Raw genomic sequence first — 72,089 nt, forward strand, 5'->3', positions numbered from 1 at the left:
TGTGCTGTTACTATTACTGCTACTAAAATAAAGTAGTAATAGTTAAGTCTAGTGGAGAAGTAGAATAAAGTGTAAATACTGACACTTACGTGTCTTTGAACTGTACTTAGCACATGAATAAATGTACTTTACATATTACTTGAATGTTACTTTCCACCCGTGATATTGACCAATCTTCTGGGAGAGAATGTTTTGTAATGGAAATGTTTCGAATTCCGGATATTTCCCAGTGAAACCCAAACTGATACCAACAGATAAAGGACAGGCAGAAAAAAAAAGAGAAACCAGAGCATCAATGTGTAGTTTGCAGCCTCAAAAATAAATCCTCCAGACTGACTCATTCCTGGAAAGTGGGCAGAAAAGAGGAACCAAAGGAAGAAGAAGAAGAAGAAAAAGAAGAAGAAGAAACAGAAACAGTAAAGCTTCCAGTAATGATGAGCGCCACCACTCTCTGATGTTCAATGAGAAACAAATGAGTTGACTTTGTAAAGCGGGCCACATGAAAAGGCCATGAAGTGAGAGTTTCCCTGTGATCCAGTGCCTTTACTGGCAGAGAGCCTTCCAGTCTGGGCCTCTTGACACAGGCTGGCCGGATGAAAGAGATTCACTCCTGTTTCAAGCAGAGTCTGGCCACATATTTTTCAGTGTGTGTACTCTTGTGATTATCAAAAAAGCACTGAGATATCCAGTTTCACATAAGCACACAGAATCGTGACTTGAAACAAACATGAAAATGTGTCACTGCATCCTGAAAAACGCCGTCATTGCCAACTGTAGGAGGTACAATTCGCATTGACAATCTACCGACAATGTAGAGAGATGAGTACATTGCGAGTTGACCCTTTCTGGTAGATGTTTCCATGGCAACCAAAGCTCTCTTTTTAATGAAGCAGTAATCCAGCAGGGGACTGAAACAGAGAGACAATATGGCCACTGGCATTTGAGAATTTTAGCACGACGATACGTGTGTGTGTGCGAGTCTGTCTGTGGATGGTAAAACAGCATGTTATCAATCTGATTGTCAATCACGACACAAGGCTGGACAGTCTAAACTTTTTGCTGCAAGGCTCTTACGTCTGAGTTATTTTAAAAAGCTGCCTGGCATACTGCCTTTATAAATCTGTCATGCAGCAATAGAAATAAATGGAACGAGACGGAAAATATACATCATGTGACGAAGAAAAGCCACAAATGTGGACCGTGGACGTCCTTAAGAGAAAGACCAGACTGGATATTTCAAAGAAGTGCATCAGATTCTGCAAGGCAAGCTGTTATAATACCTTACAGTAAAGCCCTAAGTGATGGTCCAAGTAAAAAAATATGCATACTTTATTGGACGGTAGTGACTTTAAAATAGTCAAAAGGGTTTCAAAGTGTCAAAACTCTTACTTCAGAAGACATTGGCACGATAAAACTGCAATCACTGTGACAGACACACAAGCGACCTTGCTGCCAGAAGCAGAGCAAGGCTGACACAGATTGAAACCACAAGTATAATTCAACTCCCCTTTAAAAATATTTCCTACTAACTGACACACACACACACACACACACACACACACGCACACACACACACACACACACACACACACACACACACACACACACACACACCACAGCCCCAGTAGTAGCCTTGAAGTGAAAGTTACCACAGATCTATTTAGCAGATGCCTGATATCTCACAGCTTGGAGCCAGAAATTCACATTAGCTCAGTATGTTCTCTTTATACTGGAACTCTTCACATTTTCTGCACTACGCCACTGAAGCTACCTGAATTTTGACAGGCCAAAAAAATGTATTCTACCCTAAAGACACACAGGAAAGTAAGCGTCAAGTATTTACCTTGCATTGCTTTGGGGTTGTCGGTCTGTTGGTTGATTGGTACACCATTTTGGTCCGGAATTAAATTTCTCAAAATATCCCCAACTATCGGATGGGTGGTCATGTAATATGCTGGATACATTAGAAAAACTTTGGTAGACTTTTCATCTAGCGGCAACATCAAGTTATTGTTGAGCTCTCCAAGGGAGAGAGAGAGAGAGAGAGAGAGAGGAATATGTTGGACATGTAGCCTAACAATAAATAAACAGTCAATTTATGATACTTCATTTCTTCGTTGTAAAATTGAATATGTTGTTAATAATGTTACCAAATAAATACAAGGGTTCAAATAGACCCTGTGATCGGTGATCAGTACTGGCCGATACTGGTTCCAATGCTCAGCAGTGACTGTATGAACACATAATATATTTAAACACGGAAGATGCTAAGCCTCCCACAAAGTTCCCACATATGATATATTATATGATACTGAATTCAGTGCATCATTGGTTAAAGGCATACTATCAAGGATTTTCTTTTGTTTGTAGACACATCATTGTTGGTCCTTCTACAAATATCACCATACTCGATCCTGCAGGAGGTGATTTTGCATAAATGCAGCTGTGTGTAGCTCAACTCCGACCTCGGTCAGACACACAGAGGTGCATCTCTTCATACATCGTTATTGCATAGTAAGATGTGTCCCCCATTAAAGTTATTTGGGTACCAGAATTTTAAGCTTTGATCAAATGTTAAATTTGATCAAATCAAATGTTAAATGTTAAATGTTAATGTAAAAGCAATAACTGATACCCGCATAAGAAAGAGAGAGACATACAGACACAGAAGGGAGGTTGAACACAGGAAACATTAGGCAGGGAGGAGGCAAAAAGCCTCCATCATAACACTTTTAATACCACATTAGCTGCATGGCAGCTTTCTAAACAGGAAAGTAGCCAAAAGGCAATTAGTGACTAATATTAGAAAAGAAACAACAACTTGTTGATGACAAGTATGATCAATTATCCTGATGATGTCAACACACAAAGACTACAAATCTGGATGCAAACCACGACAATAAGAACTGCTTTTATATACAGGAAAGTTTTTGATGGACACCCACTGCCCTATAGACTCTTGATGATACTGACACCAATTATTTTAATTTTCATCTATTAATCTGTCAATCATTCTATTGATTCACTAAATAGTTGTCAAAAACTGGTGAAAAATGTTTTATATATTTATATTTTTAGTTTTGATTACACTGTCTTCTATGGGATTCTTTGGGAAACACTTTAGTAAAAGTTTTAGTTTGTCCAATACTTTTCCAGTCAGCACACCCAATGATTTTCTTACCAGCCTAAACTTGTATTAGAAATATTAACATGCTAACATACTGAAGAAAGATGTGAACATTGTAAACATCAGCATGTTAGCATGCTGTAGCATGTGGCTGTAGACTTTTAATATAGCTAAAATGTTTAATAATGATAATTAATAAGCATTAGCAGGTTACTGCAAATGTTAATTGCTAGCGCGTCAACGCTAGCAATTAACATTAGCCACTAAGAATTTATTACATGACAACTGATAACATGCTAAGGTATTTGCTAGCGCGTCAGTGCTAGCAATTAGCCTTAGCCACTAATAACCAAATACATGCTACTTGTTAATATGCTAATGTTAACATGCTAATGCTAATTAGCATTAGCCACTAAGAATTAAATACATGCTAATGCAAAAATGCTAACGTTAATTGTTAGCCGTCTGCGCTAGCAATTAGCATGAGCCACTAAGAATTAAATACATGATCATTGCTAACATGTTAATGTTAACCTGCTAATGCTAATTAGCATTAGCCACTAGGAATTAAATACATGCTAATGCTAACATGTTAATGTTAACCTGCTAATGCTAATTACCATTAGCCACTAAGAATTAAATACCTGTTAATGTTAACATGCTAATGTTAATTGCTAGCAAGTCAGTGCTAGTCACTCATTTTTAGTCACTAAGAATACATGCTAATGTTAATATGCTAATGTTAATTGTTAGCACGTTTTCTGTGTAAAATGACAGACGAAGACAGCAGAGCAGCTAGCGTGTTAACAATTAACATTAGCCACTACATATTAAATACATGCCAATGCTAACAAGCTAATGCTAATCTGCTAATGGTAACCTGCTAATGCTTATTAATTAGTATTAGCCACTAAAAATTAAATACATGCTCATTGCTAACATGCTAATGTTAATTGATATTAACATTATTAATATGATACAAATAGATGTTGAATTAACTGACTCTGACTCTTTCAGGTGATTGTGATTTGAAAAAGTAAAGAAAATAATTAAATCAGCAGCTGATTATGGATTTTGAGGGTGGAGCTGAGGAAGGCTGAATGAAGCCTGGTAGCTCAAACTTCGGCATAACTTTAACTCTAACCTAATATAATTTAATAAAGACACCAAAACTGTTTTTTTAAATTTTTTGTGAAGTTGGACATTTTTTTTTATAAAATAGGTGCTTATGGAAGTTGACTTGTTCTGTAGACTTGTTCAAGAGGCCATCGAAGGAACCGCAGTTTTTGGCATTTCTGCATTGACCTCACTTTACAGTCACAGAGGTTGCTGCTTAAGTATCAATTAACTAATTAAAAGGAAGGAGGTCACACCTGCCAGCATTAAGTGACCCAAAACACACCATGTTGTGTGATCAACAGGTGCATGCTGGGTCTGTCCAAAAGTGCTCATGGTCCTCCTGCAGCGACTTCTATATTTAGAGTTGTGCAGGATCTTTTTTCTGTTGTTTGTGACTGTGTCACAGACGTGACTGCTCAAAAGTAGCACATGGGCGCATTATGTATTGAGAATGAGCGAGCAGAGAAGTTGAGCCTAAAGCGGACAGAGGAGACTCTTGTTCAGACAGGTGAGTACAACAACAAACTCACTGATGATTGTAACTTTAGATGGAGAACATCAACAACCACTGTGTTGCCTAGCAACATAGTTGTGTGTGTGTGTGTGTGTGTGTGTGTGTGCGTGGGCAAGTAAGCTATGCAGTGTGCAAAAACCGCAGGCTCTCTTTTTGCTTTAATTGTTTGTGTGTTTGTGGCTGTAGCTGCTGTCAGTTTGTGTTGTCTGCTCTGGTGACGCTGCATGATGCTGTGTCCTCTTCTTCTGGTTAATTGTATGTTTGTAACTGATAATCAGACTGCAGATGTCTATAGAAAAGGAATTTATTGGTGGTTTGGACATAAAGGATCAATGGTGCAGCTCACACTCGGAGGAAAGACATGGTGTTGCTCCTCTAGTGCATCAGTTGACATGATGATACACTTATTTTTGTAGCCTAAAGGCGTTCTTCTTTGAGTCAATAATTCCACCATATACTGTAACATTATCATTATCATGATCCCACTTTTGAGCAAGTAATCTAGCGCTCTTTCCAGACAGACAGACAGATGACGGTGATTGAAAATGATTTATTAGGCCCATATGCGAGGAAGCGGTAATTAAAGCATGTTTTCACCCTGAAGCTACTGTACACTGTAGTAAGTGCTAACAAATATGACAGATGTTGTTGATAGTGGCACTTTAAGACAATTGAAACAGATATTACATGTTTTTTTCTCTCGGTCTGAAACTTAAACCGCCACATCTGTTGATGCCTGTGTGGCCTCATCACTAGCTGCTCAGCCTTTAGTCATCCACGACAGAGTACTGATTCATAATAAATTCTGGTTAGAAGAGCACCAGTGGAGAATGAGAGATTCATTGGATATTCAGCTTGATATTTCCCAGAATTCTTATGAATGTGACTTTTTCCCCCCTGGTAAACGTACAAGATTCATTTAACAAAGCGCAGTCAGAGCCACCGCAGTGTACGTGAGATGATTTCTATTCTGATTGGAGGACAGGGATGAGATTGAGGTTAATTAGAATATAGTGAGTCATTTGCTATATCCTGCAAGGAACAGCCTGTGATACACACACACACACACACACACACACACACAGAAACACAGAGAATATTTTGTGTAAAAAAACATAGATATGACCAAGCTTCAGTCTCAAGTCACATACTGTCACAGTTCACCTACATTAGACATCAGGTAAGCCTGTTGCTGAGGTAGTGAAATGGTCGATTGCAGATATTGATCGGCCGACCAAGCATATGTGTGCGTGTTTTTCCTGACAGACTCTCCATCTCTCTGCAATCAGCACAAGCTGCAGCTCCCAGGTGGTTGTGTGTCAGTGAAACCGAGAGTGAGACTCTTATTTTAGATGTTTCACTCTTTTGCATCACTCACACACAGCTGATGTTCGACATCTCTGGAGGAACTGCACCGCACAGCAAAAAACAAAACAAAAATATCTTTCTCTTAGTTAGTTTCTTCCTTAATACTCCCATCTCTGTTTCTTTCAAACACACACAATTAAACAAACATGTTTGCAAGTAGATCTCTTTCAGGTCTTGCAGCAAAAATCCTTCGAGTGGTCCTGGTGTTTGGAGAGTGGAGGCGATACAAATTGAAACATCTGTGTGTGAAATGTATTGCCACGTTTAGCCCAGAGGCAGAGCAATTGAACATAGTGAACAGATTGGTTGCTATATTTGGCTGTGCTGAAGAGCACTTCATTGTCTTATGTGCTGCAGTGCCCCCTCCGGGCCAATATTTGCAAATGCGGAATTAGAGGAAAAGATGAGATGAAGATTTTCCATCGCTATGTCTAAAATGCAAACATTATTCCTGCTCCTTTGTCTGTGGCTTTTAAAGTTTAAAGAGTTGTCCTCATGCAAGTCTGTGTTCTTATAATTAAAATAAACTTTAGAGCACCTTCTTTACAAAACAGAGAGGATGGAAGTGAAATAATAAACAATGATGAGTTCATTTTTGAGAAGTGTGTTGGTGTACCTTACTTGGAAATTCTCTAAAAAATAAAAAATAATGAGACAATACACAATATTGGCACAATAATTTACATTTATTGCCCAAATTTACATTTTACAATTCATAAAGTTCCAGGTAGAAATACAATTTTAATACATACAATATATAAAAGTTAACTTTCTACAGTGATATAACAATATAAATGAAGTAAGTGAGATCAAATAGTATATATTCTGTATAAATGAAGAAAACAACAACAATAATAATAATAATAATAATAATAATAATAATAATAATAATAATAACAATAAAGGCTCAGAGTCTCTCTCAGCGTGTTTGCCAGCTGCCTCTCTGTCTGGGTAAGAATCTCATGCTGAGATGTTCGGCCTCTTGCTGATGCTCTACAGGCTGCTGGGACAGGTTGTTGGTCTGTGGGAGGCAGTCCAGGGTCAAGCCCATATGAGGGCAAACAGAGTACTGGGAGAGAAGTGTTACCAGGATGGATTTCATCATCACCATGGCGATGTGCTTACCAACACAGGAGCGAGGGCCTGAACCGAATGGCTGGAAGTAACGGCGAGGAGCCTGGAACAGAAAGAAGACAGATGAGAGAGGTAGTTAGAGCACCTCAACACTTTTGTATAATAAATAAATACTCATGAATTAAAGACAAAAGCAACTTTAGGTGTTATTTGCTACAAATTTGACAACTCAGATAATGATGTTTGATCAGGTTTGACAATGGCAATATAAGCAAACAACCCACCAATGATCATCAGATTCTAATTTAAATGTCGCTAAACACAGATTGTCATGCAGAAGCAAAGTTTTTATCCAAGACCTGCCCACTCTCAAACAAGTGAGAATAGCAAAGAAATGCAGAAATCTCAAATACTTACATTTTTTTCAAAGTTTTCCAGACTGAATTCGTTGGGCTTGTGGAAAAACTCTGTCCGGTGCATGTGTCCGGTGTTCAGGATGATATTCGTGCCCTTCGGTACCCTGTAGCCGTCAATGATGTCATCAGACAGGGCTCGACGCATGGTGAAGTCCACCACAGGATGGAAACGCAAGCATTCGTTGATGAAACTCTCCAGGACCTGCAACTTCTGAAGGTCCCCGTTCTGAAGCTGTCTCTCACCTGCAGCGAGACAATAACAAATAATAGAAATATCATTATTATTATGCAACTGAGTATATGACAAACTGTTATTTTGCTTACATGCAGAGTATTGTGTTATCTCATACTCTACCATTGGTACACAGCTCTCAATCTGTACTATATTTTATCAGTCTCTAAGTCTTCCGGCTACTTACCTACAACTGTGTCTATCTCCTCCAGCAGCTGCAGCTCGACACCTGGATGCTGCTTTAGGAGCAGCAACATGAAGAAGAGGCTGATGGACAGAGTGTCTGGTGCTGCGATCACCATCTCCAACACACACTGCCTCACATTCTCTGCAGACAGCTCACCATGGTTCTGAACACACACACACACACACACACACACACACACACACACATCACAAATGTGAATAAGCCGACTGGCAGAATAATAAAAATGTATTCCACTAGAGGATTTCTGACATTTAGGCTGGAGAAAGTGCTCAAAGGACTGCAAGAATTGAGGGGAAACAGGACAAAAGGCTTTTCTTTGAAGCTGAATTTGCACAAAATAAACTGCAGCAATTGAATTCTCAGACTGACCTGTGCGAATATGAGCTCTGCTGTGAAGTTGATGTTGTCCAGTTTATCAGCCTGCTCCATATCTTTCCTCTTCTGCTCTACCAGACTCTTTATGGCATCTTGCAGCTCCTGGCTGTGAGATAACAGATATATCACATGATTCTAAAAAAAGCCAAACAACTTAAAGGTGGGCTTATGTATGAAGAAGCCTGATAATATGAATTATAAAATGATAGGATGACTTACGCTGCTGTCTTGTGCCTCTGGTGAATCCAGGCAAACTTGAAGTAAATGTCTGGTTTGATCAGCACAGTCTGCCATGTGTCAAAATACTTCTGAATCTTCAGCAGCAGCTCTTTCTCTGGACACAGAGTGAACACAATGTGTATCAAGAACACAGCCTGGTAGTAAGATAACTACGCTGTGTCTGACCTGACTCAGACTATGTATGTTTGATCCATTTTTACAGACAAATTTACAAGTTGCGAGATATAAATAAGGTGATTTATGCACGCCTACTCACCGCTCACAGGTACGTCCAAGAAGAGTCTGTTGGAGATGTCGACGACGGTGCAGCGCAGCAAACTGAGGACGTCCACATGATCCAAACTGTCCAGGTGGTCCAGGTGAGTCTGCGTGGAGGAGACGCAAACCTCCATTGTCTGCTGCAAGCCTGGACCTGTCAGAGCTGGAAATCAGAGTTTTTTATTTTTTTTTATTTTTTACAATATTTAGTCTCTGAAATCACTGAATAAATCGATCACACAGAAAGTCTGCGAGGCTGATTAAAGATTCAAATGTTACCTTTGGTGAAGTAGGTGCGTATCTTTTTCCACAGAGTTAAATTGTTGTTAAATATGATGCCACTCTCATTCATCCCGAGGCAGCTGAGTCCCTCCTTGCTTCCAAAACGTGAAGTATAATGTCCGTTTTTTAGTACGTGGTGGACAGCTGATGCCCTTATGGTTAAAAACAAAACAGATAATAAATCTAATCTCGGATTGACTGTTTAGTAACTTTATTCATCAGCATTAACAAAGATAACAAACCTGCTGAGTATGAGGGTCTCTTCTCCATTGATCCAGACTCTGACAATGTCTCCATACTTGTTGTTGTAGTAGTTGCTGGCTGTGCCTATACCAGTCCAGATGAATCTCAAATATGTTAAAAGCGGGCCCAAACCCAGACAGAAAGACGGACCTGTTGTGGTAAATACAATAAATGTATTTCAGTGCAAATACACAATAAAATAGCAGCATCACAAAGACCTGAAGTGAGCATACCTGGTACAGTTTTCTTGTCTGTGTGGCTCCAGGCAACCAGCAGCAGACAGACGAGCAGTATCAGGGTTCTGGTTGCCATGGAGATGCCCGGTGATCCCACTGCAGTGGCATTGGGGGGCATGGAGACCAGTTCTGTCACCATGGCGTCCAAACGTACAGGATTCATCGCCCGTTCACAAGCAGAGATCAGATCCATAAGAAGGCAGATTTAAAACAACCTTCACACGGCCTCACAAACCCCAAAACGACCTCTCGGTAATGAAAGCTGACTCAACAATCGGAGCTTTCTCTTTATATGTGGACTGAGCTGGTTACGAGCCAGGTCAGGACATAGCAAAAGCCACAACAGAAGAGGAAGATGTAAACAATACACTTCTAACCTTGAGGGGTTGGAGTTGTGCCCATATCCTTGAGTCTACCAGACTGAGTTCACTGTGTACATGTAATGCAATCCACCGTTGAAGCTTTTATCCTTTCTATCTTGTACTTGACATTTTGGAGATGAGATGCAAGCTTTGCTACTCCTTTGAACATCAAAAGAAACCAATTGGAAATCCTACAAAAGAGCACTTGTCCTATGAACATCTGTGTTATCAATATTATTGTTTTCACTAAAGAGAAGATAGATATGGGGAATCTGGAATTAAATGCTGCTTTTGAAAATGTTCACTGCCACCGCAATCTCTTTAAAAGTTCAGGTTACTTTTAAAGAGATCAATTTAAGGGATTATTTATAATTATACATACAGTTTTTGTGATCACTCACAGATTCATCCATCAGACTACCAGTAGATGGAGAAGCAGAGCTGCGAGGCATTAAACAGCGTGTTTAAATTTACTCCAACATGATAAAGTTACCATATCATATAGAGCACACTGAGTATTATGAGGCAATAATGATTCAAACACAAATTATAAATAAAGTCTATAGATGAAGCCAGGAAATGATCTGGTTGCACAGCAGACATTTTGACTGCTGCAGTGAGACAAACAGGGAAGAACGGTAACGACGTCTCAGTTTCATTAAGTGTCACAGAAACAGTGACAGTGAACCAGCAAACACAATAACATGTCCTCCCCTACGTGGACTGTAGCTATCATTAAACCACGTCAAAGTGTCTGCTGTGCAACCACTCCACTGGGTTGATGTATTATATAAGACATGGGTTTATATAATTGCCACCATAACTATGGAAATTTCAACAGTAAAATTAGTTTTAGACCCAAAACCATTAAACTTGATTATTTTCAGGCCAAGAAAGTGAAGAGATAAACCAATCCAATCCACTTTATTTATATAGCACGATTTATAGCAAGCACAAGAACAACAAAATAACAAAATAAAACACAATAAATAACACAATAGAAACACAATAAAAAACATGAAGTAGATAATAGAAAGATAAAAAAACAATAAAATAAAATAAATAAAAAGCACAAATAAAAGATAAACGTATATATTTATATTAAAAGTCTCTTGTAACATATATACATATCCATTATAAACAATCAGACCTCCCCTCCCAAAAAAAAGAAAAAAAACTAAACTAAGCAAATATGTTTGTTTCATTTTTACTAATAATTACTCTTACTTAGGCCTTTATTGCATGTTGCTTCGAATTTATTTATTTATTTATTTGCATACACATTAAACTGCTTAAAATGAAAAAGACACTTGTAAACAACAATCAACAACAATAAAAACAAAGAAATGAGTGAAGAATATAGTTCATATTGGCCATGTCTCTGTTCCATCCTCTCTATTATTATATGAATGAATCCCAAACTTCTATAAACTACAAACTCTTCTACTCTTGACTTTTAAGTCCATATGGATTTATTTTATTTTATTTTCCAATTTGTGACAAAGCCAACGCTGTTTGGCTTTATCTCCGCCGCCGTGCCATTTGCTCATTTTGTATAAAGGATTCTGTGAATTCACTCACCGCCCACACTCGAGTCCAAGAATGCGAATTGTTCAAATGGTCGACTGTCTGCTGAGGCCCAGCCTTGATAAATGCCCTGTATGATGGACCTAGATTGTTCCGCATGATTAGGCAGACCCCACCCCCCAACACCACCACCACCACCACCATTTCTCCCGAAAACAGATGTTAATGTAACCTTGTCTCTGGGCTCTGTTGTTGTGGTCAACCACATCTTTGTCTCCGCCGCATGTGTAGGGAGTTGTCTAGAAGTGACAAACAAGATTGATTGAACACTAAAGAAAAGAAGAAACTAAATGTCAGAATATGCACAATGCTGGAAGAGAATTTTTATATCCTACAACTTATACATCATTAATCTGTTAATATATGTTTTGCTAATACAGGAATTTCCACATGTATCCTGACAACTGTTGGACGAGTATGACAGAAAAAGTTAACATGGGATCATCAAAGACAAAGAGACATAATGACAGCTAGAAGATGAACCACTTCTCTCACAACACTTGGTTACACATAGTTATGGAATAAAAACAGTAAACTTGTTTTCTTTGGTGTATTCTTTTAATCTTTATGACATAACGTTGCTGAATTGTGGGCTAATAATAATATATCTTTTAAACGTGTGAAATGTCAGATAACTGTGAAGAAAATCTCTTTGAAACAAAGGGAAGAGTCGAAAGGGAGGATACAGTTTGTAGGAAGACATGTCAGCTCATCTGGCTGTCCTTGGCCTGTAGCAGTAAGATGGACACAAAGAGTATAAGAGCAGCTGCACCTCAGAAAGAAAACAGACCCAGAAAAGGCCAGACACCAGCGGTCGGAGGATTTTCAGGGATGTGGACATATTCACACCACATGGTTCATGTTAATGGATCTGGAGCACAGTGAATGGCAGACAGCAAATAGAATGAACTCAGTGCTCTTAGGACTGTACGTGCATACACATCTGCACATCTGTCCAACAACTGGCTATCAGTGACCTACAGCCTCAGGCAGGAGCCCACAGAACATGCATGTGATTGTGTGTACACACAATAGTTATGTGGGGCATAACATGGCTGAAAGAGCGTGCACATCAGGTCAGCTACATGACTCACCAGAGAGGCCGGTTAACAGACCTATTGAAACACTTTATTGTTTCTGAAGTAATTACAGAAGAAAAGTTAGAAAAGTTAGAAAAAAAAAAACACACAGTACCAATTACCTATCAAAGTGAAGGATGCTTCAAATGCCCCGAGCTGATATGTTTTGAGCTAAACTGTCATTTTTCTGTTGTAGTGTCGCTTGTCTGGCCCAAATCGAAGCGATAGAAATGGGTCATCAGTCGCAGTTGGTGGTTGGAAGCTGTGAGGATGTGACAAGGACTCAGCGCCTAGGAGGAGATATGAATAGAAGATACAGGAGTTGGATAAGAGAAGTCATGAAGCAGTGAAAACTACAGCCTGATGATGTTATTGCACTTTGAGGTCATGTATTTTTTATTTTATTTAAGATTATAACAAAAAATCCAAGTACATAAACATCTATGACCAGTCAGTTTGTCTGGTGTAATGCATGCTTTCATTTGTTATGTATGTGAGTGCTTTCATGCGTATATCATACATATGTGCATGTCTGTGTGTGTGTGTGCGTGTGTGTGTTGTGATGTCAGTCTGCCCACGGCGGCGCAGTAGAATGGGTTGTGCTGAATTTAAATCAGGTGACTGAACAGGCGGGGGTTTCTTCCCAGACAAACCCAGGAGATTGTGTAATGCCCACTCCTACATTACTGGTTTGAATGTGCATATACACACACACACACACACACACACACACACACACACACACAAACACAGCCCCTTCTCCACTTGGCGAACAACACAACAAGCACTGTATTTACCAGTCTGCCTTCAGATAGACCACCCGGGTGGAGCACGGACACTGAAGCTGACTGGACCTTGAATTCTGGACAGGACCTTGAATTTCAGCAAAGGACTTCCTTCATGTTGGATTAGTTTAGCTTTAGTTGGTTTGATTAGATTTTTGGTGGCAGCATCTTGGGCCACAAGGTCATAAAATTTGGACTTTCTCTGTCCATCCTTTTCTATTCACTGCTGTGCCGGAATTAAATTCCTCCGTGAATGCTGAGGTTGGTGGGTGACCCCCAGAAGAGAGGAAGTGAAGTGGTAACCATGTGGATCCCGACCCCCAGCATGACTCTCCCTCAGCGGGTGGTGCTGTATGGGACGTGTGTTGTGGCATTGATGAACTCCGTGGGCCTTCTGGTGCTCCTGGTCCAGCAGAATCAGCAACGTACCTGGCTGGAGCAGACAGATGCAAGGCTGACAGAGGTGGAGCAGAGCTCTGTGGTTGAGTTCCTCCAGGAGGTGCCAAGAGGAGCGGCTGGGATGCGAAAGAGTGCAGGAGAGGACCCGCAGTACCAGTACCAATACCAGTACTCCAGGAATAAGAGAAGTCAACAGCTGGAGAAGGGGCTGATGCAGGAGCTTCACCACGGGGAGGGAGAGGAGCACCATCAGCAGGAGGTCAGCCAGGAAGTGGGAGAGGAGATGGAGAAGAAGATGAAGCATGATCTGAAGCACAAGCACCGACACAGCCAGAGTTACCACAAGGCTCATGTGCAGGACGACATGATGATGATGATGACTTACTCCATGGTCCCGGTGAGATGAAACACCTGCTGATGGATTGCATATGAGAGAGAGAGTGATGGAGTACAGGCAAATACCTTTATGAATACTGTACATTTACTGTGCATATACTGTGCATTTTATGCTTCTAACCACAACCTTTAAGAGCAAAATATGAATATGTTTTACTTCACATTTATTTGACAGCTTTGGAGATCATGTTTCTACATACAAATCATGATCAGTTCATGAAGTATGATGCATTATTTCTAAAGACTAAACAGCCTCACCGTATTTAGAACAATACAGAAAATGTTTCTTATATGATAATGAAAATAAAAATAAAAACAACCTTAATGCACATTCTGCTGCATGACTACTTTAACCTTTGATCTTTTAAGTTTATTTTGTTGATAATTTTACTATTTTGGATATTATTTATGTATCATAAATGGAATATTTTATAGTGGTGTGGCTTAGGTAAAGGATCTGAATACTTTCTCCACAAGTGGTGATTTTATTCCAGCCCTGTGGCTGAAATTTAATACATCGCATCTAAGTATTTAAGTTATATTTTGATATTTTTTCTTTCTCTTCAGATCAAATTGTTGATTGACATTTGCAACAGCACCAAGGGAGTCTGCATAGCTGGTATATCTCATACTCTACATATACATTTTAAACTACTCAAAATATGACTTTATAGTATCTAATATCCTCAAATCTTCTGTTGCAGGACCTCCAGGACCGCCTGGTAAGTGAACCCTAAATTCTGGATTTCTGGATTTAAATTTAAAATCTAGCCGTGATGTCTCCTTTGTGCTTTAGTGACCCATATCTTTGCTGAACGTGTTTTCCACTCAGCCCAAGGTGAAGATTTTTTGTGTTACTTGTAGGTTTGCCTGGTGTGGATGGTATGCCCGGCCACAATGGGACTGATGGAGTGAATGGACTGCCTGGGGCTGATGGGAAAAAAGGAAAGAAAGGTAAGGAAGACTCTATTCTGCTTTTACTCGCCGTCCATTTTTTATTAACACCTCAGGCGATGCTGGCCATTTGAGTGAAGAATTACTGGTACAATGTAACAGTCAAAGGGCTGAGTGTAACCTGGGGTTAAAAATACCAAAATAAAAGTCACCTAAAAAGACACAAAGTCAAAATATACCAACACACTGTCCATCCATCCATGTATCATGATGATGTCAGATTATATTCACTGTGGATTCTGCCTGTAATTCACAAATGACTGAAGAGGTTGGAACAGCTGCCTTTCTGTCACATTCTCAGAAAATATTATTCATCTCTGCGGTTTTGGGCTCCGGCTAAATGAACCAGAAATATTCTCCCACTTCAACTCTTTTCTCCTCCACAGTGGATGGCATGATTCACCCGAACAAGTCAATGGAATAATTCATGGTTTTAACAATAGGGAAAAGTGTATTGAGTTTATGAATGCAGTCTTAGAGCTATTTTCCATAATGTCCTCCTTCGGGGCCGCCAGGTGACAAAGGAGACCCGGGTGAACGAGGAGAGCGTGGAGAGTCCGGTCTGCCTGGAGAGAATGGACAGCCATCTAATGATGTCATTATCGAGGGCAAGTAGAGTTTCAATTTTAACTTGGATGTTAAGACATCAGCTCTGGTCAAAGTGAATGTGCTTCTTTTTTTTTTATACCCAGAGGTTTTAGATCCTTTCTTCTTTGTACAGGGCCTCCTGGTCCTCCTGGTCCTCCGGGACCTCCTGGGCTCATGGGCCCTCCCGGACCTCCTGGGCCTCAGGGACCTCCCAGAACAAGGCACCACAGAGCCAACCTTCAGGCTGCTCAGACTATGGGTATGAGGCTTTTGTTGAATGATATAAGACATTAACTGTTGGAAGATGGAAAGTTAATTCTTTACTTTGGAAATTGTTTAGTTTTGTTCATGATCTTCCTCAGCAGAAATAAAAGGACTCTTCATCTAAGTCCTTAAAAGTGTTCAGAAAGCTACTTTAAGAAAAAAAGACATTTAAACGTGTAACTACAACTCCATAAAATCTAGTCTACTCCATCTGCTGAGGAAGGGTCACGTGATATGATTAAAAGCTCCAGAACAGCTACTACACAAACCTCACGGTGACAATGTTTTGTCTATCAGGGCTGTTACAGGCAATCCCAAATGATGAAACATCATTGCTAAAGGAGGCCATGAAACTACATTTGAAGCCTGCTAAGAAGAACGGTATGTTTTCAGTAGAGCTTCGTCTGCATGTATAATATTGTGCTGTGTGGTAGAGATGTAATCATCTAAGCTTGTTGCTTGTTTTGTTTCTCTGCAGAGTGCCTGATTAAATCTCTGATCAACCCCAGGAACATGACAAAGATGGAGACCACATTCGGAGCATGGATGAAAGACACCGCTCGGCTGAACGATGAGCGAATATGGGTGGCAGAACACTTTTCTGGTAGGGACTATCAAGCATGGATAGAAAATATCTTGGAATTCAAACGCAGGTCAAGTTTTATGTGTCGAAGCAATGCAGACATTTTGTTCTCTCGCAGGTCGTATGGTGAAGGCGTATAATAGCATCGGCTCCTTTCAGAACGGCAGCAGTGACATGGTGGACGTTAGAAAGTTCTACCAAGGCTGCGGCCACGCTGTTCACAACGGCTCCTTCTATTATCACATCGCCGGCACATCCAACATTGCCAAGTAAGCAGACGGATGCAGAGCTTTGCTCCTGTTTCCATTTATCCCATTGCCTCTGGTAAACAACTTGCTGCTCGTTTGTTCACAGATATGACTTTCAAACCAGGAGGCTTCACACTCTTCCTATAAACAACGCTTTGTACCACAACTTCGGCTACCTGCTCCACAACTCCAAGACCTACTTCAAAATGGCAGCAGATGAGAACGGCTTGTGGCTGATCTTTGCCTCAAGTGTGGATGAGAGCATCATGGTGGGCCAGCTTGACCAGAAGACCTTCTCTATCACCTCCTACATAAACACCACCTACCCACGCACCAAGGCGGGTAATGCCTTCATCGCCTGTGGAGTCCTGTATGTCACAGACACCAAAGACACCAGAGTCACCTTCGCTTACGACCTGCTGAAGGGTAAACCGGTCAATGTGACCTTTGATTTGAGGCCTCCGGGTGGTGTGCTGGCGATGCTTTCCTACAGCCCCAAAGACAGACACCTGTACGTGTGGGACCACAGCTACGTCAGGCTCTACGTCGTCCACTTCATCTCTGATGAGTGAGAAACTTACTGTCTGAACGTGACAGACAACAAGCAGACATGACTATTACATAGTGAGAGTAAGAAACGATTTACCCCATCTTTGGAAATTGGTATAAAAATATTTAGATTTTCAACTTTATTGTCCAGTAGAGCGTTCCTGTCAGATGAAGCTGGAATTATTATTTTTTTAAAATCACTGTCAATTGTCAAAAATAATTACTGCTGTATTTATTTGTGATGTACATGTGAGATTTCAGAGGTACTAATGGTGTGAACTTCTTTTTTTATCATTTTGTATCAAACAATTTACACAAATTGAACTTATAACTCAACTTTTGTGTATGTTTGTGTTGTAAGTTGTTAAGATTATTTAGCGTATTTGCATGGCAGTTTATCTTTTATGTATTTTTATATAGATGTACATGTCATACCACCTGACATCGTGTCCATAATAGACAGTCCACCTGCCGGCGTATGAATGGAGTAGCGTCGTCTCCGGTTGATTATTCCACTTGAGAGAAAAAAGAAACAGCGCCAAAATCACCCTGATGAAATAAAAAGAATTTATTCACTTTACAAAGGTAAAACTCTGATGATGACCTGTTCTCTCACACACCTCCAGGCTCAAGTGCCCCTAGTAAGCGTCTACCCATGATATTGGCTTCTTTTGCATTATTACATGCACACGCACATACACACCAGACACCAGTAGGACCATCGGTAAAACACTTAAGATACATACAGTACACATAGTGGGCAGAAAGAGGGAGAGAAACACAAATCTCTTTAATAAATACCATACATACACTTAACAAAAGTTACAACTAATCCAGCTGGTATGATACAAACCAAAAATAAAGAAATGCTTTCATGTTTGTACAAGCTGTTGTGGTATTTCATATATATATATATTTATATTTATATTTATATAATTTATATATTAAAACTATTTCAAACGTTTTACTACTAGGCCAAATAAAGCCAGACATTCATTTGTATATAACAGTTTCTTCTTCAATAACCTATTTATTTGAAATAAACATTTAGTGTCTCCAGAATTTGAGTGCAAATATCTATTCCTTATGGATGAAACGGTAAAAACAACTAGCGAGGTAACACACACTTACATACAGTAGACTGTGTTGCACATCTCCCAGTCAGATACAGTAAAACCCCTTACATTCCTAAAATAAAAGGCAATAAGTTAAATAGTTTTACAAAGGAATGGTCAAACAAACAAACAAACATAAATTATTTAAATAAAAAACAAACAAAAAAAACAACAAAAAAACAAATTCAAGAATATCTTGTGCAAAACCAGAAGTGAACCTTTGTGTTTCTGCTCTGGGTGGGTGGGCGTTCAGGTTTGGACCAGACAGATGGAAACATTGAAATCACGGTCACAGGAATAAAACACATCATCTTCCAAACAGGAATGTTCTAGCAGTGAGTCTGCCGCACAAACAGGCATTTGAGGGCAGGTGGGCGGGCAGGCGTACAGATGGCAGACACAGCAGAGTGAACACGCACTCCAGGAGACCAAAGCCGGGCCCGGGGCCGAGCCCAAACCCGGAGAGGCCCGAGTGAGTGATGGGCAGCCAGTGAAATGGGGAGTGGGGACGGTGGGGACGGTGGTTAGGGCGGGGGGGGGTGTCACTATAGGAGCAATGCACCATCAACTCTTCCGTAAGGGCTGAGAAAAGCCGGGCAAAAAGGCAGAGGGTGTGGGGTGGGGAGGGCAAAACCATTGAAACAAAATGCAGATTCCAACAACTCGATTCACACCGGAAACCACTGACTTAATAACAAACCACAGTGCTGGTTACAGTAGATGCTAAGAGATTTCAGCTGTGGGCACAAAATGACGACAGTTACACACTTTTAAAATTTTTGCTTGAGCACTTTTACAGAGCACTATCAATAGACCTGTGATTGCACCGCGTAACGAGAACAGGACATGCATAGCTTCCCTATGGACACACTCTAAGAGTAGAGATTCTTCAATAAAATTACAATAAATCTAGCTTTAAAATCAAGTATGATACCTTTTGCTTGTAACTTTTGCTTTCAGCCTTTGGGGAAAAAAAATGTTTGCAGCTCCGTTTCTCATTCTGGATATGATTTACATGGACTGTAAACCCATGAACACTGCACACTCTGAAAGAGGCCAAAAGCGTGGTGATCTTTTGACTGGCTCTTCCCCTTCAGTTACACTATTAATACCTAGCGAGTGTTACATAAGCTTTTTGTGTTTTTTTTCTTTTCTGTCTCTTTCTTCTTTGGACCCTCGGAAGTGGAAGTAACTGTTACAGGACGTCGACCAAGCTGCTGGGGATATTGTAGCGGTCGGGGAGGACCCTCATCTTCAGGGTTCCGTCAGCTCCGCAGGTGAAGATGCGATTACCGGGCCGCGTCTCCACCTGCATGACACCGGCGCCAATGTTACGGAAGATGGACTGCTTGGCATGCTCGGTGCTGAAAGAATGCATGAGCCCGTGGCCGGCTAACTTCCAAACCTGGAGAGAGAGAAAGCGGAGGAAGAGAGGGGATGGAACAGGAGTTAAATTTGTGTGACACATACTCAGTTGTGAGAAAAGCAAGAGTCAAAGGAAAATGATCTTGGCAATCGTCCTGAAACTACGTCTTTCTGGAACAACGTTACATCCGTTAAAAACACTCTCCAACCAACAGGTGTGTTTAAATTTGCATCAGACATGTGGTTGAAGAAGCAACCGTGGTGAATCATTTTTGCGATGACTCATAATTAATATCAGTGAGTCATATAATATCTCCTGTCAACAGCTGCTTCATATGGATTTGAAAAAGCCTGCACCTACAGATCATTAAATCTCTGCAGCCACCTGAAGGCAGCAGAACAGATGTGTTGATAAATCGGCAGCCTTTGATTTAGGCCCTGACCGTCCGCTGGGTTTTAGCTTCATTAAATCATATGCAAGCCACACCAGGCAAGTCGGACATGACCGTCTGTTTGGTTGTTTGTGCAGGAGGGGAAGTTGGATTAACGGGATAATTAATAACATAAGTCATGACCTCCTTTCCAACTTATTCTTCACTGTTCGTAAAGGTCATCCAGGTCATCAGAAGGGTTAAATCTGGAGAACTAGACTTGGTTATAGATCCGTGAAGAAGTTTTTGATTTAACACTTTTCAAAAGATTCATTCATTGGTATATGCATTACTTGCCTGATAGCAATAAATGAGCAATAAATGTCATCTACCCACTCAGGGCTGTCTGTGTTTCGGTGTCAGTGAATGAGTGACGAAGCATGAATCACCTTCATGTTGCCCTCAGCGGAGCCAGTAACGAAGAAGTCCTCAAAGGCATCCAGTGCAAGCGCCTTGATGGCTGAGTCATGGGCCTGGAAAGTGTGGAGCAGCTGCCTCTGGCGGATGTCGAACACGCACACAAAGCCCTTTCTGCCCCCAGTGATCAGCAGCTGCTGTTTAGGAGCGTACTGCAGCACAGTGGCCCCGTTCTCATGGCAGGGGAACGCTGAAAAGGGGGTGGGTGGGATGAAATGTTGTATTGGATCACAGAACATCTTGATATACGGAGGAAAGTCATAAAAAAAAAAAGGATTGTTTGGAGCATTGCTTACCATGGACCATGGTATTGCTAGGTGAAATCAGAGTATCCCACAGGCAAACATTTCTGTGGGAAAAAATGAAGCAAGCATAATATTAGTCCGTCCTTACCAACAGAGAAAGATTCATGTTTAATCTGTGGTTTAATAGTGGTACCTGTTATCATTGGACTGTCCAGCTGTGGCGATGAGGCTGGAGGACGTGATGAAGGCAAAATCGCCACAAGTCTTAGTGTGACACTGCCAACTCTGTCGGCAGAAACGGGACAAGTCATTCATTTGAATGATTTACATTTATTATAGGTCTGACGATGTGTCTGTATGTCTGTGCGCCTGGGTGCTGAATAAGCAGGTGACCTCACCAGGTAGGGTTTGGGGTTGGAGGATGTCTGGTTGACCTGCCAGAGACTGAGGAAGCCCTCTCCGTCAGCAACTCCACACTACGAGAAAAGCACAGCGCTATCAGAACAATCTCACCCAATAGACAAAACACAGGCGTTGCCTTCTGTGTGTGTGTGTGTGTGTGTGTGTAACTTTGTGTGTACGTTTACCTTATTGCCTTGAGAGTTAAAATAGAGGCGGGTGACTCGAGCGTTGCCTGCTTGTCTGAAGCAAATGAGCTGCTGAGGTCTGTTCCATTCAAACATTCTCACACTACCGTCCTGAGCCCCCGTCATGTCTGATGGACACACACACAGACAGACAGAGAGAGAGGAAAGAAGAGAAATGAATCAAAAGATGATCAAAATTAAGCCTGTATACACGCTACACACGGCCTTCAGTGTGAGTACTTACAATACTGATAGATGGGATGGGATGTCATTCTCTTCACATTATTTAGATTTCTCTTCATAATCTGAAAAAACATTAAAAACACATGATCCAGAAATGTAATTTCATAGGTGAATCGTTCTTTGTCAGAGATTTGTTGTTTAAATAAAACACTTTATGATTGTGCAAACAAAACTACAGGATGTGACCATAAACATTTCAATAGTAACATGCTAAGTGACACTTTTACACATCAGTTAAACTTCAACTGATTTAATCAATTCTTCAACGTGGACGTTTCATATGTTAACGATCAATCGATAATTCATTGACTAATTGTTTATAGTGTTTACGTTTGCATATTTCAGTATGAGGGAGCCAACTTAAATATATGTGTGTAACCTAAATTATTATTCCCAGTCCTACAGTATTTATAAACACTCATCTGTTTTACACTTGTCTCTGTGTGGTGGTTCTTTGCTGATGAATAATGCAATGCTTTAAACTCAACGACCGTAAATAAATCTTTTAAATATTCAGTTTGCGGTGTACACTGTTTGTGTCACATGATATGCTGCACATCAGGAGTTCCACTGGGCATTAAATGTCTGGGAACTTAACAAACCCAAACCCAACTATAGACTTACGAAAACAGCTTTCGTGATCCTCTGAACCTGCATGACACACTCTGTCCTGTCTTTCTTGGTGTATCACCCTCAACATTTATCAACACGGCTGGGACATACAGAACCCTGACTGCGTGTAAGTGTGACGCAAATCTGTACCTTGGATCGCCGGCTGTGAGAGCTGCTGCTATCTGTGTTTATATGAGTCCATCTCTGTCATGCGAACACACCCCCTCTTTGTATCAGCCTCCATAGACTCAGCAGGCAGCTGTTTTGTCGGCATGGCTCAGTTTGCCTCGGCGTTGATAAGAATTCAAAATATAAACTAGTCTTGAAAATGTGCAGGGCCTGCAGACTGCAGAATTAAATCCTTGTAGTCAATTGTCTTTTTCACTTTTCTAAACTTTACTGAAGCATCTATTGTGGAGCACTCATATGAAATAAGACTGCAGAGTGAGGGCACATATTCTATGCCGCCTATGGGCTCCAAAAGTGAGCTCAGTTTCCCCCTGCTGACAATTCCTGTGAACTGCATACATTACTGCCTGGTTTGGCTGTGTTTGTGTACTGTGTATCTGTGTTTGCAGTGCCTGGAATCCGTACCACGCTGGCTCCCATGCTGGTCTGCCCACTGCCGAGCCATGGCATGGATGCAGAGACCGGCATCTGCGGTGGTGCAAAGGGGGCAGAGCTGGCCTGGGCAATGTTGGTATGAGAAGAACGGTGGTCTATGTCATCAGAGCTGCAAAACAAAACACAACCATAACGCGTCAACTGAGGATGTTTTAGAGAGATGTTTAAAACATGGACGAAGAGGCACAAAGAAGACGTTTTAATTACCACAGAAGGTGCAATTTAACACATGTTTGAAGATCATATTTGCCTAATTATAAAAGTACACCAGTAGGACAATACAGCCAAGAATGATTTATTATTATATCACATTTTTTTCATTACTTCCCAGCAGTATATAACAATAATTCATTATGGTATAATTAGTTAAATTACAGTACTGGCTAAAAAAAACAACGTTGTTACTGTCTGCATTTAGAGAATGTGTGTTTTTACAAACCCAGGTGTGGGTTGGACAAAATCTAAACTTGCTATTAATTGTGTGTGCAGGAGCAGTAAGGACTAAAATAATTCTATTTAAAGATGGACAAATATCTCACCTGCGCGACTCCTTATCAAAGTCTTCCCCTATCCAGGTGTAGGGCTGGACAGCAACCAGACTGGACACGTCCACCTCCTGAACGTCATGAGTGGAGGCCAACACTATCTCATTGGAGTTAGCCTGGAAACAGAGAGGAGCAAGGACGAGGGGGACAAAAAGGGATGAAAAGACAACATTAAAGGAAGATCTGAGATGTCCTTGTAAATTTAAGTGGAAGGTTGCTGGAGAGAATTAGGAAATTACCCTTTACCTGTAGTCAGTATCAGATTACGAATTTTTTACCAGGGAAACTTCGTAAAACAAAGTGCTTCCAGGTCATTTTAACACACGTACCTTATTGATGGCAAATGCCATGATTATATCAGACTCCTTGTGAATGATTTTAGCTTTGCCTCCTGGGTAGCCCAGATCTGCCTCCACCTAGAAAAGCCAAGCAAACACAATACATGAGGGGTCAATATACATACGAGCTACCAGTAGGGTGGCTACAGGGCCACTGAGTGAAAAGTTTACTCACTTTTTCTTATAAATATTGTGTAAATTTCTTTCTATGAGAAGTTGGGTGAAAAAATATTGACTTCCAAAACACTTTTGCTTTGGTCCATCAAGTTCACTTCAAAAAAATATTCCCACTTCATGTGAAGGTAGCGCTAAGTACGGCCACATTCACAGGGGGAGACAAGTAATCATAGGAGAATGTCACATACTGACAATTTTAACTGTTGATTTGGGATTTCCCCGGTCACAGCACTCTGCATGATTAGCAAGCCTCACACAGCCCTGACAGGTAGCATGCAAGTTAGTAGGTCTACTGTATGTGCCAACTCTCTTAAGGGGAGCTTTTTTTTTTTTTTTTGGGTCCAGCAGAATCAGTCCAGCTAGAGAGGAGAAAGGAGTGAGAAACACAGGGAGACGTGTTATTGGTAGGGATCGGATGTGAGGTTATGTGACTGGATGTCATAGGTGTTCCCAGTGAGAGGAAAAGATTAGACGTTAGATCTAAGCCTTAGAGCCTTGAGTGGATTTTATGCCAGAAAAAAAATAATTGCCAGAGCAGTCACTATAAGGCCAAGCTGGGGCGGAGACATGAAGAGCTTCAAGCAGTTTGGTGCTACCATTAACCAGAACCTGCAGACCTAAAACTACACTGGTGCACAATATTATTTTTTTAAAAAGTTTCATGCAGTTACTCCTTCAAGCTTGGCTTTGCAGTGACTCTCCCAGACAGACAGACGGACGGACAGACAGAGCCAGGGCCTGGGCTGGTACAGTAAATGATACTACCTTATAGGGACTGCTAGCTCCTGCTATGCAGTTTGGGCTTATACGGTCCATATGGTTCTCTACAGACTACACAACAACACACACAGAGGCAATATAGACACAGAACACACCAACACGGCACGACACAAAACACATGCACAAACACGGAAAAATAAAACATGGAATGAAAGGAAAATGTAAAAAAGGTTGACAGGATCTTTGATGTATACTTAATGATAAAATGTAAAAAAACAAACAAACAATACCTCATTAACATTGAGCTATAGTGATGTAGCATGATGAACGGAGATATAAACTATGGAAGTAATCTGGCTACTCCAGTAATTATAAGAGACTAGGCCTCTGGGATCAATTTTGGACTGGCTGATGGATAATACGTAGACTCTGTTTTCCATTCTTACTGGTAACCTACTGCAGACATGCTGTGCAAAAAGAGCTGAAGTAAAATTTAGATTTAAGATAAATACTGACTTGGCCCATATATAATGTCCTTGACTAATATGACACCTATAACACTGTGTCTGCAGTCTGCTACATGCTGTTTGATGCTGTATTATGTATCATTCACCTTCATTATGCGCTTTAAGCCACTTTTTTTTTTTTACAACACACACAGTCACAGCGTCTCTCATCTGGCACTATAGTTTAGTGATGGTAACTCAAGCCATTCAGAAAGGTAACTCTGTTTTACAGATGACATATGAACCATGAGTAGTTAAATCTGACACTGATCGTAACCTACTTTTAAAACTGTAATTCGCAAGAGAACGCGGTCTTATATTTGGTCCAACAGTAATTATATTGAGGGGAAGCGAACAAAAAACAAAACAAAAAAAATGAACTAACAGGACTTGTTAAATAAAACAATGGTGGGTTGAAACCTCATAAATAATGAACACTGAACTGAAGAAAGAACAAGCACAATGTTTAAATACATGTGGCCTGCTGACCTCGCTCTGCTTCCTTTTCTTAGTAAAAATGTAACGGATCAAAGTCTCCTGAAGAACTTCCTGTTTGACCAGGAAGTGCCAAAGACGCCGGGCTGGAAAGGACAGGTGGTTCTTTGTCCTGAAGGAAAAAATATGGACAAAAATTAATTGAATTGAAAGAAGTGAATAACAGTTAATTTGTTCTGTGTTGAGTGAAAAATATATTTTTATAGGAAATGAAAGAGGCAAATGATGCCAAAATAATTTTAATATTGTATGATCACAACTACTTTAACCATGTGGAACATTGAGTGCTGTAGTGTACTTAGATGTCAGTTAACTTATACAACACTACTTGTGCTTAAATGAAACTCAAAATACACAGCACCATCCCAAAATCCCAAAATATATGTTGAGATTTGCTGTTGTTGGCTCGAGGTTTCCTTCTGTTACTACTCAACAATGTAATTTGGTCTTGAGAGGACTTGAATTTCTAAAATTAAAATCGTTGCCAGGGTGATATTTGTGCGTGTGTCTGACATAACTTTGAAGATTTTCTTATATTTTATTGGTCTTGTTCGTGGGTGCATCATCTATGATTGATCTTTTTTTAAACGGATCGATTTGATATGCTCGTCGTCTTCTGGCACCCGTCTGACTTGTGTCTTTTTCATTTTGCATCTAAAACAAAATTCACTGTAAATAACAGTCTTATCCATGTTAAGATTGGCACAATCTATCCTGCATTTCAAAAGTACAATAAAATGCGGATTTTGTATAAAGTGTCAGCATTTTTCGCATGCTGCATATGCTTTTAATACTCACTTGAAGGGTGTGTTGTCTGGCTCCAGCATGGCCTTGTGTCGGAGTATGGCGGGGCCCCCTCCTGCGCTAAGGTCAGTAGGGTAAGTGTTGATGTAGTTGGGAGGCGGGCCGTCAAACTTGTTCATTCGCTCTTGCAGGAGCTGCTCCCAATTCTCTAAAGTCTTTAACATAGCGTTGCTGAGAGGAGAGGTGACCGGCAGCTCTGTGACACAAACACAAATATATATTTGTATACAGACAGCTGCAGCAATGAATTGTTTATATAAAATACATCACTGTATCTTAATAGTATAAATCTTATTTTATACTGTAAATTTAAGAAGCGTTTAGGATCAATGATGAGGTAAGTGTGTACCTGCGAAGTCGAGGCCAGTGAGAGGGAGGAAGTTCTTTACGTTGTGCTGAGCCAGTTTCACCATAACGAGACGGATCAGCGTCCAGCTACATATCACACAGATAGACACGCAGACTTCAAAATCTGAAGCACAGGCCACAAATTAGGTGGGGAAAAAAAACAAAAACAAAAGAGGATAAGCCCTACCTGTAGGAGTTAGGATCAGAGTGCTCTGTTATCTGGGTGTCAGAAAGGAAGGCGTCGTCGTCATCTTCATCATCCTCCGCACCGCTTTCGTCTGAGTCACACAGAGCGTTGCTGTCTGACAGTGGTAGGAAGGGCTGAGAGGGAGGAAACAATGATGGATAAATGAAAAAGGCAGATAGGGAGAGTATGAATCACCGATCTCATTAGTCAATCCCACATATGTAGAACTCACTTTGGCCACAAAGTAGTCCCACATGCTCAGCTCTGGGGGAATGAACTTCTCCCTGTATGCGGGTCTCTCTGTGGGCACAGGAGGCGGGGTGGCTGGTGTCTCCTTTACAGGGCGTCCAGGAACAAGCATCCTCATGTTGAACCTACGTCTGTATCGATCCACATCCTCCGCTGGGGGCTGGGGTGGAGCTACTGAGAATAACAAAGAGATAGTATCTTTCAAACACAATGAACTCTGATATGGTCGGTTTGCAGCAGACTGCAGTTTTGTACAAATGATGGAGGATAAGCTGAGACTCAGGGTCATTTTAAAGCCACAAGAAGGTCAAAAAAATAAGACCAGGGGGGAGGTGAACTGCATCCACACTCAACACAGAGCGCAGTATCACCGATTGATAGAGCTGAATTAGAAATGTTGAACCTTAAATCATGTCTAAAACGTGATTCTTGTCTTCCATCTAACTTTGAAACCTATGACTCTGGTGAGTCATAGCACATGGAAGACAATCGACACAGTCGGAAAAGAGAGACAAATGCACAAATACAAAACATTTAAGATGGAGGTACAGGGCAGGACACACTAGGCTGCACACAAACCTGCACCATTATCCTGGATGACTATCTCTGGCATTGCACCAGACAAAACAAAACAAGACACAAACCAGAGTAGACAGTGCAGTTAGACACACACAGATACTACACAGATCGTTACATAACCGGATCAGTAAACGTTTGACGTAGTGCATGGCACAAAATACACACAGAAGACACATCAAACAACGGTGGCGAATTTGTTGAGCATGTCACGTGATAAGCATTTTCTCGTATCCACAGCACTTTGAGGGAGGCAAACAAGATGTGATTAATGACTGTTTATTTTGTTTAGGGAGGTGTATCATTTTCATATGGCCGTGTGTTTGTGACATGCATGTAAGTGTGCAGCGGTGCTCAAAAAAAAAAGGGCAGAGTTTTAACATTTGGCAAAGTGATTCCTATCAACATCTGGCATTTAGGATCCCCCCCCCCTAAGAAGCTCTTGAAAAGGCTCTTTGCTTTGCTGAGAGCTATCTCAGACTCTACAGTGATATAGAGTCTAAATGCCAGCCCGTAGCTTCCTCCCCCACAAACACATTACGAGCACAGGTTACTTTGGCCTAATGAATATGAATGAAGTGTCAAGTTCAGTCAGCGCACTTAGACTTACACAGCACAGCAACGCAGGAAATGGCTTAATTTACACAAATCTAAAAAAATAATAATCTAACAGTCACACAAGAGTTACTATCGGTACGTGATGCGTGATTACCTCTACAATAAACTACTCATACACAGCAAATCTGGTCCATTTAAATATCTAATGCTACAAACTGGACAACACATCTCAGCTCTAGAGTAGCATTACATTAGTCTAATGACCTCTCAAGTTGTACCTGGTTTAGTCTCAGATTCAGTTTTAGTCTGAGGATCTGGCTGCTCAGCCTTGGTCTCTGAACACTCCTTGCTAGGCCCAGCTGTTGCTTCAGTGGCACAACAGGAATGACACAATGAGATGAAAACATAGTAGGACGTTACAACATGTAACATGCAATGCAGTAGTAGTCACGCACGCGCACACACTCACGCCGACACACACAGCTGTTGGCTTATCATAACACTGAACACAGATGACTATGTCTTCATAGCACTAGTGAGTTTTGTTGTTTGTAATGGGCATTCAGTAGTAGCTGCACGAGAGAGAGAGAGAGGGGTAAGTCAAGCATCTGCGACAATGCAAACCTGTACAGTTACCATGCACCGCAATCCTGCAAACCAGCACTGCAATCCACCAGCTCAGTTACTCACAGCTGGCCTTAGTTGCTGGTGCCACAGTGCCTAACCCCTCTCCCCTTGAAACGGGAGGAGGGGGTCGTTTGGGGCGCTGGGTTTCAGTGGGGATGGGAGTGGGGTTTGAGGTGAGGCTGCTCTGCTCAGGTCTTCCTGTCTCCTGAGATTCCTCTGGCCTGGCTGCCTCAAAATCAGCTGGCACTGGGACACAGGGCAGAGGGCACACTCACACAAGACACTACATAGCAGCAGCAGCAGCAGCATCTTTGGAGCATCAACAGGACAGGAGTAGGTTTAAGTCTATGTGACTATGTATAGACAGGCCTGAGGGATGGAAGCGTTGCCTCAGATCAGAGATAAGTCAGGATGTAGAGAGTCAACAGGTGGAGCAGAAGAGGACAACGGCAAGAAAAGAGTATAGGGACAGGGATGGATTATGAAGACCAAGAAAAAAGACAAAAGACAACAATGACAATGATGATGGAAATAAAGGTGTTAGTAAATAACCACAAAATAATAATTCTACCTGGTGGGGCCTCGGGTCTCTTTGGCTTAATAATGACTTTGGCCCCTCCCCCAAAGACGGCTGCCCACACACGGTTGTTGAGGGGATGTGCTGCCAGGCGGAAGAGTTCATTGCTGCTGTGAGTGCCCAGGCCATGGATGAGCAGCGCGAGATAAACGGCCACGACCGCTTCGCATAGCAGCACGTTGAGCCTCGGCTGGTCCTCCTCTCTGGCAGAGGTCATCAGAGAAATCAGGGACGACACACCTGCAGCAAGAGGACACGTGGCATTTGTATTAATATGTAATTAAGAGAAGTACCTTCCACAGCAGAACATCACGCCAGAACACACTTATGAAACATTTGCATGATGGCGTGATCGGTCTCTGTCTTTCCGTTTCCTTCCCAGAGGCCATGAAGCTCCTATTATAGAACACCATCTGCCTCTCTGCATAAACACAGACTGCCTGCTTTGCTCTTCCTCTCAACTCTGCTTCTCATATTCTGTCTCAATCATGCTCACAGAAATGTGAGTTTTTCCTCTTTCTGTGCATTTTGTGAGTCAGATCTCATTATTACAACAAATTCGCTAATAAAGAGCCAACACCAGACAGCAAAGCATAGAGTCTCAATCTTAATCTCAACTCCACCAATGACAGTGGATGAAAAAAAGCAGGGCCTTTTCTTACCTGGCCACTGTGCAGGAGCGGAGTTGGGAGTTATGTGCTCTTCAATGCTTTCTGTGCGGAGTCGTTTCCTCTCACTGAGCAGCAGGCCCTGGTACACCATGCCTGTAAACTGGTTGGCTTCTGTCTGGCTGCTGCAAAGCCAACAAAAGAGAAGTAAATGGTTATAACCGCACGAAAAAGAGAAATGAGAAATACACTCATTGGCTTTTTTTTTTTTCCTAGAATGAAAGGAGAAGAAGACTGAGTCATGCTGTGGTTAGCTAAGCTTCTATCATAAGCAAATTTACCAAAAATGTTTAATTCCTACTTGCTGTCTCTCAGAAAAAAAAGTAGCAGTGAGAGTGTACTTTGGGAACAGAAGAGTGAAACCAACACATGGCAAAAAAAAAAAAGAAAAAAGAATTTAAGCTGTTGTTTTTTTTAGGAAGGAAAATAAAATGTTGCAGAGACTGTTGGACCTGTGGCACTGCATTGCAGAGGCACATTTACCTGTAGCTGTGGCTGTCACACAGTGCTTGATAGATGCAAGCAGACAGAGATGCTGCTAGCGTGTGCAGAGTATTTACCTGAGGGTGAAAGGAAGATACATTTCACTTTTTCCAACATCAAAATGAACGACTAAGCCGCCTGAGAGAAATACTGCAGACTCTATATAAAGCTTGGATTCTTATTTGAGTTCTGACCCGATCATCCATGAAGTCAGGGTGTGGCGGGGCATCCATGAGGGTGATGGTGTGGAGGATGTCGTGAATGTGGTTGCTGAGGTGGAGAACGGGGTTAGCTATAACTGTCTTTGTGGGGGCAATGCAGGCGGATAGCAGAGGCAGTGTGGTGGGCAGAGGCAGAGGAGACTGCAGCTGCTTAACTGTGAGTTCCTGCAGAGTGAGACAAGAAGATGTAGATTTACTTCGGCTGAAGAAAGACTCCTTTGCAATAATCCAACAGAAGTACATGTGTGTATGGGTACGTATGCATACCTGCTGGCTCTCCTGCAAAAGGAACAGAAGCTCCATTCGAACTGAGGTGACTCCTCCCCCCTTGGCTCCGTGAAGGCTGCAGTAGGACAGAAACACCCTCAGCAGGGCCTGGTTCTTCCTCAGCCATGCCTTGCGCCTCTCAGAGTGCTGCTGCTTGGCTTGAAGACGGCGTCGTTCCATCTGGTGGCGCTCGTAGGCCCCGGCCTCTATATGCTCCAAGGCCTCGTCTGATATGTCAACTGATGCTGTACGCTCTCCCCAGCGCTCCACCTCTGAATCCTCCTCCTTCCCCTCCACCTTTGCGTTTAACAGAATTAACGGTCAGCCATGCTTGGTTCTGCACATGTGGATATAAAGTCGCATAGACATCAAACACTTTCAAAGTGTACCTTGTAGTTGCAGATCTTGTGCATGGCTGCGATCTCTTTCTCCAGCCAACTGTAGAGCTGAAAGCGGAGCTTCCCTCCATCCACCTCAAAGCCTGTGGCTAGAGTACGCAGCTCTGTCATCAGGATCTTCAGACAGGCGCGGAACTTCAGCTGCTCTGCTATCACGTCAACCTCTGACTCGCCCTGAAATATATGAGAGCAAGTTAAAGGAAAAAGTCTGCAGACTCACTGACCTTATGGGAGCACTGAAGTTTGCAACTGGGCTCAAGCTCATTTTCTGCAGGCATCCAGAGAGTCTGGTCCTATTTTTTTTTAAATAAAGTAAGGCCTTGCAGATTACCACTTTATATTCCATGGAGAAGCTTTTTGGAAAAACTGAGATTAGTTACAGGGTCAAGACCAAAATAAACACTGTGCCTACACCACTAAATCTCATTCATTGCAGTATTTGTAATTGTGTTTCAGATATATTAGTCCAACCTGTGAGTTCTCTCTCTGTAGTTTGGAGCCACTGCTCTCTGAACCTCCGTCTGCTTTGGTTTCAGCCTCTGGTTTCTTCATGGTCAGACCATCATCCTCATCTTCATCATCTTCATTGTCATTTCCCCAGTCCAGCTTTAACCCGTCATCCTCCACCTTGACCACAGGCTGACTCCAATCCAATCCACCTGTGCTATCATTTCCTCCCCAGGCTTGGGCGGGGGCTGCTGGGAAGCCCCAGTCCACACCTCCCTGGGTGCCATTTTCCAGGGGTTGACTCGAGTTCAAGTTGGCCTTGGATGAAGCTTTGCTGAGAGGCGAGGAGCCAGATTTCTTGGTAACTTTGGGAATCTTGGAGAGAACTTCCAGAGCCAGAACAGGGCATCCCACCTACAGAAGATTTAGATACGATTAAAAGAATTTCTTGACACCTTTAGAAGGTAAAATAACTATAAAAGAAGGAAGGTAAAAGGTCCCGACTGCATCAGAAGAACTGTATTGACGAGAGTGGCCTTATTATTGACGAGCTCACCTTGAAGTGTGCGTTGGCAGTGGTAAAGAACAGTTTGCGCTCTATAAGATTGATCTCATCTGCGCTGCTCTTCTCGGCAGTGAGGCCCACGGTTGCTGCTGTGCCCTCTGGATTTGCAAAGTGCCGACGGATGATCAAAGGGTGTGTCCTCAGGTAGTTATAGAAACTGAACACCACCGGGTTGCACGATTTCACCATCACATCTAACATAGGTGGATTTTGAAAAGGCAGAGGGACAAGAAAAAGCCTTTAAGCATAGCAGACAATGAATATGACCAGAGCAAAGAGGTTTTGTTGGATGTCGCTGTGTAACACCGACTAAAACGCCTGAAACCAACTGACCAGGGTTCTCATCATCCTCTTTGGGGATTCGCTCCAACAGTGTGTCCAGGGCTTGGGTGTAATCCTTCATGATCCAGTAAGCTATGCTGCGGAGGAATGGGTCAGGGTGAAGTCTGGAACAGTGGTAACCACTTCCGTCCCTGTTACAGCCCAGGACCTTCTCATAAAGGAGGCCTTGGCAGGTGGATGAATTCTCAAAGTCCGCCTCATACAGCCTTGCTACTATCATGGCGAGCTGGAGATCTTCCATTTTCTCCAACAACACCTGCACAACACAGAAAAAAGGGCATGTGAGACTACACTAAACTGCAGGTTGAGTAAAATGTCAGCAAAGTAAAGTTCAAACATGTAAAAAATCACGAGGTAGTTATTTCCACTGAAACCAACCGACTACATGGAGCTCAGGCATACAAAGCTCACCCTTCTGTTTGTTTTGGTTATCTGTATATTTTGACGGTGTGATATGAAAACTCAGGCCAAGGGAAGCTTTTTATGCATCTTATCAGTGTAATTTGGACTTCTCTCGAGTGATTTAAAAGGCTGCAGAATACACAGTTCTCTCAGAACAGATACCTGCACTATTAATGTTATTGATTTAACTCTCAGACACACCTTCGTTCTACAAGGTTTCCATAAAACAAGTTTCCACTGCGAGGGGAAATGGAAATTGAGTGTTGGAGCAGACTCAACACTCTTGTCTGTGTATCCTGTGTGTTGCTCAGTGTAAAAGTGTGTGTGCTGTTCACACCTCTATGGCGTCTTTGAGAGATCCAGCCAGGAGGAAGAAGGCAGCGGACTGTTCAAAGCGCTGCTTTCCCAGCAGGGAGAAAGCATTTTTCAGAGCTGCCTTCCTCCAGCGGTCCTCAGTGAAGTTGTTCTTGAAGAACTGAGTCATCTTCTCATCATGCTGAGACCTGAGAGAAGAAAAAAAAAACACACTGCTTAATATCCATATAAAAGTCTTGTCTTCATAACAATGAAAGAGTTCAGAAACAATGCCCTACCTGAAGAGCCCCCACAGGACAGCTTTCTTCTTCATGGCCAAGTAGAACAAAGCAGCATCTAAAGGGTCGTTGTGTCTCTGGAACGCAGCTTTACCTAACTAATTATAGAAAAACATCAGTTAATAAATCAATAATTCCATTTTTCACTTATTGGCTGGAATGATGTCAGGTGCTCTTCAAAGACAACGTCAAAACACTGAAAATCATCACACACGTCAGTCTAAATGTCTGCCTTATTTAGCGACTGTTAAAGATCTATTCAGATGAACTATTTGCTTTGATTTGCATTGCTCTTTGTAATAACCCTAGTGGCTCATCATTATAATAGTACACTTCCTAAAGGAAATCTACTTCAGCTGGCTGGTACAGAGACAAATACATACAGTCAGGACTGAACTAAGGAAAGAGTGCGAATGACTGGAATGTTCTATTTTTAAATCTTAAGCGTCTTTGGTTTGTTGAGGCATGCTGCTTCAACTGTGTTTTTTCTTGACTGTACCTAATGGCATTGTTCTAACTCACTGCATTTAGGTATTTGTCTTTTAGGAATCCAATAAAACAACAAACAATAACTCTAACATAACCGGATCCACCACCTCAGAAGAAACGAAAGCTCCATTCGAACAGTATCAGGAAATATTCTAAGATTTATCAAGCCGGCTAGCATTCATCTAAGGATTGTATTGTGTTATATTTTCAGGTATACCTGTTTTTTGTTGATCAAGTGTTCTCCAGTGCAGAGCTTTCTGTAGCTGTACTAGTTAGCTGTGCTGTCCTATTTCCTTTTCTAGTTCATTCTTTACATCACTGTCCTAATGTAAGAGTCAATCAATCAGTACAATGCAGGAAATTAAACATTGTGCATGCATCAGCAGATCAGTATCTTTTAATCTGAATTTTGTCCTGGTACCTTCTCCACCATTTTCCTCAGAGTGTTGATGTTGCGTATCCACCAACCCACTCCGACAGCTCTGAGCTCAGACCATTGTGGATCGCCTCTCTGCATGGCTGGGATCATGTTCAGCAGCTCTTCTTCCGCCTCAGAGTGGAAGGCCCATGCAAAGTGGCATGTTGATAGGCCTGTCATAGAGGTAGAGAAAGAAAGAAACAAAGAAAGAAAACGCATGCTCCAAAGTTCATTTTCATGAATAAATGCACTAGAAATCAACATCTCATAACCACAAAATGACAGTATAGTGGTATTATTGCAGTGTGGTTTACCCTGGTGGAGCAGCTGCATGCGGTAGAGGGGGGGTAGAGAGGTGAGCAGGCAGGTATGAAGACGCATGGCCAGCAGGTACCTCAGTCCGCACTCATCGAGGGCCTCGGCACCTACACAAAAACAAGACCAGGGAGCTGTCAGCTTTGTCATTGCTCCTCCAACAACCACTCTATTGAAACGGCAGCCAGAGAGCAAAGCTCTGTCACAGACTATGTCTCTTGTCCCTGAACCTTCTTACCCTCTCTGTGCTTACTTAGCCCTGGAACAACCTGCTAATGTTTCCTCTCAAAAGACTAAATAAATAGGATGGAAAATTACAGAAAAAAGACGAAGATAATGGAAAAAGTGCAGTGTCTGTTCATATACAGTAAAAACAGTACTGTTGTTTATATTAATGGAGATTTGATGGCTGGAGATTAACCCTGTCCTGGAACATGCAATCAAGCAAAATTATACTTAGCTTTTATATCTATAACCTTAAGTCGACAAATAAACCAATAAATCATTTCTTGCCAAGGGTAACAGTTAATGGTCTTGCAGACAATGAGAGCACCAACACATCAAAATACAATAAAAAGCTACTCTGCAGGTATGTGTGCAACATATATCATTATATCTACATATATCATTTATATCTATATATCTATATCTATATCTATATCAACCAACTATCTATATACACATGAATAAATAATATAAAAAAGGCAATACTTTATTCATCTGCAAAGAATTAAGACCCTGGAACTGGTCAGCCTCTTGATTAAGGACACTTCAGTGGGTACTTGGAAGAACTTCAATTAAGGTAACGGCTCTAAATGTAAGAGCTTTGATTGCTACAGATGGCTGTCGCGTGGATATGGACATAAAAATACACATAAAAATGGCAAGATAGCTAAGAAAAATACCATCTTGTTAGAACACAAACATAAATAATAGGAGATTTATTGTGTATAAATACAGTGTCAGGAGTAACCTAAAGATATTGTGGATGATTAAATGTATTTGAGTGCTGTGTTCCAATAAAAGACATTTTAATGTGGTGATGACTCATGTTCAAGGAAAACACACACAACAGAATCTACCACCAATGAGCCTTGGTGCAATATGTTTACACTTACCCTGTTATATAATCTAACATACAGAGCACACATATGGCTGTATACTATTCACATAAACACACAGTATATACACTGACCTGAGTACTGTTGATCAGTGGAGCCGGCAACCTCTGCACTGGTTGTTGCAACAGTATCAGCCAAGGCCACCAAGAACATCTGCTCTAGTCTGGTCAATCCTGGCAGGCTGGAGTGCATAAGGTGACTGGATAATACCTGAGCACACAAAGGAAGATAGTAAAGAGCAATTTTTATGAACCAATTCATTCAAATACAATATATGTTTTATCATAAATAGCTGACATTAACAGTGCAATTATGCTTAAAAAAAAAAAAAAAAAGGCATCCACTTCTTAAATAGAAAGCAATACCTGAGCATGCTCTGGTCCAAAGTACGTAGGTCCATATTGAGAGAGATTGATAACTCGAGACTTCTTCTCTGGTTTGTCGGTGGCAAAGTTCACAAAGTCATCTGTGGTAACTGTTGGCACCTGTTAGGATGAACACAGGCGTTAAAAGTATCGGCTGACTACGCCTTTAATAATAAATCAGAGCTCTCTTAACTCTGCTTACCTGGAAGAGGTCAGAATACTGGTCCTCTGTGGACTTCTGGGCTCCCTCGCCGTCGGCCACCTTAGCTCCCTTAGCAGCCTCTTCCGCTCCTTTGTATGAGGTATCTAGGTCAGCCAACATGAGGGAATACAGGGGCAACGGAGGGATGGAGTTGATTTCTGTGTAGTCCCTGCCCCCATCGCGGCCAGCCACAATGGTGTCTTTTGCTGTGCTGCCAGTCACACTGATGGTCCGGGACAGATGTCTCCTGGCACCGCCCTCACCTGCCTCCACATCTCTCACAACAGCAACTTCCCCGGCAATACACTTCACCAGGTGAGCAAGGATGGCCTGAAAAATAAAAGAGGTATGTGTTATACACTATCATTTAAACACATTTCACATATATTTAGAGTTACTGAATGAGGCAGAAACAGACTCACCTTGGCACGCCGAACCTTGCCCAGGTCCATGAGTTCTAGCAGCTGGGTGGGATGGTACTGGGGTAGAGTCGGAGACAGGGAGTGAGCCGCCTCAAACAGTCCACCTTCCTGAAGTCCTGCTGGGGCACGAAGGGCCTCGTCCACTGCGGCGCTCCCTTCAAACACACTTTTAGACCTGGCTCTTCCTTCAAAGACAGAGTTTGCGGTTTGACCTCCAGCAATGTCTGCGGATGATAGGTTGCCCTCCTCCCCTTCGCCAGGCTTCTTGTCCTGATGCCACTGGGCATACACGTGCATCTCACAGTCCATACCCACCACCAGGATGCCATCCCTCACCCAGGAAAGGGAGACTGGCAGAGATGGTGTGCCGTCTACGGAGGACAAGAGGTCCACCGACCGAAGCAGGATCCAGCGGGAGCGGATCCCCTGTTTGATACTGCCCCCTAGAGGAAGGGTGATAACAGCCACCCCCTCCTTGCTGCTAGTCTGCTCATTGACCATTCCGGAGATACGACCGTACATGAGAATGTTGGATCCAACTCCCACGGTGAGAATGTGAGAACCATCCTCCTTTGACAGCCAGTCCAGGTGGACGTAGTGCTTAATGTTGGGGGAGCTATGGTCCCTGCTCATGTACAGGTCAGACCTGGCATGGAGAAAATGATTAATTTATGAGACACCCATACTAGTAAGCATACAGTGGCTGACAGAATATGACACAAAGACACAAGCAGTGCCCTCCTGACCTGCTGTAGACAAAGAGGTTGGAGTCCACGCTGACTCTTGGATCTAGGGTTGACGAGGGGCGGGTGAAGTCATCCAGGTGGAGAGTTTGCTCTAAAACCCACTCTGAGCCCCCGGTGGACTCACACTCATAAATGGACACGTGCATAGAGAAGTCCTTTTCAGAACCCAGCAGCTGAGGACAAAGGGGAGCTTTCTTAAAACGTCTGAAAATGTCACATCTGAAGATACTGTAGACACTGAACAAGTCGGTCTGGTTCTTGGTTGTAAATAAATTATAAAGTGAGGCGGGCACACACACCTGAAGCACACTGAAAATCCAGACTCATAGGCCAGTGTGCTAGTCATAAACCTCAATGTAGCTTCACATAATTCAAATACAGAGCAGCCACATGATGCTTAATCTGATTTCATCACCTCCTTTTTCATTCATGACCAACGATTAGTACAGATTTTAAAATTTAAATGTGCATACTGTGTTTATCTAATCTAGTTCCACCCTCAACATTCTCTGCTCTACATAAATATGTATTTATATGCTGATATATGAAATTGTTATCTATTTTGGGGAGGATCCAGACAATACAACCATATTTATTCACTGCATTTACATTTTTATTATAATTTTCCACTGCAAGGTGATTGCCACAGTTAAATGAATTCCCACACTGCTACAGGTTTTTGGTACAATACATAGAAAATACCATATTACACTGCCAAATTCCAATTTCCTTACCTGTCCTTGTCGTGGCTTTTTAAACGCCACGGCCAGCCTGCCGATGTAGGAGCAGGACACAGCTACAGGCCGTCCATACACACCCACAGCACTGTTGTTGTCTTCCTCCTCATTCATCAGGGCCCAGGGCTCCCAGCGGTACACAAGATTGTCTTGATCATCTTTGCTATACCCATCATCGCACTCCACAGCACAGTGCCAGAACCGCACGCGAGAGTCAGAGCAGGCAGTAACAATCAAGTATGGAGCCAGGCACACAGGGTAGATAGAGGAGGAACTTAAATGACCTAGCAGAGAGAGCAGGCAGGTGGGTTTAAACACTGATTTCAATTTAAGGAACAACAAGTTGGTGTGAGTTATATGTGTGACAACAATCCCAACCTGCAGAGGGGGTGGCCCTGGTAACCTCCACCCCGTGGGGCAGGTCGAGACGCTTGCTGTACACCAGCTTGGAGCTGAGGATGAGTTTGCTTGCTGATTGTAAATTGGCTGTAGAGGCTGACCGTGGCAGGGGTCTGATAGGAGAGGTCTCCGGAGACGAGTCGGCATTCACAACTTGATTGGGAACCATTAGCTGGCTTTGGAAGCTATAATCTGGGCTCGGCTCATCTGGACACAGAGACACGGGACATATTACGGCTGTCCTAAATCTCAGTAGAAGCAGTTTGATGTAGATAAGAAAAGGTAAACTTTATATTTAACTCAAAACTTACCAACACAGGCCTGCACAGACTTGAGGTGTAGGTGCCACATCTGCAGCACAGAGTTCCTGTTGAGATCCTTTTCTATGACCACCAGGAAGAACTTCTCAGAGAATGGGGCAGGTAGGTAATCTGGATATAGCAAAATAACATTACTATTTTGATTGACAACCAGGACTAAAAAGGAATTAGACCTAGGCAGAGTTTTAATGTAGCAGTGTGCTATACCTCCACCAGGTGGAAAGGCTGGTGTGTATGCTTCTGGCTCTTTCTGGGGCTTGTAACCTAGAATGAAGTCCTCTTGGAAGACATGCAGCAGCTGGGTGTTGGCGCCACACTGGATGCATGGATACACGGAAAGAGCATCAAACAGATTACTATGTCTATTGATGAAAGGTTTCAGGATGTCAAGCCGTGAATTCCTGTCCACCACTGACCCGAGGTGGGTGTGAAAAACACACAGAGCAGCTGCTAACCTGGTTTGTAATGACGTCCAACTCTATGATACATCCAGGTCTGGCAGTGGACTGCTGGCTGACAATGTTAAACACTTCGCCCACCAGTTTCTAAACAGAGACACACATGAAAAATGGTAAATCATCCATTTACTTACCAATGTAAAAGACTAGAGTGGTGAAGATATATTGCATAATATGATTTGCAGTTAGGAAGAAAGAGATTTTGCTTTATGCGTAACATAGACACTTTTCCAAGAATGTGAGATATTTGTGATGCAGACGATGTACTCTGTTGTTTTATGTTGGGCAACATTCATAAATAAAGGCAGCATCAAAAGGGCATTAATAAAAAGCTCATGGGAGTTGAAAATATGCTCTCTAACAATAATTTAATATCTGTGAAAGATGGGTCAGCCCCCAATACGGCTGCTCACAAGTCTGCTTTAGACACGATTTGTGGTCCTTTGTGACAAAAAGGTTTAAAGATGGTGTAGCACATGAAGACCCAGGTACATAAAATCCATTGCAAAGAGGCTCTAATCAGACATCATATTTTTTTTCCTGTGCAGTGACGAGTGTGTGTGTGTCCACTCACAGACGTTTCAGGATCTGACAGCTCATCCAGCAGTTTTCTGGCATCCACCACGGCTTGATAGAGACGCAGGTTTTTACCATCTGATGCCACGAAGCAGGCGCTGGCACTGTTACAGTAAGTTCCTGAGGGACACAACACATAATTTGTGGAAAGTCCTGCAGTGCCAGTGAATGTTAATTAATATTCTCTCTACAACACATATTTACCTAAAATATTCATTAAATATTTGGTAGTTTTAATAGAACGTCGGGGGATAATCAGAAGTAAAATCATGTTAAAAGACATTTCACTATTAAAAAAAGAGTTGTTTCTTTCCTCGGGCAGCAGAGAGACTAAATCCAGGTTGGACCTTAATTGGAAATTTATTTAGTGCAACTTATATGCAAAACTGCATTGCACTGGAGGTATGCAGTTTAGAAGATTTAGCACAGAATATAGTAGATTTTACATATATGGAACCAAATGTTGCTCTATGAGAAAAAGCAGAAGCTCAGATGAACAGTGAAACTTCTGCTTTTCATTTGAATTCTATGTCTGCATTCTTTCATCACTGAGGTTAAAACTTCCACCACATTAAATATGCACGGTGTGTTTACCGAGTACAGAGCTGGGTACTAGTGTAGGTAGCCAAGCAACATTGCTGAAGGCAGAGGTGTGCAAGGAGTTGATACGGGCGAGTTCGGAGACCCCTCCAGTGCAGGACAGGGGTCCAATGTGGTCCACCCTCCACAAGATCAGCTCACTATAGATGGCGTTGGGGTCATGGAAGGTCCTTGTAGCTGCGTTACGAAGCTGCTTCCTGCTAATGGAAAGTAATGCATAGTTACAACACATTGACAGTCACTTGCAGGATGAGTGTGTCACAGTGTGTTTTAATAAGCATCTATGTGTTCCTAGCTGATTCTTTCTTCTCCTCTTCACACCCAATTCTGTATTCGCAAACCCTCTGTTCTATACCTGGTAAGACCCTTTGGTAGGGGAATGGTAGGGGGCTGCTCTCCTTCCAGGCTGCCAGGGGCCGACGGAGGGGTGAGCAGAGCATTATGGTGAGAGGAGGTCAGCAGCAGTGGCAGCACTGTGTGGCAGGCTTGGTCATTCAGATGAAAGCGGTGGCCGCAGTACCGGAACTTGTGAGATACGGTCAATACGTTGGAGAAGGCAGAACGCTCAGCAAATGTCACTGCCCACTGCAGACAAAGACACACACAGATATACACCTTTGCAGAAAAAAGAAAATGTTGCAGCCAAGCTCTCAAATTTGTTCCTAGCAATCTTTTACCTGATTGAGAGATCCATCAACATGCTTGGACACCATCATGACAGCAGGACTGATGCCAGGCCGAGGGTTGGGAGAGGAGGCCAGGGTGGGTGATCCCAGCCCTGCTGAGGCCGAAGCAGAGCGGGACATACGTTGGACCATCCTCCCCTGGTCCCCTGCCCCGGAACTCTCACCTTCAGACAGAGTGCAGGCGTACATCAGAATGTTTTTACTCAACGAGTTGGCATCACCGGTAGGAAATGCCACTGGAATACGAGAGGAGAAGGACACCTGGTGGGAGAGATGGAGGGAAATATTAGGAACACAGGCACATATTCTCTGCAGTCATTCATCCTTAAGGCCTAATTAGCAATTTATACCAACCTAATGCCAACATTCTTGTTCATTAGTAGCAACAACATTACCAATATGCTATTTGGCTTGCAGTGTGTGTGCTCTCATTATGATCGGATTATAAAGACACGTCCATGCGAGCCAATCACAATAAATAAGAACCTGAAGAACCTGTCTAATGCTACATGAATGTAGAGATGTCCTAACAGCTGCAGATTCCAAACCTTTCTCTATCATACTGAGTGTGCGAATGTGAAAAACTATTGTGTCACATTCGCCAGTTAACGAACCAGCGAGCGACACGGATTCACTAAACTCTGATGCTAATGAATCTGTGATCTCTCGTACAACATTCAGGTGCTGGCTTCTCGTTTCTGTCTGTCTGTCGCTTTCGCTTTCAAAATGACAAGCGACACCGGCAGCACATCATGGCAGCTGTCACTTATTAACGTCAATTCTGTGAGCAACTTGAGGACAGGTCAAAATTTAATTTCTCTGCTGTCAGGTGGAAGTGCAAGGTTTAGCCAGTGTCTGTACTCAGGCATCACCTGTAAGTGTAACATGAAATACAACTGAGAATAGACTGAGCGTTTCTGTAGTTCCAACCACTGTCTCACTGATCGCGTCATGTTCAGTTGCATTCTTACAGATAAACTTGCATTTATAATCAGATTAATTATTTACAATGATAAACTTAAAGGTAAAGAGACTAAAGACCTCACTGGGACATCCTCACTGCTTTGTAAATATATGTGTATACATACGGTATGTGAAAATGTTGGAGATTTACAACATTAAATTATTACTAATAATAGACATTGTATTTTCAAATATAAAATAAATATAACTCAGGCAAGGCAGGATGATTTTTTATGAAGCATGACATGAAAAAGTTTCAATAACCCACATGCACACAGGAGCGCAGAGTCTGTCCACCAGAGGAAGAAGAAAAAAAGGATGTTGGGAGTCTTACATAAGACTGGGGGAGTGCTGAGTCACCTTACAAAGTTTAACTACAGCTACACTGCTGCCACTGTGTGTGTGTGTGTGTGTGTGTGTGGAGGAGTGAATGAGCAAGCGATTCACTAATTAAAAAAGCAGAAGAGTTATTAATTTGGAAAAAGGTTTCTAGCCTTCTTGTGGAAATTACAAGCAGGATATGAATTTTTTTTCCCGTGTTCTTGATTTTCTGCTTACCTGCACCTGCCTGAAGATGCCTTGGTTGAATTCATCCAAGTACTTCACATGCCAAACCAGGAACGATCCATCGGCAGGGTGGATGGTGAACAGCATATCTGGGCTCTTGTTCCACTCTGTGGTCAATGTCTCCATCTTCCTCTCCAGCAGCATGGAGGGCAAAGGCATGCTGGAGCTGGAACCAGGGGAGGAGGCCTTGGTGCTACCCTGCTCCCCTGGCTCGCCCTCCTCACCGTGCTCCGAGGAGGCTTTGTCAGACATCTCATCCAGGTCTGGAAAGAGAGATGATAATGTGATTTTACAAAATATTTTTCTTTTAAACTAGTGTGTTTTAAAGAGTGTGTGTCGGCCCGGTTGTGGGTCATACCAAAGTCAAACTTCAGAGGGGATCCTTCAGGGTCCAGGGGGTCCTCAGTGGTCTGCTCCAGCTGCTGTTCAGAGAACTTACGGAGCTGCAGCATAAATAGGTCCATGGAAGAAGTGAAGCTGAGGTCTTTATTGTTGAGCCAGTGAACCACAAAGCCTCCACCACCACTGCCATCATCTGGGTTGAACACTGCAGAATCAGCCAGCACTGGTGGGATATCTGATAGAGGAACAGGCAGGGCAGAGGAGAAAAAGTAGTGAGAAAGGGGCGGTCGGTAGCGTAGTGGGTTAAGCGGCCTGTGTAAGAGGCTATAGTCTTCGCTGCAGCTGGCCCCGGTTCGAATCCCGCATCGGACGGCCATTTACTGCGTGTCACTCCCCCTCTCTCTGCCCCCTGCTTCCTGTTTATCTTCAGCTGTACTATCATTAAAGGCATAAAAGGCCAAAAAAAAAAGTAGTGAGAAAAAGGGTAAATAAAATATTACTCAAGCTTGGACGAGGTTTACAGCTGCACTGAATGTGTTGCTAAGAGTCATTCATTTCCAAGAACCATTTCTGCTGCATCACAGACATAGAAACACACTTTGAGTCATTCCACCTTACCTGTGTTGGGGTTAATACTGGCTGAGATGTGGAAGTGACACAGGGCATTGGCATGATGAGCGATGTGGCGGTGAGTGTGTGCGTCCTGTGTGCCGAGCTGAGAGGGCAGCAGCTCACTGTGTGCCACCAGAGCGGAGGACCGTCGCCGGCCTCGGCGCAGATGCTTCAGGTGGTGGATTGACTAATCAAGCAAAGCACCGGAACAAAACACAGGGAACAAGTTTAGATAATTCCTTTAGCAAAACTAGTGTATCTTTTATATTTTCCCCTATGAATTATTACTGTTTTGATTTCACTCAGTAATTAAGTGTACCTCCAGAGCATGCTGGATCTTGTCCTTATTGCCTGCCAGGCCTGGCAGGCTGGAGCTGAAGGAGTGTGTGTTCTCGGAGATCTGTCCTCCAAGCAGGCTGTCTTCTGGCAGCAGGGTCTCTGACCACAACCTACACACACCATCCTCGCAGGATGTCAGCAATACATTGCAAACTGAACCCCTAGAAAACACGAGGAGAATGCAACGGTCTTAAACATTGAGCATTATTTTTTATCAATTGTCCAATATTTTAGCCTAAAATCAGAAGGGAGAGTTCGGAATCCAGGCCAAAATTTTAGTAGCAGCGTGTGACATGTGAATATACAAGGTCATGATTCACTCTACACCACATCTACTATTTTCAAAAAGGTCCAATGCATCTTACAGCACTTACTATGAGCATGATGAATTACACTGTGAAAAGAAAAATGATAAAGTGGGCGTGCAAGTGGGAGGAATAAAACATCCCGAGATTCTCACTGCATGAGAGTGGTCGTTATTTGTAGATCCAATAAAAGAAAACAGTTTAAACGGTCTTGTTGGATGCACTGAATACAAATTGAGGATATGCCTGATAGAAAATTGCATTACTTTGCTCTGTCTGTGATCTTTTGCTTGAAGAGGAAGGAAATGCAAGACTGTGATATAAGGAGAGACTGCATTAAATTGATGAAATCACTGATTCACTCAGTGGGAGAGCCAAACAGAGAACTCCCTCTCACTGGCTACTTCCACCATCAGTTCAACAGTCTTGATTTGCCAAACAGCTATAGATAAGAACGACGGGTTGTAAACTGGCCAGACACATAGCAACTGGGAGTGATGGTCGACTACAGGTCTGCAAATCTATCTAGGAAAATCTACACACTACAAAAATAAAGCTTTTTTTTCAGGGTTGCCTCTGAAAACGAAAGAACAAATCTAAAAATATATATATATTTATGTGCTTTAGAAGACAAGAAGCATGTGCAAGAAGGTGTCAAATTAACATCAACATGTTAATTGGCCACCCCGACTGTGTGCTGTCTTACTTGGCCATGAATTTGCTGGTCTTCCTCCAGGACATGCCAGTGACCGAGCGAGGATGTGCCAGGTAAACAAATGAGAAGTTAACGGGAGGAGGTTTTTTATCAGAGAGGTCCTGAACGACCACCGCAGACCTCCAGCCCGTGGTGGGATACCACACCTTGAGTAAACAGTCATCCTGTGTATGCAAACACATGTATTGGACACACATTATATGTGAACATCACCACAGAGCTACAAAGCTTTTCAACAGTTTGTTGCGTTGTAGTGTGTTCACATGAATCCTTTACCTTCCCAACTGTTGCAAAGTACTCCCCGTCAGGAGACCACTTGGCAACATGGACAGATGCAGCAGTCCTGGGAGAAACACAATCATAAACAACGACGTCAGCTACATTCACTTCTCCAAAAGGAAACTCCTCGGAAAATACAATTTGCCTGTCAGTGTGCATGCACTTCCTTGTTTTAGTAGATTTATTGCCCGTGTGTCATCATATGACAATTACTAATCTGTCAATACGTATCCGTGTCTGTTCACACAGTTTAAAGAACAGGCTTCAGACTCAAAAGAATGGCTTGCAGTAACACGCACAAACCTTTTATGGAAGTCAGATAATCAGTAACCGCCTATAAGTTTTTATTAGTGAAAATGTTGCAATTCTACAACGTTTAAGAGGAAGAATTAAAGTTAATATTTTGTCACAGGGCAAGGACTAACTCTTTACTGCACGAATGCCAGAAAAAGCAAAAAACACATCAGCTGACAGAAAAAGACAAACATTTTGCTCCTGTTCTACTTTGAACAGCTCTTGCATGTAATATTCTAGTTACTAATGACACAGCAGAACAAGAGAGAGAGAATGGAATGAAGAAAATCAAAATATACAGGTCTGCTTGGCACTCGGCTTTCAGGATATTTAGAATATTTATAGATTTGTTTCACCAATAGGCATTAAGAGGACTGTGATTCTGCTGCTGACCTATTGTACAGGAAAGTATTTTTTCCATGTCAAACATGCCAGATGCTTTTACAGTATGCACTACAGCAAAAAAAACAACAACAACAAAACAAAAACGCACTTGCACTGCCAGACACAGTTCCAGTCATTGAGGACAGGGTGGGGCTTATCATCAGTCATCTGCCCATCTTCCTCCTCTATCAGGGCATCTGTCAGTGGCGGCGCCCACAGCTGGAGGCGCTCGGTTGCTGCTAGGATACGGTTCCCTGAGGACACAAAAGCACCATGTTACACACCTCTTGTCCCACGCTGGATCAGAACAGTACACAGAGCCACATGCAAACTGTGCCTCTTACATAATGCACATGTTGTCCCAGACAAACTGCAGGGGGGGCTGTAATGGGAGCTGCGTGTAGTTTGGATTAATTTAGTCAGACGGTCAGTGAATCAGTTAAACACAGAAAGCATTGGCGTACCTTGTGGGTCCCAGGCCAGGTTGTAGGTGATGGCATCGAGGAAGAACTGTCCTGTCTTTTGCCACTGATAGTTAAGCTGCTGTTAGTGATAGGAGAGCGACACACACCATGCAATGTTATTGGCACACTCGGTGTGAAACGGATTTAAACCACTGTATAGATTTTGTCTAAAATGCTGACACATAGTCTCACCTTGTGGCGTTTGTTTGGGTTGGTAGAAAGAGGTTCAAAGATGCATACTGTGTTTCCGTAGGACGCAGCGATCTAAAAATAGAGAGATGTGTTCATCATCACAACATTACTCACCCCATCAGTGCTTCTGCACAGCCATTCCCACAGGAGAGGGGTAGATGGGGAGTGGCGCGGGAGAGAGAAGGATGGGAAGGATAGGAAAATATGGACAGTACAAGATAGCAGCAAACATGGGGGGGGAGGTGACATGTACTTCTTTGTGCTCAGTGTAACTGATAATGTCTTCTCGCTACACGGAAAAGCTGCATGTGGGAGTGTGTCTGAGTCTGAAGTCAACACTTACCCTGCCAAGCTGGTGAGAGCACTCCACGCAGCCCACCTGTATGTTTCCATTCTGAGCTCCCGGGATAATCTGCACACACTCAAAGTCACTAGCCAAGATCACCACATCACAACCTGAGCCATAGGCCTGGAAAAGAAAAAGGACGTAGAAGGAGGAACCAAATCAGATCGCAGCAAAATAAATAAATGAAACTGAAAAATGTGAACATGAACACTTTACATAATATTAATAAACATATTATTTCATGTTGTCTATTGCTTTGCAGCTCTGTCCAGTATCTTTCCTGCTTCGAATTTCCGCATGAATGCATTTAAATATATAATACGGACACCATATAAATAACTGAAAGCAGATAATCATAGCACTCTGTGGCACTAATATGAATATTGCATTAGCAGGGTGAGATATTACAACAGGATTAGCACAGCATGGAAGGAGAGCACAGAAACCTAACAGTAAAAACTATCAGAAGATGCCGTTTCACAGATCTACTGCGCACCTACTCATCTGCGATACATACACTGCACGCGCACAATGTCCATGCTTTACAGGCCTGTGTTAATAATATTTGGATTATGGGCAGCAGGGTAAACCGATACAATAGAGAAGTTGCTCGCAGTTGGGAGCCAAGTGCAGAATGGCAGCAATGGCAGCAGCACCTGGGAGACAGGCAAGCTGGCCTCGGAGCAACAGTACAGTCAGGATGACGGCTTGTGTCTTTCATTATTCAGGAGAACAGGAGGAGAGGCTGGGAACCGCTGGGTCACACAACAAGACAACATTACAGACAGTGGTATAATACAAAGTGACAGGCCGGGGATGAAGTTAGAGTGAAGATTATCATAAGATTATATGATTGCATAATGTGCGAGAGGCAGGTAGAAGGAGAAGTAAAGGGAGGGTGGCAGCGTGCACTTTACTATTACTGCGGCATTTGCTCCTGCACATTACAGCTGGAATTAAAAGCGGTCACCGTCACACACTGTCTAGGACTGCTCTGCGCCTCCCTCTCTCATTCACAAGCACACACACACACACACACGTGAGTCGGTTTTACTCTTTGTCAGCAAGGTAATTCTGGGAGCTGGGAGGACCTTGAGCCAGACTGCTGAGCATGAGTGTATCTGGTCTGAGCAGGATGACCATGTCATCACTGCTTTGTGCTTTTGGGGTTTGGGCTTTGTGTGTGTTCTGTATTTCTTTCATCATCTACAAATCCATGCGCGCACACACACACACACACACACACAGAACAATGAGGTTTTGATGATGGCACTTCAAAGTCGGATGACTCATTAGTAGTAGCAGCGTAATACTGATAGAGTACATGGCATCATGGTAATCACTGACAGCAAACAAGCAGCGTTGACTAAAATGTCATTAGTGTCTTTTTCGATTAAGAAAGCTGTTTTTATGTTTTAGCACCAGATCTCTATAGGGAATGAGATATTCAACAACCTTTGGAACGTCTCCCATCTCTAGCACCTCAGTAATATTCACAAAAACAACATACTTTGATCTCTGATAGACGTTACAAGATCTGCCTGCGTGACTTGCAGTGTCATTAATATTGGAGAGGCAGTCTGACAGATTTGAGATGAGAAACCTTTTTTTTTCGAATTCAATCAAAGGCAGGCTTTGATACAAATAAAAAAGACACAAAAGGTCTGCTGCGTGCCCATTCTAATCAATTTAATGTTTAGCAAGCTGACGGGATATTTATTTGATTCAGCAACGGTCGGACAGCATAAAGAGGCCACTCATTCTGACTATCTGTAGCTTGGAAACCTGCTGACTTAATGAGTGCAACCCTGAAGCAGTGGCGTTTCCTCCCCCATCAGTCAAGAAAGCTGCTTACATTGAGAATGCTGGATAAATATTACCTCTGTGACACATTAACACTGACAAAGCTGTTGCAGCTAAGGTGAGAGGAGAAATGACTGTAATGTAATTGTGTTGTCTTGGAGACGGCGTATTTACTTATTCAACTAGTGTTTGGTAAAGTCATGTGACCCGATACTCCATTTTCACATTAGCCAGATGTTCAGTGCGTGAGAAAGAGTGGCATTATTGTGACACGCTCTACCTGACGGATCGAAAACATCTCCAACTGAATCGCCAATCTGGGCTGCTTTGTTTACCCCCGACTCTGGGAAACCCCTCCTTTAAAAAGCTCAGTCAGCAAACTCTGCTTCAAGCCTACTAAAAGACAGCATGGTCGTCCTCGTGGCATGTTGATATTACTGATGGGAGCTACAGACATTGATTCACATCTGTTTGGATAATGACAGACGCCGTGACGCAGGGATTTCTTTGGCTGTTTTTTCAGGGTATTTCAAAAGAAAGGAGTGAATGCAGTCATGTGTTGTGGTAATGAAAGTAGATAAGAGGAAGAGACGGAGAGATCACTTCTGTTAACGCCACTCATTCTCAATGCCTAACGCAATCATGTGGACATTTTTTTCCACAGCAGCTGCTGCTGCCGTGCGTGCCATCTTCATGTTTGTGCTCGCTGGCTGGCTTTGAACTGTGGTCAAGACCCTTAGCTGCAAACATTTAAAAAAAACATGATCAATCCTGGCCTGTGGTAACCCGGTCTCTGTGTCAGCTTGTATTAAGACAGTAAACCCTGGTAAAGCCATAGCACAGGCCTGTACTTTGATCCCACTGTCGTATCATATGGGCCTTGTTATTCTTATTATTTGCTGCAGCATGACTGCAGTGAGGCAGTGGACATTAAAAGCCAAACAACAAGTCCGGCTTCAATCTGTCTCCGTTCTGTCTGCTGGTCATAACATATCCGACTTCAAATCAATGTATCCAGCTCGACTGGCTGAAATTACAGCAACAGAGACAGGGGTGATAATGTCCTGTTTGGTAAATAGGTTTCTATGAAGCTTTGCGGACAATAAAACCATTGGCAATAGGAAGTTTTTGGCTTGGATCCGGAGCAAACAATTCTGCCATGTTACTTTTTGGCATTTCATTCTTGAACTGTAAGAATTTTCTCTTTGCCCTAATTCTTCGGTGCAGCATAGGCTGTAACCATTTCTTCTAGTTTCTCTGTTATTTTGATACATAACTGGAAAAGGTTAGTCATCTGTGTTTTGACATGGTGGCAAAGATCTTGTAAAATGCACAACTCATTTCACATAAACTACCTGAATGCATTGTGCAATTTTACATAAATTTCCAATCCAACTAAATTCCGTGGCATTCCACACTCATGTGCTGCATTAGTAACAACAAAAGGTTGATCTGAAACGCTGAAAATTTCACAAAATTCAGACTTGTGCAATACACGGAAACTCCCAGATAGCAGTTAGGTAACTCCAGAAAATTGGCATCGTCATCATGATATCGGTGATATGATTTCTGTATTCTGGTGTAGATCGTACATACTCTCTATTACTGAGATAAAAAAATTTAGAGGAACATGCAGCCTCGGTGGGGGGAACGTACTACCTCTCGCTCTCTTTGTGCTCTGTAGTTTACACGTGTTTTCTATTTTTAGATGATCACACATCTGCCGCCCTGCATATCAAAACCACTAAGCTGTACATTTACAACCACCAGTTAAAACCCCCCCCACAAAAAAACACTGCGGTTGACACAGAAATCTCTAAAGATGATTTTTTTTTTTTTTACTTCTAAAGAGCACACTGTCATTTAGTATTCAGTGTTTAACGTTGTTTGTCGTGCTGTAATTGTCATTCAACTGATAACTTGAACTATTTTGAACGATTCTCTCGTAGTTCGAGCTATTCTGCCAGTGGCTTCCAAACACGACAGCCACCATCCATTAGCTCACAGGACTTGTAAAGACAGCCCACCTATATTTCACTGTCCGTTGTTCAAATGCACAGAATTGAGTACGCAACCATGCTGCAGCCGGAAACAAGCAACATGAGAAGGAATAATTTAATATCCAATGAAGCGCTAGCATCATGCTTGCTCATAGGTGTATGTGTGTGTGTGTGAGGGTCTGGACTAGGAGCCCTAGGGGTCAGTGTGAGTGTAACTGCATTGGACATGATGTCTAGTGTTCTTCAAATATCCTCTCAGACACAGAAAGAAAACACCAGGCATAGAAACCGAGGCCCCTGTGGCGACGTGCAAAGCTTCAGCTGCACAACCGGCTCTGTCCTATGTCGCTGAGTGAATACGACCCTCGGTGCAAAGCCAGCTTGTTTGCATTCAAACATCCTTGATCTGGGGTCAGTCTAAGGGGGAAAGGGGGATGACGAATTAGCGCACCGTATTGTAAAGGACTGGAGGAATCAAAAAAGGGTGTCTGATAAAAAAACAACAACAAAACTCCACCTCACTCACAGGCAGCAGGAACACACCAAACCCAGATTTGGCAGCCGTTAAGACAGGCTCACGGTGGTGTACAACATAAGTGCTCAAAGACTTACCGTGAGACTGCATTGGCAGGACGCGGTCACGTCGCTTTTGGTACGAACTACGGTGACTGATGTGGAAGATAGCACTGCTGTAGTCATCAACAGGGCAAAAGAAACATGACATAACCGTCTCCATCTTGAACCGGTCTTAAACAGAAAGACTCTCATGTAATGACAAAGTGGTAGCACTTTGCTGTCTCAGCTTTCAGTCTTGAAACTTAAGGTAGATACAAACCCCAAAAGCCAAATCCTCAATATTGAACCAATAAATTAAAGCATACCAGAAAGAGATCATAACCATTCATCGTCTCTCTGTACAAGATCTGACTCGGAGTGCTACAGTTTTGCTCTCTACTACCATTTCGCCCTCAACTGATCAATTTTAAAGCAAAAGAGCCTCAGCAGCACCTGCTGGGGTTATGAACTTATTGTGCACTGTGTTTTGCCATCACAAAAGAGGCTGTAATATTATAGGAGCTTCCCATGTCTGGCTGCACTGCTGAATGAATGAAATATTGACTGAGCTTTCTATGTCATGTCAACACGCAGGATCTCTAGACAAATGTGCATAAGCACAGGTGTGATCGGGAATATAAATATGAATGGCGTTGAGCTCGTGTATCCATATATGGCTCTGTACGTCATGACTGGCGCAGCTGATGCTGGGATGACAGCGAGCTAATGATCCGTGAGGAGGATTTAACGCCAAATGGTAGCGAGCTTAGCTCGTAGCAGACAAAACAGCGTTTTGTTTTTTCTTTGTTTGTTTTTTTACACCCTGCATTTTTTTTTTTTTTTGTCAAAGCCCCCTCGTGTTGTCCCCCTGTAGTTTTTTCCCCCCACACTGCACAATATCGTTACGGCTTGCGCAAAGGGATTCCCCCCTTTTGCAGTTAATACTAACGTAACGAGATGCAGCTAAAGGTCATTTGAGTGAGGCGGAGAGATAAATAATATAAACGTTAGCCTAAATACAAGCAGACATCACCGCCGAGTATCTAACCTGGAGGTGGTTAGCTCGCCAGTGTGTGACTGAGCGTGACGGTAAATGAAAAGAGGAGCTTGTGATGATAACCCGGGTTAGTTTGTGAATCCCCCCTCCTCCGGTGCGGCAAGATTGGCTAGCACACAAACCACCCCGCCCCCCCCGCTAACAGAGCCAGAGCCAGAGCCTTTTAGCTCGCTAGCCGACCCGTTTCAAGGCAATATAACGCTAGCTAGCATGCTAACCACCCAGCTAGCCAGTCGTTAGCTTGTGAAATAATATCAAAATAAAAATAAAAAGCCTCTTCTCACCGTGAAAGGAATGTCATTCACGCTTCCCACCGAGTAGCAGCAGTCTCCAGGGTTCACAGCTCCCGTCAGCACCTGATGCAGATGCATTTTCCTTAATGTTTTAGCAGCAGATGGAGGTTTTGTTTTTTTTGTTTTAATTATTAATAACGAGTCCACCCTTTCGGTTTCTCCATCTAGCAACGGTTGGGGATTCCATCAGTAAACGTTAACGTTGTCCTCGGCCTGGCCGTGTCGTCTTCTTCTTCTTCTTCCTCCACACACACACACTTACCGTGTGGGTGTTTCGTGGGTATTTGTGTGTCGGAGCTGTATAAATGTAATCTCACCTGGCCCTGTCATCTATTTAAACATGTAAAAACCGGCCGCCCGTCGCCGCTCTCTCGCTGTCAACACCATCCCCACGATTAATCGTGAGAGAGCCGAGGCAGCGGGATCTCTGCAGCGAACCTGACATGCGCGTTCACGACGCTGTCAAGGCACGACTGAACGGTCATAGATGTGTGAGACATAGACAGGGACATGTCAATGGGGTTCACTCAGCGCCTCATTTGGCTTATTCCTGTATAAAAATCAGACATTTATTCATAGTGTTGAGAGTGTTCTATAAAATAGCGTACACACTTATTTTAATAATTAACCCAGCTTTCTTTCTAGGGCACCGCACAGCCGCTCTGGTAATGTTTTTCTATGTCCACGGCGCGCCTGTATGTGGAGGAGCAGCCCCTCTGTCCATGACTTGAGTTCATTGATCATGAACGTAGGGGTCTGTGAGGGTGAGACCAAAAACTGATGTAGGTGGTCGACTTGTCAATGACCGAAAACAAGTTATCTAATGAGGGGAGAGCTGTAGGCAGCGTTGAAATGCAGCAGAGGGCAGCCATACTTTATGGAGGTGTAGTTTTCAGTTTCAGTTTTTTTTTAGTTTTTTTTTTTTTTTTTTATCATATAGGTTGAAATATGTGTGTGCACGAGAAAAACAGGTAAGCTCAGCATGAGAACAATGGTTGTAGTAACAGCACTAGATATAAAGGATAAAAATAAGCTAAAGTAATTAAATGCATGAGTAAAAGAAAGTTATACAATATAAATATAAAATCTAACAAAATCGAATATGATGAGAAGAGTGTTTTCATCTGGTATCCTCTTCCTATTCAAGTCATGTCACATGAAATCTTTGAAATTTATAATACATTGTTTATAGATGCAACAGTGCTGCCTTCACTCAGCAAAAACTATGTTTCCGGCCTACATACAGAATTTAAATTATTACACTTAAATTATTACTGGCTAATTTGATATTTTAGGTATTAAGGTAGCCAATGCTGCACTAAAAATGAATTAGAGAATTTATGGATTGATTGACAGATTAATTTATATACATACATTTAACTAGTTTAGTATATTATACTGATACATTTGGTAATCAAATATCCGTGGTTCCAGCTTCTCAAATGTTGCTTTCCCTTGTCTTACATGATAATAAATGTTGAGGTTAGTTGTTTAGACAAAGCAAGCAATTTGAGACCTAACCTTCTGCTCTGGGAAATTATGATGGGAATGTTTTATACACCACATGATTAACCAAGCTAGAAAATAATCTGATGATTAACTGAACATAATCATTACTTGCAGCCATAATGTCACAGGCAATGGCTGCTGTCACAAGTGCAACATAAGATATGAAATGCTGTGACAGTGATGTCCACTACTGTTTGACATTTTACAGAGAGCAGAGACCGAGTGAGGAAGACCGAGCTCATTGTAGCTGCAACTGTCCCGCCATCTCCTTATCTGCTCTCATTCATCTCACTGATGAGATTTAATGGAGCAAATCACCATTATACTGTTTATCCTCTTGCCTTTTTGTACCCCCTTACATATCCATTGTCACGCTCTCTTCTTCATTGTCTCTAGATAAATGATGAGAGGACCGACAGGGATCCATGGTGGTGATACAAGACCAACCATCATGGCATTGGCCTAGTTATTTAAGCCACACTGACATCATCAGGCAGGGCCTGCCTGCCAGCCACCATGACACACAGGACAGTAACAGAGGCAGTAGCCCAGAGAGAATGTGACACATACGCATGAGCAGTGTCAACAATAATGGCGGGGCATCCTGTAGCATGTGTAATATTGTGTCTGTGCATTACTATTTTTTTAACTGTCAGACTTTATAGCTGTTCTGTAAGCAAAAACTAAGTACAATGACTGACAATTATCATAAGATCTTGTATAAGAAATTACTATCTGTGCTGATTCAACAGGGGGAATGGATAGGCTCAATAATTTATATTAATATTTTGATCATTATTATCACAGAATAATGTAAAGACCAGTTCACGCATTGCAACCAGCCCTTTGCGTGTCATTATAAACGAGTAGCAAATCCCTGCATGACTACGTAGCATTATGCAACCCAGATACCCATCCAGAAAATTGAAAGTCAGTGAAATCTTGGTAGAAATCTGCTGTAGGGGCATCTGACTGTACCTTGAAGCACCTCTCTCTAACTGAGAAAATAATCTAGCTAATAGATCTCAGATGTTTTTACAGCTCCTTTAACTCCTCACCCCTTCCTCAACCTAGGCAAAAATAGATGAACATGTTCATGCAGATTTCCCAGTACGTTTAGAGATGGAGGGTATCCACTTTGGATTATTAAGAAATAAGGAATTCATCTCTTAAGCACAAAAGGTATTGTGCAGTTGGCCAAGAGTGCTTCAAACATTGCAGAGAGAACAAAGCCAACGCAGAAGTATATAAGGATGTTCTCTTGCTACATTACAGTCAACCTGTGAAAGAAGGGTCTATTTAAATTAGGAAAAGAGGCTCATGTAAGTCTGTGTCCAGGTGCATGTGAAAGATAGAGATAGTAGACACTATGAGTAACTGTATATTTGGATATTGCAGTAGAGTTAGAAGAAGGTTGATGCAGTGTTTGTGGTCCCTGCGGTGCCATTTGGAGACAGAGTCTTGATCTACAGAGAACCGAATTAAATGCATTATAGATTTTCTCATTTCATGGATGGCTGCTAGCTGGAGGGAGCTCCAGTCTGGGCCCGAGGTGCAAGACATTCTGACAAAACTGTAATGGAGCTTCTTCACAATCCTAAATAATTAAATCATTGTATAGTGTTTAACTGTCATATAAGTTGCAATATTTACAGTGAGTGCTCCAGTTTTCTGTCGAAGAGGCACATAGATATGAGATAAACAACAGCTTGAGCACAATAGTGTTTTGTGTCCTCATATGGAAAAGTGAATCTGACATTTCATTCAGACGTTTCCGCAATGCATTCGCAAAAAGGATGCAGGACTGTAGTTTATATTTTTACATACACACATATGCAGATTAAGTTATTCTATTATTTCCTTACCTATTTTAAAAGGAGATGAAGTGTGTCATGCTAAAGGACAAAAAGCAGTGCTGCATTCCAAACAAGAAGAGTCTTGCATACGACTAGGTGTGATTCTTATTCATCTACTTGTGAGGAAGCAGGCTTAACATAGGCCACTCAAGAGGTTATCCATCTACCCTGTTCATGAACAGATGTGTTGCCTCCAGTCTCAGATCATGCTGCATGCAGTCTCTGTGTCTTTAGCTTCTTCTTCCTCCCCACTAGCATTTCACAAACTGTAACAACCGGTACTAACGATGACCACCTTGTCTGATGAATTGACGGGATGAATAAATAAAATATGTGAATAATTAAAGGCACAATGATATAAATGTGCAAAGGCACCAACAAACATTTGAACCACATGAAGCTAGGTCATGATAACACCCTTCACTATCTGTAGGAACTGATGTGTGTTATCATACGTATGGTCACATAGGCAACTGAAAGGAATATTAAAAAGTATTATTTATCATCTTTTTTCAACCCTTAAGTCAAACTATTGAATAAAAATATGCTTAACACACTTAAATAAGAGTCCGGGGAAGGAAGACATTTGATAACAGCATCAATAAAACTTCTGAACAGTTTTCTTGAGGTGCAGACATTGGTCTTGATGTAATATCAAACTCTGATGTACAACCCTGTTTCAATAAAAGATGGCCTGCTTGATAAAATGTAAATAGAAACAAAATGTGATGATGCAAAACACTGAAACAATAGCAAAAAGGCAACTTATCATATGTTAAAACTAAGACATTTTTTTGGGGGGGAAATCATGTATCCATTTTGGATTTTATGCCAGCAACACATAAAAAAAAAAAAAAGTTGGTTTACCACTGTGTTGCATCACCTCTTCCTTTAACAACAAAATGTAGGCATCTGGGAACTGAGGAGACCATGAAAGTGGAATGTTTTCACATTCTTGCTTGATGTAGGATTTCAGCTGCTCAGGACTCCTTTGTTGTAGTTATCATTTCATAATGCAGCAAACATTTTCAATAGGTGACAAGTCAAGACTGAAGACAGACCAAAAGCACCTTGTCTTGCTAAGTGAGCAAAGGCCGTCCCTGAAAAATATGTTGTCTACTTGTCAACAGGATATGTTGCTCCAAAACCTGCATATATTCTTCAACAGTAAAGGTCACCTTCACAAATGTGCAGGTTACTCATGTGCACTAATGCACCCCCATACCATCATCGATGCTGACTTTTGAGCTGCGCACTAATAACAATCCTGATCGTCCCTCTTCTCTTTAGCCCAGAGGACACGGCGTCCATGATTTCCAAACAGAATTTCAAATTTGGAGTCATCAGACCACAGGACAGTTTTCACTTCAGTCCATATTGAATGAGTTCAAGCCCACAGAAAGCAGTGGCGTTCCTCTTTCTACTTTGGTTTCAACTTGCATTTGTGGATGCAGCGACAAACTGTGTTCACAGACATTGGTGTTCAGTGTTGGTTTCTCTTGCATACAGAGATTTCCTTTGATTCTCTGAATCTTTTAATAATACATTACATGTTGTAGACAATGAAATCCATAGTTTATTTGCAATTTTATGTTGAAAAAACATTTTTCTTAAATTGTTGCACTATTTGCCATCACAGTCTTACACAGAGCGGTGAACCTCCCCCCATTTTTTTCTCAGACTCAGCAAGTGGTTGTCATGATGAGGTTGAAGCCTTTGTGGCAATTTTTTAATCTTCTTATCTTTTTGCGTGAGAATACAAAAGCAGCATTGTCACTGCGATAGGTCAGTAGACATCATACTTAGATGTGTACATTTTGAGTGACATATTTAGAGTCACATATTTAGAGAAATGCACATTGGTTCTTCAACATAAAATCATCATAATTCATATAAACACTTTATACCTGTCAAAATCTGCTATACCTGTTAAATCCTGTCAAATTTGTTATACTGTCATTGGTCAAAACATACACAATATGACCCCCATTTACACATGATGATATTTAAACATGATATAGTGCGTCTTCTTTACTAGACTGATGCCATGTTTATAGCACTTAGCAGCCTTTGGACTTTCTCTTAATGCAGAATGCTGTTGTGAGACATTTAATCAAGGCATGTTGTATAACACACATTGTTCAAGTTGTTGTTAAAAATCTGAAGCACTGCAGGGCAAGTATGTTGTATGTCACAGTAAAAGTGTTCCATTTATTCAGCTAAATCATCCTGTTAGTGCTTTTTTTTAGGACTAAAGAAGGTTTCCAGTCTCTGACATTATCTGTCATCACAAATAAATAAATAAAAAAACATCCAGGTCAAACCGGTTAAACCTGATGGTTAGACCACATACCACATAATCCCTATAGTTTGCTAATACTGCTCTCTCACTTCACTTTCTCACGATCTCCACACTGACTGTCAAATAGAGGCAAAATGACAAAAATGACCTTGAAAAGTAAGTAATAAAAGTAATATTTTTGAAAACAGCTGGTGTTTCTTTCCACTTTAGAATATCCTCTGTGTATCTTCTTCAGCCTCAGTATTTGGTAACAGTATATAAGACAAAAACTATCTAGATGGCAGTCAGGGCCTCTGAATGGATGGATGCTAATGTTTTTGTCTTTCCTGGAGGAAAAATTACAACCGTTCATACAATTTGTGATTCTCATAAAGGTTTATTTGTTCTTTTATCTGTAGGCATTTTATGGCAGTAGTTGAGTGTAATAACCTCTCCCCATCCCTTCTTCCTCAGTAATTTCCCCCTCCACATCACAGTATTTAATCTTGGTGTGAATGTGTTTTAACCGCACGCACCTGCTTCACTTTCATACAGTAAGTCTCATCTGTTCTCGCTTTTCGTTCTTCTGCTCCTCCTCCATCTCTGCCTCGCGCACACTGCAATCCTGCTCAGCCTCTCAGAGATCTCTGTGTCTGCAGAGATACTGAAGATTGATGACAGCTATTCCAGAGCATCGTCTCCGTCTTTGACAGCGCCTCTTCTTTCCCTTCGTTCTCTCTACCCTCTTGTTGCTTTCCCCTCCTCTTCCTGCTCTGAGGAAGGTCAGCCTCTTTTACTGTGGTTTAACTAGTCCATCTGTCTCTGTTGCTTTTCTGTCCAGCCAGCCTTGGGCTAACTGATGAATCTCTCACATCTGCAGTTGTTCCAGGGATTATTCACTGTGTGTGCGTGTAAATTATTTCTTTTCCTATTCAGGGGTTCAGAGACCTGTACAGGTCTGTCCCTGAGCTCAATAATGTAATGTTATTGTGTGTGTGTGTGTGTGTGTGTTCACAATACAAATGAGTGCATTTGTATTGTGAAGTTTCCTCTTCCTCTTTCATGCTGTACCATGATTGCCTGTTTTTTCATTTCTCCTTTATTGAGCTTTATTGTTTTTCTCTGTCTCTTTCATATTTAGACCACATGCTATTCTATTTTTAGCACGTGCCTGTGTGTGTGTCTGTGTATGTGTGTGTGTATTTTTCAAGTACCTGTGCATGTGAGTGATGTACTGTAGTGTATAATTTATTAGATGCAAATATTAGTTTGTCTATGCAAAGTATAGTACATGATAGAGGACCAGATGGTGGGCGTGAGCAGATTTCTGATGTGAAGTGTGAAAGAGAAGCTCAAGTGCTTGGCACATAAATACACACACACACACACACACACACACACGCACACACACACACACACACACACACACACACACACACACACACACACACACACACAAACACAAACAGACCATACCAAAGCTTATAATCCCAGCTGAGTTGCAACAAGTTACTGAATCTCTGTGACAGACTGTGAGGAGCTCCTGAGAGGTAATCAAAGAGAGAGCATGTTAGAGAGAGCACAACAGGCTGGTGGTTTGTCTACTGTATATTATCCACTTTATATACACTGATTCACCTCAGAAACATTACACACAAATCTGGAAATTTGCATGTCTACAATTTCAGACATTTTGCATAGAAAGACACACATCTTTGATCCATATGTGCATCACTGAGTTTCAGCTGTGTTTACGCTGTGTCTTAACCCATATTATATTGCTCTATCAATATCGATGGTCACATTTTGAGTTGTGAGCACTGAAGTGTTTTAAGAGTGGACATGCATAGACTGTAGGCAATAGCAGACAAAGCGCCTATGAGATCACTCTTAGATATATTTTGTTTGCATAGCGGGGTCAAAGGCTGGAGTCAGGCTGAACCTACCGTAGAAGAGGTGGGCTACCTGTCATGCTCTGACAAAGGAGCTGCTGTGATTGAAGTAAGATTAGGCATATGTGTTGCTCTGTGTGCACCAAAGTTCATAAAAACATCCTCTCAGGAGAAATAAGAGAACAACATTAAAGGTCTAACGTGTAAGATTTAGAGAGCTGTATTTAAAGTATATGGAATAAAATATTGATATGTATGTTTTCATCAGAGTGTAATCACCTAAAGTAACATTAACATTGTGTTTTTGTTACATTACAACAAGCCATTTAAATCTACAGACATCATGGGTCCTCTTCCATGTGGTCGGCCATGTTGAACTATCATGTTTCTATGGTAGCCCAAAACAGACAAACTAAACACTGGCTCTAGATAGAGCCTTTTGCAGTTTTTAGAGCCACCATAGTTTCTCCTTCACTCTTGTAACAGGAAGGCAATTCGAAGGGTTGCAATTCACAAGTACACCACTGGGAATCCACTAAATCCTACACATTGGTCCTTCAAGAAACACTCTTGTGACTATAACCTCTTTAACTTGTTGACTGCTGTATCTGTGTACAGAAGATTGGTCTTTGTACACTAACTCCAAGGCAAGGAAGGTCTTTTGTCAACCTCTAGTGTTTGCATCAGAAGTAAGGGAGAGTCAGACAGCATTATCGACACTTCTCCTTCTTTACCATATTCACAGTAAAGCTTATCTTTTTCTCTGGGAGTCATTAAAATGTCAGTCAGCCAGTATGACTCTGACTAGGGACCTTTGTCCATAGTCATTATCTTCTCTTTCTCTTTATATTTCCTGTCACTCTACTCAGACAACAATCTAATAAAGGTAACATTCAATAGAGTAATCCCTAAAGTGATTTTCTTAGCCACAAATTTGGCTTTTTATTAGAGAGGTTTGCTTGAATTCAGCAAAACATTATTATTGTAATGCCTGCCAGAGTACTAGAATTTCGATTTTGGCTCTGGTAACCCCTTGGATCCTAAACAGTTGGATGTCTCAGCCTACACTGTTGCCAACAAGCAGAAAGGATTTTGTGCCTCCTGTAGTCCACTGTACTGGAAGATGATAATTTCACATTTTTCTTGAACTGACCTTGCATTTTGAAAGGTTTCCAATGGTTGATGTTCAGTGAATATGTTCCAAAAACGAATAATTTGCCATTTCCTAATTTCCTAATAGTAAATCACCTATATAAAAAACTATTCAGAAAATAAAATCTAAAGTGTTTTTAAATAACTGCCTTGTTAGAAGTACTTTTTGTTTTTGTTTAATCAGGTCTAGACTTTTATTTATGTTTCTTGGCATCACCCTTGACATCAGTGGTGATTTTGCAGTTTCATTCAGGAAATATTATTATTATTTTTTTAAACTTATTTTTGATTTTATTTTTTATTTTATTTAATAATTTATTCAGCAACATGGCAACATGTTTTTTTTTGGTCCCTCCTTTTTGGCCCAAGCAGGAACATCTCTATTATTTATGTTATGATTTATTCTAGGCCTGTGAAAATCTAAACATGACGGAAAAAGGACTCAAATCTCTGGTATATCATGATAGCACATGAAGGTGTTGGGTGCTCCATCAATAATGTGTTTTTTTCTCTCTTTATGTTAAAAGCATGATGCGTTTTACAGACACATAGCCATAATGAATATTTCATTTCCACGGATTATTGTAATGTGATATATTAGCCAGAAGAGGGCACTGTTGACTGGTGACAACTAACCACAGGGATTGTTTTAGCAGGCATGAGCTTGTAAGTAAGTAAAATAAGATGCAGACATAGCTGTTTGGGGGTCTGCTCTGTGTGGTTTTGGTGTATGACTAAACCACACAAACAATGTAAGTTATTTCCTTATCTTGGTTTGTGGGTCCTGGCAATAGTTCATACCAGGGGTAATAGAGTGGTGTTGTTGTAGATGCAATATGTCTCTGTGTGCATTTGTGTTTATGTCTTGTCAGATGTATTTCTGTCATGTACCAAATTTGTGTATGGCTGTCTGTTATGGGGGGTTTGCTTTATGTTTGTATCTGTATTTAAAAAAAAAAAAATTGCATGCACATATGCAGTATGCATTTGCACGTGTGTCTGGCATAGGCAGACGGGTGAACCCCAGGAATATAGTAGCCTATAGCGCAGGAGGAAATTACTATACCACACGGTGCCGCACTGCCCATCCCTCCCCCAAGCTTACATACGGCTCTGTTGGCTCAACAACCCACAGTGAGATTATCAGGGATTATATCATGACACCGACCAATGTGGTTAATAAAAACAAAATGCAACCGATAGTAAGATAACAGATGGTGAGACAATGAAAAGTCTGCAGAATGCAGGGTCATGAAAGGTAACCAACAGGGCTACATGCACTATGGTTTTCTATCAAGATGAAATCTGAGGTAGTGTTTTTGTTTGAGTTGGCTGAGAGATAATTAGCACGTACTGTAATACCAAACATCCAGCTCGAGTAGGAGGGAATAGTCCTTTCAATGACTGCTTCATAGTTATACAATGGTCCACATTGTGTGAAAAACAGTGTTTAGAAGAAACTGCTTTAGAGTTAAGAATTGTATTCAGGTTTGAAAATGTGTATTAAATGTGTGTGTGTGTTTTTTTTCCCAATGAAGATTAGATGTGAGAGAAAGGGCCTGCAATAATAAATGGTGTTTTTAATAGTGCCTGATTTAAAAGTGGACTGTAGTAAATGGTTCTGTCTGTGCGAGTCTTTGTACTCTGGCTGATCATTAATCTGAACCATCAGGACTGATAAGATGTTTCTAAAGAGAGAAGCAACTAAAGGATCCTTTTTAGACTGATATGTGTGTGCATGTGTGTGTGTGTGAGAGAGGGAGAAAGCCATAGCACTTTAAAAGACCTTGAGTTTGATGATGGTCATACTGCAGCCCTTGTAAATCTTAAAGGAAGCTCATAATAGACTTCTTATCTGAGCTGAAGAGACAATGGAGCCTGTGAAGAGAGGGGACCAAATAAAGGTCTATGAGGTGGAGAAATGGTGAAGACTTCCATACCAGTTCAAACAAGAGCCATTATACATTGAAGATACAGAGACAGAGACATCAATATGATTTTTTTCCCTCCTCATTTTCTAATTAACCCATTAGTGTCCACAGTGGATATTTATAATTTCCTTTACAGCGCTATAGTCCTAGCTGAAATCCAGTGAAATGTTTCATATTGGTCAAAGCGAGGCTAGAATGTACGTTTCTCCTTTTGTTAGTCACAAGGGGTTGTTGTTTTTTTTCATTTTCCAGGAAAACACCACCAGAACAATAGGTTAGGAATGTCAGAGCTTCATCATTTTGATACACATATATTCTGGACTGTCACAAAAGAGATTTAAGAAGAAAAATGATCATCTGTTGATGCAGTTTTGTCACTGTGCAGACCTTTTATGATGTATTCCTATGAGATAAAATTACTATCTCGTGACTAACAACTAAAAATAGCATGATACAAAAATGGCTCAGAAACTATAAGGAGTTATATCAAATGTTTGGCACCACTAGATTCAAGACAGCTTTTATTGATTCACTGTAACTCATGTCAAATGAATGTTAACAATATTATTGTTATTATTATTTTTCATGTTTAAAAGGAAATCAACAACCCTTAAGGCACAATAAATATGTCAGATAAAAACATGATTTTATTATGTGTAAGTACATGTTTTGACAGAGCCCACAGTAATGTCATCTCCATGCTTTTATTGGTATGTGTCAAATCAAATAAAACACTTAATATTTTGAAAGCCATGTGCTTAAGTGTTGATGGACTGATTTTTGGAGTGAATTTATTGAGCAGTACTTGTTAAAATGACAGCTCTGTGTCATCCTTCATTATCATCTTATTCATTTTGCGTGACACTTAATGATTGGTGGGACTGATAAGTTGAAAACACCAGGCTTAGTCAGATAATTTCCCCTGACAGTGGGTGATGGTGAAATGAGGACACTCAGCAAACACAGCGTCGCGGATCCTGCCATTCAGCTGACTCAGATATGTCACATTTATGTGTTAAGGAACGGCTCCTCTCTTCTCTTCTCTGCAGATCAGCGCTGCATTCTGCCTAATTTGTGAGGCTGTTGAGATGTTTGGGGTTGTTTTGAGGTTTGATGGAAGTTTTTACTATTTCTAAAAGACTCATAATGACATTGTCTTTATGTTTTAAATAACCACTTATATTAATGTATTACATTCTAGGTTAGCCTTTTTTTTATCACTGGAATCAGTGTGTCTCTTTACGATCATTAGGGGGCAGTAGAGACCAAGAGAAAAAGCTCAGCTTTGAGTAAATAGAAGTACCATTTTAGGGTTGACTAAAAATTATTATATCTGAGATTTCTCTTCTAAAAATGTATTTATGTCATCAGTATAAATAAAAACAGCATTCATTGTTTTAGAAATATCACCTCTGGGTGTTGTTCTTTTCAGTGAGGCAGTCTGTGGTTTTGTAAATCAACCAAAGGTGGAGAGACCACGAACAGAAAGACAGACTGTGTGAGAGAGAGCAGCCCATTCAGCTTTGTTGTAGATTGAATGACACTGTTATGATTGTCTGTAACGGTTTCTGCCAGTGATATATGAGGAAGGGATTCAGCTGCCCCAGACTATTCTCCACTTGGCCAAAAATCACTCCTCTCCTCTAAATAGATGCTGTCAGAGATGTTCTTGAGTGTATTTATAGAGTATGGACATGAAAGAGTGTGGGTTTCTGCATGTGTGTGACTTGATGAGCATGTTAATAAGAGCAAGCATTGCCCTCTTAGAGACTGGCAGTTGATTAGACTGCGCTGTTATGTGATTCCTTCCATAATCACATCATAAACCCATCCCTCTCCAGTCACCCTTCCCTGGGATCTTCCTCTTCCTCCTCTTTCCATCCTTTGCATCTCTTTTCTTCCTTAGCACTGCACCCACTTGCCACCTGTCTCTTAATGTAGTGCATCCTCTCAACCTCCCACCCCCAGCATGCAATATGGTTACACCTGGCTTATAAGAATGAGCAATGAGTGAGAGGAAACTATGGAGCATGTAGTGGCTCAGGGCACACGGTAGCCATTATGGGGCTAAAGTACTGCCAGCGTGCTTGATGAGGGGGAACAACGGAGCCTCGCCCTGGGACACTCCATTAAACTCCCCCTCTTTGTCTTTCTGTCTGTAGCTTATACGTACATGAGCAGAAACACACACACATACACACACGCGCACACCCAGTTCCATATAGTCCTCTGGTGTGTTCCTATACATGACCAAAAGTCATGTCTTTTATCTCCTTTTATAGGATAAGCCATCACCTGGGCGGTGGTGTTACAGTAGCAGCCCCATCTTCTCCCCTACACCCATCCTTATTGCTCTTTACTCAGCTGCGTTTTCCATCTCATAAGCACCTCTCAAGGAGGAATATATTTTAAAAATCTAATATACAACAGGGGAAGAAACAGCCTTTAGCTATTTGAGGTTATTGTGGATCAAATCAGACGAAACTGACAAGGATGTATTTCAAAAACTGAGCTTTTAAGGGCTTTTTGCAGTGTATGGCACTCAACTATACTCATAAACCTCAGACATAAGACAAAATAAAAATCAATTCAGCTTCTGAGAAAAGCTTGGGGGATCACCTTTCATAGTTGTGGATATTGATCATGAATGATGCTTGTTTGCAAACAGTAAAGCCTGGATTGCTTAATGCGACTCCCTCATTACACTGACAATATAATCTTTCAGCAGCGAGTTGGATACGTTTCCAACAATTTGTCTAAATGAAAAATGGGGCACGAAAATACATCTTAACTATTCAAAACACGTTCTTTGCAACTAAAATGACCTGGTAGGGGTTGAACATCTCTCCATCTCTCCATGTGTTGTTATTCGTCGGGAGTAATTAGCATGCTAATGGGTTAATAAAAGTCTTCTGGTCCTACGTTGCCTTTGGAGTTGAAATATGACAAAGCACTTTTTAATGAGGATGTGCTAGTGTTATTGCTTTTTATTGGACTCATCTTTCATTGTAAAACTTTTATTGAAAAAACTTTTGCAGAGGACTTCTGTATCTCTTTCTGAGTGGAATAATTGAGTTCGACCAAAGCGTAATCATAGATTTAAATTAGACTTTAAGGGAAAACCTTAACAAAGATAGCAAAGCAGCATCTTGAACACAGGTACTCAGCTTGGAGGGGGGGGTTAACTCTTCAATTTTACACCATGAGACATAAAGTTTCATTAACTGATTAAAAAGAAAAAACGGCCCCAGGGATAGGGTTAGGAGGACTATGACTGAATGATGAGTTTAGGCATGAGATTGGTAGGTTGTGGTTTTAGGCTTGGTTTATTTGATGACTCATGTACTTACTGCAGTAATGTAGAAATCTTCTCCAAGGTTTGTCAGTTCACTCTTGGTGATTATAGGTTCAAGAGAGGATACTTCTGACCAACATACATATTGGTGATCCAGTGCATGGCCCGAGTACGCAGCTAACAACTAGTTTTCAGCCTGGCAGTGGGTGAAATCCTGTCCTCAGCCATAATATGACAACATGAGTATTAACCCAACTGCTTCTGGCTCCATGACAAGCTAAATCCATGTTCATTGGCCTTTTAGCACTAGTCTGGACCACCATCTCAGCCATACTGGATTTTTGACTTGGCCACAAGTTCAGAAGTGAGAGCTGTGAGACAGACTGTGAGACAGAAAAGCCCACAAAACCAAAACAACAAGCTAAAAGGTTGCTAACTGCATGGATGGAAGTACCACGTTACATTTACTCTCATTACTGTAACAAAGTCATTTTTGTGTACTCTTTTCAGCAGGTTATTTTTATGTCCAGTATTGGATTTAATAGAAAAGTCACATGAAAAAATCTTGGGCAGCTGCACCAGAGAAGAATTAACTGCTGATGTATCTGTGGCAGAAAGAGGTCAGAGCTCCATGTCCAGCGAGGTGCTACTCAGCACTCAGCTGTCATTCTGGAAAAATGACATGTTGAATGTGTACGTGCACTGGTGGAGTGCCAGCGCCCGTGAGGGGAGCTGGGTCAAGCCTAGCAGTTTGTTAACAGTACAAAACAATACACACAATGCAATAAAATTAGAAATGAAATCATTGTGGACGATGGCTTACTGTACATTAATGTTTGATCAGAACTGGTAACAAAAGGTTGCATCTACTTCCTTAATTCCATCTTAATAATTCAGTGCACCACGTGTTGTGCATGTCAAATGTTGAAATCAAAGCTTAGGGTTAGGTGGTTACTTTAACAACAGGTAAAGCTATCTGTAACTTCTTCTGCTAAGATCGCATGACTTTCTGTCAACTGTGGATATGTCTCTCGTGTAAACTCTTGCAGAGATCTGATAATTTGTTTGCGGCTAGTTACTCTTGTAATTCTTTGCCATCAAAATGATCTGTAAGCTATAGCTACTTGGTTATTTGAACACCATCCACTCTGTGTGAAAAAAGGTCGAGGTCCCCGCTGGCCAAGTATGTTATAGATGAGGTAGAAATAGAATCCAAACACCTGTCAGCTCTCATGAAAAATCACCTACACACGCCATAAGCACTGAGTTTGTGCTCCATTTCCCATCTGCGGAGGATTCACAGACAGATGAAATTAATGGATATCTGATCAATTTGTCTCCAACTCATTGGCTCTCATGGTGACATGAGAGGATAAACTATTGAAGCTTAAAAGGAAGGATAAGGATTTATTTCATTTTTATTCATTTATGGCACGAAAGGCAGTGTTCACTTTGCCATCTATATATTGTGTGACAATGTTTTTAGGTACAATGGTCTATATATACTGCAAATATACATATAGGTATACTAGTAAGTAAAATTCTGGGAGTATATCTGGTTTTCATTTTTAAAAAAAAGAAAGAAAGACTGATGCCAAAATAAGGTTCCAAATCCTACTGGATGTTCTTATAAAATGCATTCATAACTGAAACCGCACACCAAGCTATATCATACACAATTGTCAGCACAAAACATCAGCCAGCATCCATAGACCAACTTCACACAGGGATTTTAAATTTCCTTTCATCAGTCTTGTTATACATGTAATGTATTTTCCATATGCTGTGCCAACTTGTGTACTGGCTTTGATATACAAACATAATATTGTGATGTTACAGTATAGGGTAACAGAGGTTTCCGTGAGAAAAAAATGTGATTATGATCTTGTTCCCAGTCAGTGTGGAAACGCATCTAAAATGTAAATTGCACTGAGTCATATTCAAATGCATCTCCGTAAACCACAAAACAGATGAGACTTGAGAGCTGAAACAAATTCTCAATTCAATATGCTGGACAGCTCACTCTTCTCCTGAGGTGACATCCGCAATATGATATTCATACATCTGTGATCCTAACAGCATTTGGCACGCAGAAATGACTTTTCATAAAAAATCAGCGAGGCCTGTAACATATTCTGAACAAAAATAGTCAACCAAGCAGAAAATGTACTTTATTTTGCGTTCTTAATCATCATCGGATGGGCTTATTGATTTGATGTTGGAGCAGTGTTTGGCATGTGTGTGTGTGTGTGTGTGTGTGTATTCCTGTGCTTACACTGGGACTGTGCACTAATTGCATGTGATAATGAGATATACTTGTGTTCTTGGAAAGCTGGGAGAATGTAGAGGACATCAGAGGACATCAGTGTACTCGTGTGGGCTTTATCATCATGCTATGTTTCATTCGAAGTGAACAGCGCAGTAAGAAAATTGGCATCATCCACCAACGACACAATCTGTTTCTCTCATCATAAATAAGAAAAAATCTTATTGTCGATAAACCTCCGCTTTACATTACTTGTAATTAACTGGATTGGGCAACACATCAGAAATATATGTGCCAAAATAGGCCAAGTGCTAAATGTCCTTCTTTCAACACTTGCTAAACTTCATTTGAAATTATTACGCCCCAGAGAAAACATATGATGCAATATCTGACCACAGCTTGGCAACAAAACCACAAAAAAAGAGAAGGCGTAGTAGCTTAGTTTCTCCTCCCTCTCTGACAGTCCTTTCTATTCACATCTAAATAATTCTCTATCATGAGTCCACCTGAGTGAGGTTGCTTTGGAAGCGCCCAGCTTGACTCAGAGTTTCTCCACTCCTGGAATATTAACTCGGGGGGTTACGAGCAATGGAACTGTTGATCCTGACCGTGGCAGCATTTAAAGCAGACCTGCGAGAAAGCATAACATGACAGGCACGTTAGCAAGGTTCCACATAAAAAGACCACTGTGTGGAATTTGCATCATAAAGCACCGCTAGTGCCTGCCTCCCAAATAAAGGGGAGTAAATCTGTGTTTGGAACATCAAACTGACAACTCTAGGTGAGATTTGTGTCCTGTGTGTGTGTGTGTGTGTGTGTTGAGGAGAGAAGGGCGAGAGAAGTGCCCCTTTAGCATCTGCTGGCTCAACATCCTCGGGTCTCTAATGAGGAGAGCTCCGCCACAGAGCTCCCCTCACGACCTTGTTAAAGACATAACAAATATGGTGGAATGGCTGATTTCTGCATTGTTTCTGCTACAACATTGTCTTTGATGTAGTGTCGGTGGGAGAAAGACATTCATTGTTAAATCTGTGATTACAAGAGGCAGATTGTGTGGGTACTCTCTGATGTAACACAGGGACAAACAGTTTGGGTATGAGGGTTGCCTAGCTAATTGGATTCATGTAACATGACAGCTTAAAGGGCTTGTCATGCCGCTTCAGTATGTTTTCTACTCAGAAGGCCTGAGTGTGACCTGAGGTTCCTTTTGCGTGTGGAGCTACCTCAATTTATCAGGCAGTTCATATTCTTGTAACTACGGCCATGTGAATTATGTAAATGATGACTAAACACTAAAAGAGTGGGCAGTACAAGTGGTAGAACATGTGTGATAATGAAGAAGAGTGAAAAACATAAAAAGGAAAGGGAAACCTGAGGCTACTTATTCTAATTCTAATACATTCTTCCCTGTTGACAAAAAGAGAAATCATACTTTATCATCATTTGCATTGTTCGAGCCGTTCCATAGATGTTCGCTTTCATCAAAAGGAATCGAAACCATCAATTAAATTTAGATCGCTGCAATGCTCCATTTCAAATGTCCTCTCTTTATATACGCCCACGCGCAACTTGTAAATTATACATGAAATTTTGTGTTTAGCTTCAATATTAAGCATATTAGCCCCCCGGGTTTTATGAATTCTTTTGAAAATACCCTTAATTTTATTTCACTTTTTATAACCACTCATGAGTGGTGAGTCAAACGCAGTTAGTTGGTATACAAGTCACCAGCATGTTTCTTATCTTTGTGCCTCATTATCCAAGGATTTACAGGAGCTTAATTATTGTGTTGTTGTTTATCTGTTTTCAGGACTGTAATGTGGATTGCATGTGGATATAGATTTCTGTTTATGTTGTGTTGCATTTGCTTAATGTGCGTTTCTAGATGGATGTTTCTGGTCGTGTTATGTCCTTGAGGCACATGCTCAGGCAATGCAATAGTAGTGACAGATTGAGATAATCTTTTAACTATATATGTGATATCATGGTAACCTTGTGAGGTTACCTTGTGGCTTCAGTGATCGTTTGTGGCCAAACTACACCAGACCATGGATGTATTATAAGACCTGGATATGGCATTCTAATTTTTCCCAATGGCCACTCACAGTATTGGAGTGAAAGACTTCCCTTTAGACTAAAAAACATTTTCTACATAGACCACAATTATAAAAGAGATTATAAAAGACACCTCAAACTCCAAACAAGGTCAATTCTGACTCTTCCTCTTATGAATCCTTGAGTCAATAAAAACAATTTAAAAATACTCACAATGTAAAGTTTTTGGGCCAAGCGGGAACTCAGATGGTGCCACATAACCTGGAAGTA

General features: G+C 41.6%; 3 protein-coding genes across 13 annotated transcripts; 1 reads left to right on the forward strand and 2 right to left on the reverse strand.

Annotated features, from left to right (window-relative positions):
• Positions 1–6,795: 6,795 nt before the first annotated feature.
• On the reverse strand, positions 6,796–9,885 carry cyp19a1a (cytochrome P450, family 19, subfamily A, polypeptide 1a). The gene is given in 9 exon segments (NM_001303347.1): positions 6,796–7,305; positions 7,620–7,861; positions 8,038–8,200; positions 8,428–8,539; positions 8,653–8,767; positions 8,930–9,094; positions 9,211–9,365; positions 9,456–9,606; positions 9,690–9,885. Coding segments are annotated over 9 exon segments (1,557 nt in total). The 3' UTR covers positions 6,796–7,047.
• Positions 9,886–13,534: 3,649 nt separating this feature from the next.
• gldn (gliomedin) lies at positions 13,535–18,002 on the forward strand. Its single transcript, XM_019265638.2, has 10 exons — positions 13,535–14,301; positions 14,868–14,919; positions 15,005–15,022; positions 15,165–15,254; positions 15,770–15,862; positions 15,976–16,101; positions 16,404–16,487; positions 16,585–16,710; positions 16,808–16,958; positions 17,044–18,002. The coding sequence occupies exons 1-10, from the start codon at positions 13,759–13,761 to the stop codon at positions 17,507–17,509; spliced, it is 1,749 nt and encodes a 582-aa protein (XP_019121183.1). The 5' UTR covers positions 13,535–13,758; the 3' UTR covers positions 17,510–18,002.
• Positions 18,003–18,036: 34 nt separating this feature from the next.
• On the reverse strand, positions 18,037–54,039 carry dmxl2 (Dmx-like 2). 11 transcript variants are annotated; one of them, XM_027281789.1, is made up of 56 exons: positions 53,574–54,039; positions 47,872–47,997; positions 47,529–47,600; positions 47,337–47,412; positions 46,982–47,126; positions 46,192–46,258; positions 45,907–46,079; positions 44,876–45,056; positions 44,563–44,743; positions 43,961–44,179; positions 43,594–43,865; positions 42,064–42,333; positions 41,742–41,971; positions 41,381–41,586; positions 40,785–40,906; positions 40,208–40,297; positions 39,960–40,068; positions 39,744–39,863; positions 39,412–39,639; positions 39,031–39,317; positions 38,297–38,469; positions 37,551–38,196; positions 37,129–37,458; positions 36,927–37,046; positions 36,636–36,771; positions 35,440–35,550; positions 35,129–35,298; positions 34,219–34,316; positions 33,963–34,128; positions 33,215–33,479; positions 32,873–33,075; positions 32,341–32,730; positions 31,861–32,043; positions 31,472–31,768; positions 31,178–31,369; positions 30,984–31,060; positions 30,495–30,625; positions 29,827–30,072; positions 29,319–29,501; positions 28,907–28,993; positions 27,478–27,668; positions 27,246–27,379; positions 27,060–27,145; positions 26,705–26,906; positions 25,901–26,018; positions 24,951–25,016; positions 24,000–24,086; positions 23,665–23,786; positions 23,096–23,234; positions 21,891–21,951; positions 21,647–21,774; positions 21,458–21,535; positions 21,253–21,344; positions 21,111–21,163; positions 20,787–21,004; positions 18,037–20,006 (listed from the first exon to the last, which is right to left on the reverse strand). In XM_027281789.1, exons 1-56 carry the CDS (start codon positions 53,658–53,660, stop codon positions 19,797–19,799), a joined length of 9,450 nt encoding a protein of 3,149 aa, XP_027137590.1. In that variant the 5' UTR covers positions 53,661–54,039; the 3' UTR covers positions 18,037–19,796. The 11 variants fall into 11 exon arrangements, with proteins under 11 accessions (XP_027137590.1, XP_027137589.1, XP_027137591.1 ...); XM_027281788.1 differs by having other exon boundaries at positions 41,381–41,583; positions 47,337–47,415; XM_027281790.1 differs by having other exon boundaries at positions 28,907–28,987; positions 47,337–47,415.
• Positions 54,040–72,089: the final 18,050 nt, after the last annotated feature.

This window comes from Larimichthys crocea, chromosome VIII (genome assembly GCF_000972845.2).
Source record: "Larimichthys crocea isolate SSNF chromosome VIII, L_crocea_2.0, whole genome shotgun sequence".
In the NCBI taxonomy this organism is placed as follows: domain Eukaryota; kingdom Metazoa; phylum Chordata; class Actinopteri; family Sciaenidae; genus Larimichthys; species Larimichthys crocea.

Excerpts from the sequence above, each read along its gene's own strand:
- gldn (XM_019265638.2), top strand. The coding sequence starts at position 13,759 with ATGCTGAGGTTGGTGGGTGACCCCCAGAAGAGAGGAAGTGAAGTGGTA. Across the intron at positions 16,102-16,403 it reads TCAGGCTGCTCAGACTATGG|GGCTGTTACAGGCAATCCCA; the intron begins GTATGAGGCTTT and ends TTTGTCTATCAG. Across the intron at positions 16,959-17,043 it reads GGCACATCCAACATTGCCAA|ATATGACTTTCAAACCAGGA; the intron begins GTAAGCAGACGG and ends GTTTGTTCACAG.
- dmxl2 (XM_027281787.1), bottom strand. The coding sequence starts at position 53,660 with ATGCATCTGCATCAGGTGCTGACGGGAGCTGTGAACCCTGGAGACTGC. Across the intron at positions 39,864-39,959 it reads AGCCTTTCCACCTGGTGGAG|ATTACCTACCTGCCCCATTC; the intron begins GTATAGCACACT and ends TGCTATATCCAG. Across the intron at positions 34,129-34,218 it reads GTCCTGTGGGGGCTCTTCAG|GTCTCAGCATGATGAGAAGA; the intron begins GTAGGGCATTGT and ends TTCTTCTCTCAG.